Raw genomic sequence first — 60,948 nt, forward strand, 5'->3', positions numbered from 1 at the left:
GAAGGAGGTAGGGTGGGAGTGAAGGGGTGGTAGGATCAGGAATACTGACTGGGAAAGTGAGGGGGTGGGAGGTGTGATGGGAACAAAGGAGAAGAGGAAGCATGAGTGATTAGCGCATGGGAAGGGAGCTGCTGAGGGCAACATTTACCCTACAACCCCATCCACAAATATAGCCCGCAGCTGTTGGTGCTCCTTTGCCTGCCACATTAGATAATACCATCTATCACTTCCCACCTGAAAGGAAAGAAGAAAACAAAAGGTAGAGAAGCAGAAGAGGACAGCGAGAGAAACAAAAGGAGTTAAAGGAGGAAAAGCAGCAGAGAAGCAAAAAAAAAGAGACAGAAGCAGAAGAGGAAAGACAGATTTAGCACATGAAGACATCTGAGACAGGTGAGGGAGCAACCATATTCTCCAACTTGCCATGTGCAATACAATAAGCCAAGAATTAAAACACATGCCCAAACATGACACTGCTTCATTTTATTTTAAAATCCTTATGTTGGTCCTATCTTTGCTGCTGATTGATTTCTACGCCTTGAAAATGAAATATATATAAATTCATATCAAAGAATTTAGCAATGCAAGAAAAGTTAAGTGTATATATCATGGATTTTATTTTGTAACCACATCTTGCACACTACAACAATTTTAAACTGACGTTAAAATGCATGTTATGGAACCTAAAATGGGTGGGCAAGAATCTTCAGGCTGATCATCTTCCAGTGACTTTTCAATGTGAGATGGGAGATTTTTGAACATCTTCCCAAAAAGTCCAAAGGATTCAAATACGAACACATCAATAAATAGCAAGATCTAATCAAGTGATTAAAAACATGCCACCTTCAAGTACACTTAGTAGATGAAAGTATCTAGCACCATTTACTGTCTTACCCTGACTCTAGTTTCAAGTCCGATAGGCAAATATACAAACTGTCAGAGTTCGAGGTGAAATGGCACATAATTAAATGAGATGTTAGCAAAGTACAGTGTTACAGATTAAAGGATATGTACTAGCTTGCAAAACACAATCCTTTTCAACAAAATTAGGTATTTACAAAATAATTTTCAAAGTTAGATACTCCACACCAAACAAACACTCCGTAACTTATACAGCTTTATATTTGGCAAACCATTTCTACTCAGCACAGCTACAGCAGTAATAAGACAAAAATTCAGCTGGATAATTTAGGAATTTCTCACGCACACAATTAACCATTAACTTTTTGCAGGGAGACTAATTTCACCAAAATGTTGCTTACTTACATGGAAGGTTTCCCCGCTTTAGTGAGCATAAGATATAGAAAGAGTTTGCTTAATCTGACAGCTGTACTATACAATGTTACCGATGACATTTTCTATTTATAGATGGAACTTACTCCATTTATTAACAAGTTCAACCCACAACATCAACTGCTGAATATATAGTTCTACTGAAGGCCTAGATACTTTTATGCTGTGTAAAGACACAAAGGCCTTATGGCAGCAAGAAGCTATAATTAAGCTGTGATTCTTCCACAGAATAATTCATTGGCGTTCACTTAAAATTATATATTCATTAAATTATTGTGAGTTAATGATAAATTTAAGGATAAATCCATTATGAAAGAAAAGAACATTTAAACACTAAAATGTATGTTTTAACATATCTTAGACATATTTGTTCAGAAGTATGATGGAGAAACATTTAGTCAGTTTTATCTGTTTGATTTGATGAATTGTGGCTGACTTATATAATTTGTTTGCAGCAGAGATGTTCAGTTGCTTTTCAAGAGCAATGTAGGCCCACTAAAAGCTGAAAATGGAGATATTGTCATTGATAATGGAGAAATGGCAGACATGTTGAACGATTACTTTACCTCAGTGTTTACAGTTGAAAAGGAGGATAACTTGCCAGAAGTCCCGAAAAAATTAATAGCCGACAGGGGACAGGGACTTAATACAATTAACGTAAGTAAAACATCAGTAACAAGGAAATTACTGGAACTAAAGAGTGAGAAATCCCCAGGACCTGACAGCTTCCATCTGAGGGTGTCAAAGGAAGTAGGGGAGCACATTGTAAATGCCCTAACTATAGTCTTTCAGAGTTCCCGAGATTCTGGAGTGGTCCCTCTGGATTGGAAAGTTGCACATGTCAGTCCACTTTTTAAGAAGGGTGAAAGGGGGAACCAAGGAAATTACAGACCAGTTAGCCTGACATCTGTGGTGGGGAAGTTGCTGGAGTCTATAATCAAGGATAGGTGATTGAACACCAAGAAAAATGTCAATTAATCAGGGATAGCCAACACGGATTCATGACGGGAAGGTCATGTCTGACAAATCTCATTGAATTTTTTGAAGAGGTGACTAAGGTAGTGGACAGGGGAATGTCTATGTATGTTATTTATATGGACTTCCAGAAGGCATTTGATAAAGTCCCACATAAGAGACTATTAACTAAGGTAGAAGCCCATGGAGTTGAGGGCAAATTATTGACATGGTTAGGAAATTGGTTGAGTGGTAGGCGACAGAGAGTGTGGATAATGGGTAAGTACTCTGATTGGCAGGATGTGACTAGTGGTGTCCCACAGGGATCCGTGTTGGGGCCTCAATTATTCACATTATTCATTAACGACTTGGATGATGGCATAGTAAGTCATATATCCAGATTTGCTGATGATACAAAGTTAGGCGGCATTGCAGACAGTCCAGATGATAGCATAAAATTGCAAGGAGATATTGACAGACTAGGTGAATGGGCAAAACTGTGGCAGATGGATTTCAATGTTGGCGAGTGTGAGGTTATCCATTTTGGACCAAAAAAGGATAGAGGCAGGGTACTTTCTAAATGGGAAGAGGTTATGTACAGTGGATGTCCAAAGGGACTTGGGGGTTCAGGTACATAGATGTTTAAAATGCCACGAGCAAGTGCAGAAAATAATCAAAAAGGCTGATGGAATGCCAGCCTTTATATCTAGAGGATTGGAGTATAAAGACACAGAGGTTATGCTGCAGCTGTACAAAACCCTGGTTAGACCCCACATAGAGTACTGTGAGCAATTCTGGGCACCACACCTTAGGAAGGATATATTGACCTTGGAGGGAGTGCAACGTAGGTTTACGAATGATACCTGGACTACAGGGGTTAAGTTACGAGGAGAGATTACTCAAATTAGGCCTGTTTTCGCTAGAAGGGGTGATCTGATCGAAGTCTTCAAGATATTAACAGGAAAAGACAGGCTAGATAAAGATAAACTATTTCCACTGGTTGAAGATTCTAAAACTAGTCTAAAGATTAGGGCCAGACTGTTCAGGAGAGATGTTAGGAAGCACTTCTTCACACAAAGGGTGGTAGAGGTTTGGAACTCTCTCCCACGAACAGCAGTTGAAGCTAGAATAGTTGTTAATTTAAAATCTGAGATAGATAGATTTTTGTTAAGTAATGATATTAAGGGATATGGGTCAAAGGCAGGTATATGGAGTTAGGCCGTGGATCAGCCATGATTTCATTGAATGGCAGGACAGGCTCGAGGGGCTGAATGGCCTACTCCTGTTCCTATCTTCCTATGTAAGTGGCTGTGTGTTCCAACAACAACAGCATGTTGGGAGATAGATTAAGAAATTACCATCCTCTAAATGTGAGGACCAAGAAAGTAACTCCAATGATTATAGGATAACCCTTCTAAAACTGGCAATGCTTATGTGGCAATAATAATATCAATAAAAGACCTATGGTTTAATTGCATGCAGGATATAAAAACAAAATAATTAATTTTTTGGTAAACCTTTTTTAATTGTAGGTTGAATCTGTTAATCTATATAATGTGTCTGTATATACACATGTTAAAATGCATTGGCAGATTATGATGTCAATAACAATTAATACTCTTTTAAATATCATTAAATTATTGATATTCTGCTGATTTTTGCCTGCTTACAACTTTCTGTATTGCACACGAAATAAGAACCAATAATTTGAATGCAAAAAAGCATGAACTATTAGATAGAAGTACTGAATTCAGAAACAAGACTCGTATCTTGATAGCCAGGATATTAGTATTAGATTCGTTCCAGGGTGTTCTTCATAATGTGGTAGAAAGGCATTTAGCCAGATAGTTCCTCTCGTAGAACCTTGTTTCTGCGGACCTCAGCTGCATGCCTTTCCTGTCACACAAAATGCAGAAATTTTAGAAGACAACATATCTGAACAACTGGTCTTAAAAATGTAATACTTTAATTGGCATCTGTTTGTACTAGTTCTAACCAAATACTTCCAGGATGAGACAAGCCTGGAATTAGGATGAGCAATCTTTTTCATTTCTGTGCAGTTGTTAATTTTTTGATTGGTTTGACAATCCAAAAAAGATCTCATAAAAATTAGTACAGATAAGCTTCGCTCTTCCCAACCTCCTGAGATAAAGCACTTAATTCCCATGAAACGTTCTACACTGTATGTTTTTAAAATGAGTTTTGTGGATTCCTGGAGGTGCATAAGGTCTTTAGATTTCTGTCCATATTAGGTCTTGTAAACCAGGTGCCACAAGCACAGGTGTTTTGCGAATGCTGTGTTCAATGGTTTTTCATATTCATTGATCTTCTTACACATTGATTCTGTTCATGATTTTAAATAATCTGCAATGTTTTTCTGAAACTGTCTTTTGAAAGTCAGAATAAGGATTACTAGAGACATGTTACTATTTGCAGGGGATCCCCAGGAGTGTGTCGATATATGTAGTGAGTCCCCAACAATAGCTCAATATTTAACTGGGGACCCCTCACAGAAAACTCTGGAAACCACCATCAATAACAGGATTAGAGTCGTGAAAAAATCATCCAATATGGACAAGTTTATTTGAATTCCACACTAAGTTGGCATTCTCTAATTGGGTTGCTATCAACAAAGATTCAAACAAAATTATTTATAAAAGAAAAGTCATTTCCTTTTACTGTATGGGTAGTGCAGATGGAAAGCATTTTATTCGTCATTAAACAGTAATATATGAGACAAAACCATTTAGGTAAAGCACAAACATAGCAGTTTGAGTAAATATAAAATTTTTGATTGTTGACTGTTATACCTGAAGTACATTTTCCAGTGCAGCACTTTCAGCACTCAGAGCCATCACACCTAACATGCACCAGGTTTATTATAGCTCCATTTTTAAAGCAAATTATGGGTGCTCCCTGTCTGAGCAGCATGACTGATACAAAGTGTCTGCTGGCAATGGGTGCTTCAGGACAAATTGGAGCAAGCCGAGGAAATCTCCACAAACACATTTACAATGTTGCTACATACATCATGCAAATGTATGGCAAGGAGTTCTTCACTTTCAAATCTATTCACTGGGTAACTTGATCTCACAACTCATAACTCATGGACGATAATGTACCGATGGATTGTAATGACTAGAATTATTACATATATATAGAGGCACCTCAGAATTATGTATTAGATCATGTCATAATATTGCTAAATATCATTTCATCTGAAAATGTTAGTTTTTGCATATTTTACAATGGGTACATAATTAGTTGAAGGTGGAAACCTGTTAGCAGCAGATCATGGATTAGAAATTAGGCCTCATCACACATGTTTTACAGACAAAAATGAGCGCTCTGAGAGCCAATTTTGGGGGCCAAGACCCCATGCCCAAAGTACACCTGGAAGACATCTGACCTGATATTAGATTGAGCAATTATTCAGGCTTCGTATAGATGTAGATGAGCAATCTGCTTTATGCTCCCTTTCCACTGAGGCAAGCGGCCTGATTCTTTTTTATTAATGAGCAATCTGCCTGTGGAAACTGTTTGCCCAAATAATATTAAGCTCAATTTTGACCTGTCCTCGGGCCACCCAATTGTGATATGTACTCTGTGCTCAGCAGCAATTTCAAGTCCTAAAGTAAATTCAAACATTGTATGTTTGTGATTTACTTTTAGTACATTTACCAAAAAAACATTTCCGAGCACACGCTATTCAATGTTTATCAGTGAGGTTTATGCTGTAAGTAACAATTTAAATACATTATATTGCTTTTTCAGTCAGGATGTGTTTTTCACTGTAAGCCATTATTGCAAAACTCCAGCAGAAGTAAAGAGTAATCAAGTTTTTTATCAATACTTTTATCAATACTTTATTGGAAGTTACTGTAAACAAAACTTTAAAGGGACAGTAGTCATAATATGTGCAAAACTTATTACTGCATTTATAAACAGAGGAAGATGCAATATCACATCACCATTCATTCTTACTGCTGTAAACCTATATGTGTATAGTTTTAATAGATAACAATGAAGATCCTGATTATAATTACAAGAGATCCAAGTGTAAGTTGAAAGAGGAGTGAAAATGTGGGGCAGCTTTACCTCTTCAACTTGAAGAGGTCAACTCTACACTATTTTGAATTCACCAAATAAACACAGGTCCAAACTAAAATCTACCCATCACATCCCACTGGAAACAACACCCTGGAAAGTCTTTTCCTTGTATAATTGCCTAATAAATAGCAAATTGAGTGGGCAATTATTTGCTACTTTGTTATGAAGGAATACAATCATTTATGGTTAACTACTTTTAAAAGTACTAAAATATAATTTAAAGGAAGTGAAATACTTGCCTTCTCACGAAAACGATCCTTGAGGGCAGCTATATGAGCTTTGCGATTTTCGTTATAGATTTCCATCTTCTGATTTAACTTCCTTTCAGTGGTTCTGCTGAAGTCACAGTTATCCACAATCGCCCTATGTAGAACTATACGCCTATGTTGCTGCTTTTCTGCAAGTTGCTGCAGAAGCTGCATCTCTTGGGACTGTAAATCCATAGAATAACTATTATTCTGATGTGAATGGGACTTCAACAAAATATATTATGGGCCGAATTTTGCAGTCAGCAGCAAAGCAACTTGCTGCTGACCTCGAAGAAAGCTGTTCACAAAGATCCAGCAAACTCTGTGGCGTGGATTTCCCCTTTCCTGACATCAGTTTGTCTCTGGTGCCAAGTCAAGGGGATCTCCAGGCATCCAGCAGTGGTGGTGTCATGAAGCAGGGTAAGCAGCCAATCACATTAAAGTATTCTCATAGACAGCAAACCAGGAAGTAAAAACCACTGCATCCCCTCACTTTTAATTTTAAATTTTTACAGCTAGGGAAATAAATGATTGGGACATACACATGGGATTCAGGTAGATGATAAAATATCATACACAAACTTAAAAAAATATTTTAAAAATATGTAGAATTATCATAATGGAGAAATTTGACATTCAACAAAAATAAAATTAGTCTTTCAGGGCCAGTGAAGCTTTTTAGCAGTAATTATGAACTTAGTACGCCATTAAGAAATGAGTTACACCTCATGCAACAAGGTGTAACTTTCTCAAGAGTTTTTTGCAGGGAGACTTAGAGTGGAAGTTCCCACTAGTTCAATGATTTCCAATTTATTGCAGTCTGTGGGGGTGGGGGGAGAGACCGCAAAAGCTCACACTCTAGAGAAGCTTAGGATCACTGACAGAGCACTGGCTGGGATTTTGTTGAGCTCCTGACATTGGGCTCCATGGCAGGGGTGGGGGGAGGTGGCCAGAAGACTGCACCAGCAGTGGCGCGCCACGGAGCCTGACGTTGGGATTGCCGGACCCAATCTTCCTGGCAGCGCCGAGGCTCTGTGGCAGCTCCCCCCACGGTTCGGCAATGGGACTCAACTTTAAATATTTAAATAAGGGGCACGAATAAATTTACATACCTTTCACTGCAATCTTGCTGGCTATCCGTGATCTTCCGTGCGGTGGCCTGCACTCACGCGCCTTCACTTTCCCGTCCAGGGAAAGCTGGTGCCACTGAGGTGGGGAAGGGGGAACTTAGGATTTTTAGTGTAGTGGTGGGGGGGGGGGTGGGGGAACAAAATGGGGTCAACTCTGCATATGTTGTGTCGGGGGGGAATGGGTGACTTCTGCACTTTGTGCAGTTGTGGGGGAAGGTCACATATTAAATGTAAGTGTTTTGTGCGGGGGAGCGGAGCGGCTATTTATTTTCTTTGAAGGCCATACCACCACCCCCCCCACCAATACAATAAGCCTGCATTATATCATATTGGCATGGCAACAAAGCAGCTAAAACAGCTAAATGTTCATGTGCAATGAAAAATAAACAAAAAATGTACTCTCGATCTACAAGCCATACACTGTCCTAAGTAAAATGGAATTTAAAAAATAAAAACAGTGGAAGGGAGCTGATTATTATTATTAAGAGGTTATAAGAACTTTAATAAATTATAATAATGAGAAATAAGGACTATTCCCTCACTCCTCACTCCCTCAAGTTGAAGCCAAATATAAAGATTAAATATTTTTTCTGAATAAAATAACTTTTATCAGGACCTTGAATAATTTGCAAAAGCAACAGTTTTTTTGGGGGGGTGGGCTTCAACTGTGCAGGTCTAGCAGCGCTTTAAAAATGGTGCCAGCGCCTGCGCAGAAGCAGCTGACGCTGCCGCCGGTATCACAGAGCCTTACCCCACCACGTGATTTGAGGGGGCGAACCGCCCAGTGTATGCAGATGAGCCTTCCAATGCTAGATCGTGGTGGCATGGTGGCACGCAGGCCACCATTTGTTTTGCCTGCTGGCAGGAGCAGCAGCGGGAGAATAAAATTCAGCCCACAGTGTGCAATTTTAGTCTCCTTCCCTAGAAAGTGTGCAACAAAGGTTCACTAGACTGGTTCCTGGATTGAGGGGATTATGAGGAGAAATTGACTAGATTAGGCCTATATTGCGTGGAGTTTAGAAAAAATGTTAGGTGATCTAATTGAAACATGTAAAATTCTTAAGGGGCTGGACAGGGTAGATGCTGCAAAATGTTTTCCCTGGCTGGGGAATCTGGAACATCAGAAGGAGAGGTTGGCCATTTATGGCTGAGATGAGGAGAAATTTCTTGACTCAAAGGTTTGTGAATCTTTGGTATACTGTAACCCAGACAGCTGTATCTGCTCAGTCATTGAGTATGTGCAAGACAGAAGCCAATAGAGTTGTGGGTACTAAAGGAATTAAGGGAAAAGGGGAAATGCAGGAAGGTGGAGTTGAGGTAAAAGATCAGCCATAATCTTGTGGAATGGTAAAGCAGGCTCTAAGGATCAAATGACCCATTCTTGCTCCAGAAGTTGCTGTCAGTTTCAGAAGAGTAATGATAGCGAACACCAACTGTTTTGCTGTCATTACTACCACAAAGTCCCAGCCATTATGCTCAACAGAAACTGTTTTCACTAGCAGAAGTCAATAACCAGATTTAAGGTAATTGGCAAAGGAACCAGCGGGATGATGAGAAGTCTTTTATGATCTGGAATGCATAGCTTGAAAGGGTAGTGGAAGCAGATTCAATAGTAACTTTCAAGAGGGAATTGTATATCTACTTGAAGGGGAAAATTTGAAGGTCGATGGAGAAAGAGCAGGGAAGTGGAAGTAATTGAATCGCTCTAATAAAGAGCCAGCACAGGCATGATGGGCAGATTAGCCTCCAGTGCTGTATCATTCCATGAACAGCAGTGTAGAGGTAACATTTTTAACTAGACTGTGACTACAATTAGATAGATTGCCTTTCAAATCCATATGTCTATGGGAAACCGGAGACTTAAGAATAACATTGTATATGGGAAGACTGGGTGGGGGGAAATCTTCAACTCACCACCTGCACATAAAACTGGCATTGTTGTTTACCTTTCTCCTGTCCTCAGCAGCATCCAGCTGGTGTTGCAGTTCCTCCAAAGAGATCTCCTTTTTCTTTGGTGAGATAGGTTGTTCAGGTGACAACTCAGTAGATTGGGGCTTCAAGATCACTTCAAAAGCTTGTCCAGATGCACGCTTGTTAATTGGTTTCACTTCCATATCTAAAGAAGGAAAAGACATTTGGAACAGGGTACTGCAAGCGAATTGAAGCATGATGTGAGAATTAAACTCAAGTCTCCTATTCCTTCATTATAACCTGTGACATTATCAACAATAGCTATTAAAGCATCAACATTAATTTTAAAGCAACTGTTTGTTCTGTTCTTTATTATTAATGGATAAGAATTTGGAGTTTGTCTTTAGAATGTTACATTTTTGTTTTGTTCTTTTATAGTTTAGAGATACAGCACTGAAACAGGCCCTTCAGCCCACCGAGTCTGTGCCAACCATCAACCACCCATTTATACTAATCCTACACTAATCCCATATTCCTACCACATCCCCACCTGTCCCTATATTTCCCTACCACCTACCTATACCAGGTATGTGGATATCAAAGGAATAACTACACAATGGGGTGAATTATGATGGGGTTCTTCTGATTGTCCGCCATACCTTTAGTGTAAGAGCTGTGAAAACCCTGGGTAAATAGCTGTTAATGCTGTTCTTTGGCCTTTACGCAGCTTTTCCACTGAAGTTACAGCAGATGAGCAGGAGATCCTGTGGGGGTTGACCCCAATATATTTTATGGAATAACAAAAATAAAGTTATTGCCTATCACATTTGAAAAAAAACTTAAATAAACGGTGGTCATGCCAGTTTCCATGCTGTGTCTAAGTCAGATTCAGTGACAAACGTGATTATAATCTACCTCTTCTCTTTACAGTACACTGCCACATAAATGGTGTCTGGCTGTGGGAGGAATGGAACATGCAGAAGCAACTGCAGTATCCTCAGTTAATGTTGATTAAAAGTGACAGGCCTTAGATCCAAGAGCAGCACCAATAATTTATATTTTTTCGTGGTTGGATTTTTCAGTTTTTAAATTGTATTTGCTGTTTAATGACTTGATTGTAGAATCTATCTTACAGCAACATTCTTCAGTACATAGACATTTCACAACAAATAAAACTTTAGCATATCAGTAAAAGAACTTCTAACATTCAATTTACTGGTGTTTCTTTGCTTGAGAATCTTTTTTTTCCAATTGTCATTACTCCCAATTAAACTGAACCCAAAAGATTCAATCATATATAGAGAGTTAATAACAATTCATGAATAGAAAGTTGGAGAAATTTCTTGAGCAGAGCAGTAGTACTCCAAGTCCCCATATGGTGGAATGTGGAGGTTCCCCCAATGGTTTGATGAGTACTTGAGCCTACATATCAGAAAGGATCCAAGTTAAATCCCCAGCTTGTGCTGAGTTAACTGATCTCAGTTGGAGCAGCAGTAGAGGTGCTTCAATTGGCCTCACTGCGTCTTGGTTAAGGGAGAATCAGAGTTCCCACCCCATTGGGAAGTACATTGTTTGGATATCAGCTGAGGTACTGATCTGACACTAATTAAGTGTTATACTTGAAGATGGCAATTTGGAGGAAATAATGGCGAGCATATGGCACAGGTGGAACTGTACAATGACAAGAAATTGAAACCATTGAGAGAGAAGGGCGGCACAGTGGCGCAGTGGTTAGCACTGCAGCCTCACAGCTCCAGCGACCCGGGTTCAATTCTGGGTACTGCCTGTGTGGAATTTGCAAGTTCTCCCTGTGTCTGCGTGGGTTTCCTCCGGGTGCTCCGGTTTCCTCCCACAGCCAAAAGACTTGCAGGTTGATAGGTAAATTGGCCATTATAAATTGCTCCTAGTATAGGTAGGTGGTAGGGGAATATAGGGACAGGTGGGGATGTGGTAGGAATATGGAATTAGTGTAGGATTAGTATAAATGGGTGGTTGATGGTCGGCACAGACTCGGTGGGCCGAAGGGCCTGTTTCAGTGCTGTATCTCTAAAAAAAAAGAAGGGAATGCCAGAAAATTGGTGAGTAAAAGAAATAATGGATATGGGTTTGTGCCTGTACACTGTCACATTTTCTGCTTCCAAGCAGAAACTGTACCCACTGGGAAAGCAATTACAAAAATACACACATACATACATGATTATCCATCCAGTAAGGGTAGAATCCACAGCAATAGCATACCATTTGTCTTCAAATCCGGCTATATGACATAGTGTCTGAGTTGGATCAGCCCGGGGGTATGGGTGGCTGGGTGTGGTGCTGTCTGCTAGTGTGGGAAGGTGCATTTTGTTTACTTTGTGTGGATGGGAAAAGAAAAGTTCACAGTAATTGGAAAATAGGGTGAGGAAAGTAAAGGGTAAGTTGGTGATGATTTGTGAATTCCAAATTTTTTACGTGTTAATTATGCACTAAAGTGCTTTTATAGGGGATACAAGCGATGGGTGAAGAACTGTCATTCCACACAATTTCATTTTGATGGAACGTGTTTGCTGGTTTTTGTGACCAATCCTATCAGAAATGACAATACAGTATTAATTCTGGGATCGAATCATCACATTCCTGGTATTTTCAGGCTAAAGGGACAGTGGTCTTTGAGATCAGATTGATTGATGTTCTGTATTGTGATTGTTCGAAAAACAGTGGGCTTTGATTCTGTGGCCTGACATGATATATAACACACGTTCACACAGGCAATAATTTGGATTCTTCTGGTAACAATTTACCATATAGTTTATCAATAAACCAGTGTATTAGAGTTGTGTTATTTTTGTAATCCATGTCAAATATTTCTAACTTGTGTGATTTTGAAAATGAATAATTGTACAAATGTTTAAACTGGTTGGTTTTACATATAAATAGGTAAAACAATGGTTATCACATTACCTATATTTACAGTATAATTATACAATCTATACATATTTATAGGGAGCCACCTATAGATTACATAAAGGCATCACTCACCACCAAATTTGCTAATTGTGTTGGGATGTGGTTGTGAGTAGAAACAAGAGCAGATCAGCGAGAGCATTGACAGCTCCTTCATTTTTTCCTTGTAGGCTTCAAAAAACATAGAAAAGATATTTGTGATTAAAAGCTGCATTTACATTGAACTTTTTAGTAAGCTGAATGTACAAAGTTTCCAATTAGACATTCACAGAATCACAGAATTGTTATAGCATAGAAGGAGGCCATTTGGCCCACCATGTTGTCATGTAGGCCCCCACCTGCCAAGAATGAGACACGTTAATTTCGCCACATGAACATTGACTCTTAAACTGTTACTGGAGTAAAGAAAGAACTTGTTTTAAAAAGAACACCAGACCCTTGACTGGAAAGACATTTGCATAGTAACAGGCAGTACTTGGAAAGGACGAAGGGGCCACTGCCTGCTCCAATTTAATCCACAATGGACTTTTGATTACCAGACATTGAAGGTGGAGAAGTTAGCATTCCAGGTTAACTGCTAAGATGGCCGAATACACAAACAGATGTAGTCAGACCAGTTTAGTCACATGACTAACTGGCTGTTGGAGGTTTTTGAATTTGAACTTGCCACAGAGTTTTAAAACTTAGAAAAGACCTCTTGTGGCTGGCTTGCCACCACCTCTCACTTGGCTGCTCATCTCTTTCTCACCAGCTTTGGAATCCATTGAAGACATAGGAACCTCAAGAGAGAAAAGTCTCCTACAGTGAACAAGGTTTAAGAATACTGGGCCCAACGAAAAGCAAGAATTACCTACAAGCAAGAACTATCTACAAAAAGACTACAATGAGCTCAAAGCACAGTAACAAGAAACTCTTCTGATATTGCCTCAAACCTCTTCACTTTATTTTTCTTCTGCTCTTTTCTGTCTCCATTTGCATGCGCTTATCGTGTATGCATGCTATTTTGGGGCACGGCGTGTATCCGTAGGCATAAACCCAATTAGAATTTAATTCTAATAAATTTCACTTTTCTTCTTTAAACTTAAGAAAGTCTGGTTGTGCTCATTTCTGTGCCTTATTATTAGAAAGCAGTGAGCAAGGATTCACCAAGGGGGGAGCTCAAAATACAGTGTGTTTAAAAACATAAACCCTGTTACAATAAGACCATGTGAAGGCTGAGAAAGACCCCGAGACACCTTTCTCACCTGGTTGTAACAGAAATTTGGGTGTTAGCGTCTGGAATTTCACCCACAGACAAACAAGAGAAATTGGAAGTGGGAAGTCAAATTGTTACCAATCAAAAAAGAGCAAGATTAATACAAGTTTTCTTGTGGTTGTGTGTGATTGAATACTAACATGTCTGCAACTGAAGTGTGCAGCTCTCCAAGCCAAGGTGAAGTAATTTGGGATAAGTTAAAATCACTGTCTATGGAGGAGCTGAAAAAAATGGCTGAGCAGTGTGAGATCACTGTACGTGGCAAGGCTAGGAAGTCTGAACTCCTAAGGCTAGTGGCCAACCATTTTTCCCTTGAATCCGAAGAAGCAGAAGCAGTGTTAGAAGCAGAATCTGACAGGGTATTGTTAGCAAAGATACAATTGGAACAAAGGAAACTTGAATTAGAAGAAAGAGAAAAAAAGAGAGAGAGGACGGAGAGGGAGAAAGAGAGAGCCTTCCAGAAGGAACAGGAAGAAACAGAGAGAGAGGAGAGAGAGAAAGAAAGACAGGAGAAGGAAAGAGAAAGGCAGGAGAGAGAGAGAGAGAGAGAAAGAATATTCCAGAAAGAATGCGAAGAAAGAGAGCTTGAGGGGGTGAAGGTGGTAGCCCCCCCCCCCCCCCCAGTAGTGTAAGAAAGACCACAGGAGGTCAGAGAGACCGGGCAGTGGCAGGTGACGGTCCCCTGCAGAGTCCCTGAATGTGTAGTGGAGCAGACCATGATCAAACCAGCTCCCCCAGAGGAGACTGCATTGGCACTACAGGCAGATGACCATGAGGTCTGCCTGTCCGAGATTTTCTTTGGAATGTTAGGAGAAGCAGGGAATGAATTAAATGGATTTTCCCCAGGTGAGGCTCAGTGAGCCAACCCAGTATTGCGAGAATTAGCACAGGCTGCCCAGTCTGAAAGTGAAGTCAAGGACGTCCCTGATTGCTACTATTTAAAAATGAGGTACTGATGATGAAATGGAGTCCTCATCACAGACCTGAGGGCAAGGATTGGACAGTAGTTCACCAGTTAGTGGTGCCACAGTGTTACCAGGGCGAAATAGTAAGAAGGGCCGCAAGACTACAGTGGTCGTACATGCCTGTAACGGATTTTATTAGTGCGCTGCGCTCTGTGGCGGCATACTTTGAGAGCGGTGGCCTTCCGACATGGAAGTGCCTCAGCACAGTCCCTGCGATACTATGCGCGGGGGCTGATTTAAATAGAGGGGGTGGAGTGGCCACCCCAATGTCATAGAGGGTGCAGCTGCTGTGCCCCCGGCAACGGCATCCGGTGCCACTACGCAGGCACCAGCTCCATTTTTAAAGGGCTTCAATCCATTTCAGCTGATTTAAGCTTTTAAAGGGACCAGCACTGTAAATGTCAATAAAAATATTGAATTCAACATAAAAGCACTACTTCCAGTCCCCCGCAATGATCACAAAATAAATTTAATTCCCCCTCCCCCCAAAAAAACATTTTTGACAGTTCCGACCTTTAAACCCCAAACTTTGTACTCTTTGCCATTCAATCCCTTTCCAGCATCCCCATAGCCAATAAACAATGTTTTCCCCACTCCTCCACCCCTCCCACCCTGAAAATTTTATTCCTCCCTCCTCCCCACCAGGTTCTCGCCTCGAAGTTCCAAGGTCGCGCGATCTGCATTCGGCGGCAGTAAAATCAGCTTGGGACGGCAGCCACCGTCTGCAGATAAATTTATTTACATATCATTTAGGTTGATTTAAATATGCAGGTGAAGGGCCCGCTGCTAGGCGGTGGAGTGTGAGGGGAGGGGCTGCACTGAGGTCCCTCCCCACAGGTAATATGCGGCAGGCCGTTCATGACGTCGCAGGTTGAGGCGGGCCTCTCCCCGCAGAATGTTCCTCATTTCGCTTTTGCTTCTTTTACCAATTACTTTAAATCTGTGCCCTCTCGTTCTCGATCCTTTCACAAGTTTTCATAAGACTTGTTAAGATCTTAAATTAAAACCCAAAAATCTTGTTGGGTGGCCTGGTGATCCCTTACATTGCACTGAACAATAGGGAACCCAAGTCCCTAATGCAGTGTCAATTAACTTTCATGCTTAAGATTCCTCCAGTTGGCACATTGATGGTCTTAGTTAGTTCATCAAGAACAGCATTAAGGAGAGGTGGGGTGCTCAGAAAGCAGGAATTGGATGAATGAGTCTGTAGCAAATTGGAATTAAGGGCATCAGTTTGACTGAAAGACTCAGACTGTGGTCTCATCCTACTATCAAGCTACTTGTTCCAAGTTGTTTCTTAGTAAAGCTTGGATTCCCATTAATTCAATTATAACTACAATAGTTATAGAGAAGTGGCGCAGTGGTTAGCACCGCGGCCTCGCAGCTCCAGGGACCCGGGTTCGATTCTGGGTACTGCCTGTGCGGAGTTTGCAAGTTCTCCCTGTGTCTGCGGGGGTTTTCGCCGGGTGCTCCGGTTTCCTCCCACATCCAAAGACTTGCAGGTGATAGGTAAATTGGCCGTTGTAAATTGCCCCTAGTGTAGGTAGGTGATAGGGAATATGGCATTACTGTACAGTTAGTATAAATGGGTGGTTGTTGGTCGGTACAGACTTGGTGGGCCGAAGGGCCTGTTTCAGTGCTGTATCTCTAAATAAAAAAAAAGTGTTCCAATTGACCGAAAATGATTCAAACTCTTACGTTAAATGGTTGCTTCACTCAGCTTCAAAACAATGTACTCTTCTAAGTCAGATCATAAATGACTTGGATGAGGAAGTGGAAGGCTGGGTTAGCAAGTTTGCCGATGACACGAAGGTTGCTGGAGTTGATGATAGTGTGGAAGGCTGTCGTAGGTTGCAACGGGACATTGACAGGATGCAGAGCTGGGCTGAGAAGTGGCAGATGGAGTTCAACCTGGAAAAATGTGAAGTGATTCATTTTGGAAGGTCAAATTTGAATGCGGAATACAGGCTTAAAGACAGGATTCTTGGTAGTGTGGAGGAACAGAGGGATCTTGGGGTCCATGTCCATAGATCGCTCAAAGTTGCCACCCAAGTTGATAGGGTTGTTAAGAAGGCGTATGGTGTGTTGGCTTTCATTAACAGGGGGATTGAGTTTAAGAGCCGCGAGGTTATGCTGCAGCTCTATAAGGCCCTGGTTCGACCACACCTGGAATATTGTGTTCAGTTCTGGTCGCCTCATTATAGGAAGGATGTGGAAGCTTTAGAGAGGGTGCAGAGGAGATTTACCAGGATGCTGCCTGGACTGGAGGGCATGTCCTACGAAGAAAGCTTGAGGGAGCTAGGGCTTTTCTCACTGGAGTGAAGAAGGATGAGAGGTGACTTGATAGAGGGGTACAAGATGATGAGAGGCATAGATAGAGTGGATAGCCAGAGACTTTTTCCCAGGGCGGAAAGGGCTATCACCAGGGGGCATAATTTTAAGGTGATTGGAGGAAGGTTTCGGGGAGATGTCAGAGGTAGGTTCTTTACACAGAGAGTGGTGTGTGCGTGGAATGCGCTGCCAGCGGTAGTAGTAGAAGCAGATACATTAGGGGCGATCACTGGCAACTGACTCCCACGTCTTGTGGTCAATGTCACAGGACTTCATGTCGCGTTTGCAGACGTCTTTAAAGTGGAGACATGGACGGCCGGTGGGTCTGATACCAGTGACAAGCTCGCTGTACAACGTGTCCTTGGGGATCCTGCCATCGTCCATGCGGCTCACATGGCCAAGCCATCTCAAGTGCTGCTGGCTCAGTAGGGTGTATATGCTGGGGATGTTGGCTGCCTCGAGGACTTCTGTGTTGGAGATACGGTCCTGCCACCTGATGCCAAACATTCTCCGGATACAGCAAAGATGGAATGTATTGAGATGTCACTCTTGGCTGACATACGTTGTCCAGGCCTCGCTGCCGTAGAGCAAGGTACTGAGGACACAGCCTTGATATACTCGGACTTTTGTGTTCCGTGTCAGTGCGACATTTTCCCACACTCTCTTGGCCAGTCTGGACATAGCAGTAGAAGCCTTTCCCATGCGCTTGTTGATTTCTGCATCGAGAGACAGATTACTGGTGGGATAGTTGAGCCTAGGTAGGTGAACTCTTGAACGACTTCCAGAGCGTGGTCGCCGATATTGATGGATGGAGCATTTCTGACGTCCTGTCCCATGATGTTCGTTTTCTTGAGGCTGATGTTAGGCCAAATTTGTTGCAGGCAGCCGCAATCCTGTCAATGAGTCTCTGCAGACACTCTTCAGTGTGAGATGTTAAAGCAGCATCGTCAGCAAAGAGGAGTTCCCTGATGAGGACTTTCCGTACTTTGGTCTTCGCTCTTAGATGGGCAAAGTTGAACAACCTGCCATCTGATCTTGTGTGGAGGAACAGTTTGGCTTTCGAGCAGAGAGATCCACCATTGACATGCTGCTCTCCCTTCGCCAGCTACAGGAGAAATGCCGCAAACAACAGATGCCCCTCTACATTGCTTTTATTGATCTCACCAAAGCCTTTGACCTCGTCAGCAGACGTGGTCTCTTCAGACTACTAGCAAAGATCCACCAAAGCTACTAAGTATCGTCACCTCATTCCATGACAATATGAAAGGCACAATTCAGCATAGTGGCACCTCATCAGACCCCTTTCCTATCCTGAGTGGCGTGAAACAGGGCTGTGTTCTCGCACTTACACTGTTTGGGATCTTCTTCTCCCTGCTGCTCTCACATGCGTTCAAGTCCTCAGAAGAAGGAATTTTCCTCCACACAAGATCAGATGGGAGGTTGTTCAACTTTGCCCATCTAAGAGCGAAGACCATGTTGAAATACTAACAGAAATAAATATAAAGGAGGCAAAAAGGAGAATCCAGAAAAAAACAGAAATAAAAAGCGGAAAAAAGCAACAGTGAAAATACAAAAACAACAATACAGAAGAGAAAACATTATGGAATGTTCTTCATCCTCAATTTTTTTGAAAACAGCAAACCTTCATCTTGTGTTAGTGGACCCAATCATGTGTGCACACACACAAGAAGACTGATAGTACCCATATTCAAATATTTTGGTGGTATCTCCGAGTATTATTATTTTATCTAAACATTTGAATACACAATTCAGTCATCTGTCCATTTCTAGTTGACTGCATTAAATGTTAGAGGAAATATGTGTTAGTTTATTCCCATTGCTAAAGTTAGAGCTCTTGTAGCTCTACTTCGAATATGTATGACACTTTAAAAGAACCACTATCTGAAGCAGGAGAGTATATAAAATTGGTTGGGAATCAGAAACATTTAATACACTGGAGGCCTTTGGATGTCATAAGTTGCAAGATTGAAGCTGAATAACTTATGCCTGACTCCAAGAGGCCATCATAGTCTTGAACATATATTTTAAATTTTTTATATATCCATAGTTTTATTTTTATCTCAATTCTTTGGTTGGTGTTTGTAGCTTCTAACTGCAGACAGCATAGAAACATTTTTCAAATAGAAAATAAAACATGATCGTGACAACAGGTAGGAAGAGAGTGTTTTAAGGAAAAATAACATTCTGTTAATAGCTATCTCCGGCACACATTATAATAGTTCCAAGAGTAGTTAGGAAACACCAAAAAAAAAATACTAACTTTATACTAGGGAAAGAAAGGGATCCAATGGGGGTATATTTTCCCCAGTGTTGGCTAAAGAACCAAATGGAGAAATAAATCAGCATCATCAGGAATCAATAGGAAATTCAGACGTGCATTTATGCAGTGTCTTTCACAACCTCAGGACAGCGAAAAGCATTTTAGTCAATGTATTTTACAATATTATTAACCACAGTATTAACTTAAAAAAATCAACATCTAATTATCATTAGTGCACTGCCAAAATTTTACCCTAAAATTATTCTAACATAATTACCTGGAGATGTGTGGCTGCTGAAGCATTAATATATCTACTGCCCACTGGGAATGCACTATTTTCTATTGCAGCCAATAACAACCCCTTTGTGGCAATCAAAAGCCAACATAAAACAAAAGTGGCGCCGTTATGTCTGTGGTGATCTCTCAACAGATGTGTTGGTCGCACTAATGGTTTAGTGCAGTGGTTTTTCACTCTTCTGTATGAGAGGGGCAACAAATATTGACATCTCCCTGAGGAATGCTAAACATGCATTAACATGTTCCTGAAGAACCCCCTCCAGATTTCTGAAAGTTAGTGTCATCTTACCCTTTGCAATCATTGAAATAAATGATTTTCATTAGTATACAGGAAGAGATAATGTGCGAGTAAGAAAACACATACAGATCATGAACCTTGGGATTGCCCTGCTTTCCCCTCAAGTAACCCTTAGGGTCCTGAGACATCAGTTTCATGTTTGGGCCTCATTATCATTTTCTCAGTGAGCTGTGGGCACCAAATGGTCACCCTGCTGCTGCTCGCCAGTTTTCAAGGGAGGAAAATTTGCTGGCTACTGCAAACAGCCAGCTAACAGGTAAGACCTGTTGGGGAAAGGGAAGCGAATGCCAGGGGATGAGAACAGGTCAGCAGCAGACTAGAAAATTTGGGGGGGGTGGTGGTGGGCCTGGAGATACACTGCTGCTCCTTCTGACTCCACAAAAGTCTTTTTATAAAATCCCAAATACTTAACATTTTGGAAAGGTCTCCAGTGGTCCCTTCAATGACCATCAGTTAGGCCTCTTAACACCTGCGGAAATGAGACTGCTATACGCCGTGCACCTTCCATCCACTTCTCCTTGAAGGTTGCAATCTGTCCTACACCAGGTGTAGGAGCTTGATTTGCATATTTAAACAGTCACTCGGCGGCACAGTGGCGCAGTGGTTAGCACCACAGCCTCACAGCTCCAGCGACCCGGGTTCAATTCTGGGTACTGCCTGTGTGGAGTTTGCAAGTTCTCCCTGTGTCTGCGTGGGTTTCCTCCGGGTGCCCCGGTTTCCTCCCACAGCCAAAAAGACTTGCAGGTTGATAGGTAAATTGGCCATTATAAATTGTCACTAGTATAGGTAGGTGGTAGGGAAATATAGGGACAGATGAGGATGTGATAGGAATATGGGACTAGTGTAGGATTAGTATAAATGGGTGGTTAATGGTCGGCACAGACTCGGTGGGCCGAAGGGCCTGTTTCAGTGCTGTATCTCTAAATCTAAATAAATCATCTGTTTTGGACAGGAGTACTGGGCACCTTTTGAAAGGCCTGCCTGAAAGTTCGGTCAGGCAGGCAAATAGATGCACAAGATCCCCACTAGATTTTCAATTGCTGGTCACCCGTTTATCAGGTGAGTAACAAGAGACCGGCAGTTGAAAGTCTCCTCTAATACCTCCTCAAATATCCAATGATAAACTGTCACAGTATTCACACAATAGCATTTATTTTTATATTTATTTTCTTGCCAAACATTCAGTGGGATGATATAACATAATCATTACATTTTATCTCGGTACAGGTGTGATATCATTATGACTGAAACAACATGTGATTGTTCTCACTCTACTCCCTCTTTAATATCAAATAATAAAGCTGTATTGTAGAAACATCGAAAAATTTACAGCACAGAAGGAAGCCATTTGGCCCATCGTGTCTGTGCCAGCTGAAAAACAGTTATCCAGCCTAATCCCACCTTCCAGCTCTTGGGCCATAGCTCTGTGTAAAGTGGTGCTAAGTTGTCATTACTGTGCAGTTTAATTGTTATAAAAAGTAAGGAAAGATCCAACGTCATTTGAAGAGGCCTAAACATAACAGTTTTGAGCCACTAGTAATTTTTAGCCATCGAGAGGTTCAGCCTCGACTGCAAATATTTTTTATAAGTGGATATATGGTTAAAATAAAATGGTGCCTTTTATAATCAATTCTTAATGACATATCACTAACTAATCAGTATAAAACCTTTCAGGATGTTCTGTACTGGCAAGATAATTTTCAATATGATCTTCGTTTCCTGTTTCCATTCCTTCCTATCTCAGTCATTGGTATCTCTCAGCTAAAAGGGTAGAAATGTGCTTCTTCATAATTCCGTATGCTCTCTCCGTTAATTATCAGAGACACCCTTATTCTGGACCAAGTTGGACAGAATTTCACCACTTATGGTGGAACATCCTCTTAACTCATGGCTCAGAGCTGTTAAAATTCATCTCGATTTAGTAGGTCATAGTGTTCAGCCAATTGTTTGGAGAGCTTCATGCAGGTATTAGCAAATATACTACCATCATAAATACTAAGTGTTGAAAATTTGTTTGCACTTGGAATGATTAAATAATGACACAATTATATATCTTGATTTTGTCCGTTTTTTTTGACCTAGCTGCAATACAGTCAGTATTCACTCACATATGACAGACCAATACAAACCTTTATACTGCAAGGACATCATAGAATCAAGGAGCTATTTGTCCTATCATGCCTGTTCCAGCTTTTTGTAAGAACTTTTCAATTAGTCCCACTCCCCTACAAATGTTTCCTTTACAAGTATTTATCGAATGCACTTTTTGAAAGCTATGACTATTGAATCTACTTCCACCACACTTTCAGGCAGTGCATTCCAGATCATAACATATGGTACTGTTTACTGGCTTTGTTCAAAGTCCGAAGCTGGTATTGATCCCATATAGTGTGAAGTGAAAGCACTGAATAGGCACAATTGCAGCTATCATTGTACTCAATTATATGGCATGGAACCATAATCCCAGTAATCAACTCCTAGAATTCTCTTAAAACTTTGAGTAAGATGGATCCAGCGCTGCACTGTTAGTTGGTGCACATGGTAACCTATAGGGTTGGTTTGATGTTGATTCCAATCCCACAATTCTCCAGACAGTAAAAGCCTGAACTGAGCTCAGACGTCTGGTGTTGCATCATGTGGAGGTAAAGAGTCACCCGGAGGATGGGAGGGATAGGATCACTAAACTCATTCCTGAGGGATACAAGGATCAAACAATAAGAAGGCTTAGAAAATTAGTTCCTGAAGCAGGAAAGGATGGGAAATCAGGAGAAAAAGTAAATTTGGGCTGCTCTTATATGCTCTTTACAGAGCCAGTTCAGAAGTAGCATAGGTAAAACTACAGGAATAGGTTTCTCCACTGGCTTTCTCGGTGGAGGTGAACCTCAGACATGGGGAGAAAATATATGTAGCAATACCATACAGCACCTTAAAGTTAGATGACTTTGAATGACATTTAGTAAGATGTGCACAATCTTTTTAAGAACAGAATACAGCACCAAAGATTAGAGATTAATAATTCAGTGAGATTTAAAGGGCATTTGTAATCAAGCAGTTAAAATTGCCGGCGGGACTCAACTGCCGATATCCCACACCAATCTTGGAGGCTCTGATCTTAACCTGCTGTTCTGATCAGTTAGAGGGATAGCCAGCTGAAACTTACGGTGTCCTTCTTTAAATATGCTATTGTAACAGTGGGCCTGTGCGTGGAAGCAGGTATAGGTTTCTTGCTAGTTTCACTTAGCGAGAAGAGAATTTGGGGCCAGAAGAGATCCAATGTTCACTTTTTTAACTCACATTTTGGGGCCAGGATTGTCCCTGCAGGCCACACAAGGAAATTTTAGACCTCTCCTGCCCTGGGTTCTCCACCCCCTCATCCACTTACCTGGGATTCCTGCTGTTTGACTTTGCACTTCTACCAGTCAGGCCAGTTGCCACTTCTTACTCTTTGGGTGCGAAATTGGTTGGCATGCATTTGAGGCGTGGGATTTTAAATTAAGCCACCTTCTTCAGGTGTTATCCATCCATAGTTAAAATATGGGCTTTAATAGGATATGAAAGAAATACAGTAAATACATTTCGTGCTGCTGGTTCAATCATAAATATGGCCCTAGACCTAAACTTAATTGAAAGCCTTGAGAAATCTACCAATGTACATACTGTTAAAATAATTGAAATTGTATTAATATTGCATAGGAGATATGTTCCTATTTCTGCTACTGAGCATCTACTAATACTGTTAATTCTTTGTTTGTTAACAAATATACTAGAAGGCAAAAGATTATGACAACACTGCTAATTTTAAATCTTGATATTGAAGGTCTTCTCCTGATGGCGTACATGAGGTAGTGCAAGGCTACAGGCGACACAGGATAGTGGAAACGTGCATAGCAAACACTTAAAGACAATTGATTTTTTTTTAAATTGATTGTGCATTGTGACTGTAAATCGCATGCCATTTAGGAACTATGCTTTGACTTCTATAATAATGGAGAGGGGGGTTATATCACTGGGCCACATTCATTCTGTTAAAATAAAAAGAGAACCACTAAATTCTGGAAATCATGCAATTCAGGAAATGCTGTAAATGTACAGGCAAGAACTCTTTCAAATGCTGACTAATATTGTGCATTTTGTACTAATTATTTTATACTCTGAAACTATTTTGACAAAGTAGTAACTTTTTTCCCTATATGAGTGAAATTCAACAGAACCATAGGGCTGAATTTTACTGGCCCCTCGACGCCACTGGTTGCGGCACAGGGCCAGTAAAATTCAATGGGGAGAGACCTGCCTTGGCCGCTGACTTCAAGAAGGGCCCTTCACATATTACTGGTGGCAGGGGGACCTCGGTGTGCCCCCCATCCCTGCCGGTCGGTGGCAGCAACCCAATTACCATGTTAAAAACGGTACCTCTGCAGATTATGCAGCCCACCGCCTCTTGATGCACATTTCCAGATTTTACATTGAACGGGCGGCTGTCACATGCTGTCCCGTTCATGAACACAAAAGCCGACGGGTCATCAGAGGCAGAAATTTTCATCAGTGAAGGTAAGTCCAGATATTCAGGGGTCCCACTCTGCATACAGGCAGTTGGGGGGGGGGATTTCAGGGGTCTCAACTCTGCACACTGGAAGGGAGGAGGGGGGGGATATCCAGGGGTCTCACTCTGCATACCAGAAGGGAGGGGGGGGGAATATTCAGGGACTCACTCTGCATACTGGAACAGAGGAAGGAGGGGGGAATTACAGGGGTCTCAAATCTGCATACTGAAAGGGAAGGGGGAGGGGGGGATATTCAGGGGTCTCACTCTGCTGACTTGTAGGGCGCCACTGCGATTCTGCCCTCCGCAATGGTTGGCAGCTCTGTGCCATTGATTGTCTCTGTCAGTGAAGGAGCAATGGTGCTCGAGTCACCCTGTATGTGGGGAGAGTGCCAGAGAGGGTAGTGTGAAGCTTATATGTCTTGTAGGCCAATCAATGCAGTTTGTACAATCTTTATGGTGGTCATGTGGTGCCACTCTTAGTGGGAGCTAAGACGGTCAATGCCATGCCATGCCACGTGGCTGCTGCATGAAAGCACCTGATATACCACTCAACATCAATCTCTGCTCTGTCAGGAACTTTTGAAGAATTGAAGGAACCAAGTTGAATTGCAACTTGAAGATGGGGATGGTTCACCCTATATTCATTGATGCACTCTTTGAGAGGATACATATGCGCTGCAGGCAAAACCAATAGGCAGTTGCAGGCCACGTAGAGACCCCTGATTGTGAGCAGCAGCCCCCAAGGAGAGCTCACCACTGCAGATCTCCGCGCATCTACAGGTCCCGCATGACATACCTGCAGACGTCAGAGCGCCAGTGTCAGAGGTGACTGCGTATGTCGAGAGAGGCAGTGACACATCTCTGTGCCTGGCTGAATGATGACCTGCAGCCCAGGGCTTCGGGGGATATCCTATTCCTGTGGCCCTCAAAGCGACAGCGGCTCTCAATTTTTATGCCTTACTTTGTGGGGTCACAAGTCAGCAGTGCACTGCTGCATCAGGGAGGTCACCGATGTCCTGTGTCAGAGGGCTGGTGACTATATCCGCTTCACAACAGACCCTGAAAGCCAAGCCCAGATGGCCACTGGTTTTGGCTCCATTGCAAGATTTCCACAGGTGCAAGGGGTCATAGATTGCACCCATGTGGCCATCAAGGCTCCTGCCAGGTGACCAGCTGAATAGGTAAACCGTAAGTGCTTCCACTCAATGTGCAGCTCGTATGTGATTACCGGATACAATTCATACAAATTTGTGCCCGCTTTCCAGGCAGCTGACATGATGACTTCATCCTGCACCAGTCCCAGCTGGCAGTGCTGCACACTGAACTGGCTCAGATGGAGGGGTGGCTTCTTGGAGACAAGAGCTATCCCTTGCAGACATCCACCATTACTGGCAGCAGAATACTGAGCCATTGTCCATATTACTGCATCCGTGGAGACGCACATGAGTGATACTGGCATGGCAATGATGTTATTCCATACATTGGCTGTTCTGAAAGGCCAATGATGTAATGGGAGGAGCCACGATCAGTACATGCTGGCACACTTCATTCACACAGTAAAAGCAATGCATATGTTACTGAAGACGATTTTGTTTTCGGCCTTTCTACATTTTTGTGTCACCCATGCTGACCCATTTGTGTCACAATACATTTGGAAATGCATTCTCCTACACGATGCCACTTCTGCGCTAGCAGCCTGACTGTAGGAAGGTTGCTAATATGATTGCCCTTTGGCTGTGGATGACTTTGGCTGTTGTACCCTGTGCACACAAGGCCTAGAGGGCCCCGGCTGTCTGGGAGGGTGATCGGTCATCCCCTTTCGACGTTGGACCCTTTGACCTGAAAGTTAACTCTGCTTCTCTCTACAGATGCTGCCGAACCTGCTCAGTTTCTCCAGTACTTTCTGCTTTGCTGCCAGATTGACAGCAGCCCCATTCTTCAACAGTGAGGTAAGTATTCTTTGACAGCTGGCAGGAAGTAGGTGCTAGGACCCTTTAAATAGGGCCCCTGCACCTGCTGCACAGCTGTCAAAATGTTCCTCCCTTCACCGGATGTCCTGCCTCTCTCCATGTAATATGGGGGGTGGTGGCATGTTGCAGTGATGCTAATGAGCTCCCGTGCAGGATATATCGCGGAAGCTTGGCAGCGGTCGCTGTATGCGGGCATGCCGCCGAGTTCAAAGCGTGCTGCCGTGGATTCAGTAAAATTCAGACCATAGAATTATAGAAATTTACAGCACAGAAGGAGACCATTCGACCTGTGTGTCTGTGCTGTCCGGAAAAGATTTACCCAGTCTAATCCCACTTTCCAGCTCTTGGTCAGTAGGCCTGTAGTTTAAGGCACTTCCAGTGCATATCCAAGTTTTTTTAAATGCAATGATGGTTTCTGCCTCAACCACCTTTCATTGCATTGAGTTCCAGAGCCCTGTCACCTTCTGGGTGAAAACATTTCTCCTCAATTCCCCTCTAATCCTTCTACCAATTACTTTTAATCTATTTCCCTGGTTATTGCCCTCTTTGCTAAAGGAAAAAGATCCTTCCTATCCATTCTATCTAGGCCTCTCATAATTCTATAGATCGCAACTTAATCTCTCCTCTGCCTGTTTCAAAGAAAACAACCCCAGCCGATCCAATTCTTGCCTCATAGCTAACATATTCCTGTCCTGGCAACATTCTTATAAATCTCCTCTGTACCCTCTCTAGTGCAATCAATACCTGCTGAAAATTACCCTTTACTTCCTGCAACTGAGCCAATTTTGGATTTAACTTGCCACTTTCCCTTGCATCCCACGGGCCTTGAATTTTCTGACCAGTCTACCATTTGGAATCTTGTCAAATTTTGCTAAAATCCAGGTAAACAACATCAAACACGTTACCCTCATCAAATCTTCCACATTACCTCCTCAAAAAATTCAATCAAGTTAATCAGACATGACCTTCCCTTAAAAAATCCATTCTGACTATCCATGATTAATCCATGCTTCTCTAAATGATGATTAATACTGTCCTTCAGAACTTGTTCCAACAATTTGTCCACTATTAGTGTGACTGGCCTGTTAACTACTCAGTCTACCCCTTTCTCCCTTTTTGAACAGTGGTACAATGTTAGCAGTCCTCCAGCACCATGCCTGCAGCCATAGAGGATTAGAAAATTATGGTCAGAGCCTCTGCTATTTCCTCCTTTAATAGACTCGGATACATCTCATCTGATCTATCTACATTCAAAGATAATAAACCCCTTGTTATTTCCCCTTTCACTATGTTTAGCTCATCCAATATTTCATACTCCTCCTCCTTAACTGCAAGATCTGCATCAACCCCCCTCTTTTGTGAAGACAGACAAAGTATTCAGTAAGAACCATGCCCATGTCTTTCAGCTCCAGACTCAGGTGACCTTTTTGGTCTCTAATAGGCCCTAATCTTTCCTTAGTTATCCAGTTGCTCTTTATGTATTTATAAAACATCTTTTGGGTTTTCCTTGCTTTTGCTTGCCAGTAGTTTTTCACATCCTCTCTTTGCTTTCCTAATTTCCCTTTTAATTTCTAGGCTTCTGGCCTTATCCGAAGTCTTGGTTTCTGACATAAGCTTCCCTTTTATGCCTTATCCTACCCTGTATTCTCCTTGACATCCGGGGGCTCTAGAATTTGGAGTCTCACCTTTTCATTTGTGGGAACATATTCGCTCTGAACCCTAAACCAGCTCCTCCTTGAATGCCTCCCACTGCTCTGACACTAATTTACCTTCAAGTAGCAGTCCACCTTTGCTAAGTCACATCTCAATTTAGTAAAATTGGCCTTTCCCCAGTTGCAGATTTTTACTCCTCATTTATTTCTGTCATTTTCCATTGCTACGCTAAATCTAACTGAATTATGATCACTACCACCAAAATAGTCTCCCAATGATACACATGCCCAGCTTCATTCCACAACAACAACAACTTATATTTATCCCGCACCTTTAATGTAATAAAATGTCCCAAGGCGCTTCACAGGAGTGTTATAAAACAAAGTATGGCATCGAGCCACAAAAGAAGATATTAGGTCAGATGACCCAAAGCTTGGTCAAAGAGCTAGGTTTTAAGGAGCCTCTTAAAGGAGGAAAGTGAGGTGGAGAGGCGGAAAGATGTAATGAGTATATTCCAAAGCTTGGGGCCAAGGCAACTGAAGACACGGACAGCAATGGTGGAGCGATTAAAATCAGGGATGCACAAAAGGCCAAAATTAGAGGTGCGCAGATACCTTGGAGGGTTGTGGGGCTGGAGGAGATTACAGAGATAGGGAGGGGCAAGTTCATGGGGGGATTGGAAAACAATGATGAGAATCTTAAAATCAAGATGTTGTTTGATCAGGAGCCAATGTAGGTCAACAAGTACAGAGATGGACTGCAGAGTTCTGGATGACCTCATGCTTCCAGAGAGTAGAATGTGGGAGACCAGCCAGGGGTGCATTGGAATAGTCAAGTCTAAAGGTAATGAAGGCATGAATGAGGGTTTCAGCTGCAGATGTGCTGAGACGGGCAAAGTCAGGCAATGTTATGGAGGTGGAAATAGGTGGTCTCAGTGATGGAATGAATATGAGGTCAGAAGCTCATCTTGGGGTCAAATTTGACACCAAGGTTGTGAACGAACTGGCTTAATCTTAGACTGTTGCCAGGGAGAGGAACCCTGGAACTAAGTCCAGAACTGCCCCTTCAGTATAGCACTATAATTGGTGAATGAATTTCAACATAACAAGTGTGAGGTATTACATGTTGGTTAAAAAAAGTAAGGAGGTCGCATATTACTTGCAAAATAAGAAACTAAATACAGTAGATGAGCTAAAGGATCTGGGAGTACAATTACACATTTCACTAAAAGTTGAGATGCAGGTTAGTTATGCCATAACAAAAGCAAACCAAGCACTTTAGTATATTTCTAGAGGAATGGCATTGAAAAGTAGAGAAGTTATGCTAAACTTGTATCGGACTTTAGTTAGAACTGTGTACAGTTCTGGTTGCCATATTATAAAAAGGATATAGAGGCACTGGAGAGGGTACAAGAAAGCTTTACAAGAATTTGATAATTTCTGAAAATAGAGACATGTCTGGTTGGCAAATGGTAGAGGTGCAGCCATGGAGAAAGCACCAGTTTACAGTGGCTGACAGTTAACTGACAAAATTTGTTTGAAATTTAAACTAGGCAGCTTCACTCTGGTCAAGGCATTGCCTTGATGAATGAACCAGCGAATGGCTGTCACTTATTTTGTTCAGCTGAAACAGGCACAATGTTTGTACATATTATTTCTGTCTGCAAAGAACAGGGCCCTGTGTATTAATATATGTGGCTTCCAGTACGTGCAAATGCACCACACTACAAGCCCTGCTGACAATCTTAAATTGGTTGTCAGCGTAATTCTTAGCACACTGAGGATTATTTAGCAAATGTAGTCCAATCGTGGAATCACATCTATGTTGCACACTGTGTTTTGAGTTTTGAAAGCACGAGCTGGGTATGGCCAGTACCTTGTGAACAGCGGAAGGGACATGTTGTTTTATATGACCTTCCAGTCTTTGGGACATATGGCCTATATACCTAGCCTCACACTGGCATTGAAATTCATACATCACATTACTCATTTGTGTGATAGGCAGTATGTCTTTTTAGCTTGACAGCAGCATCCTGTTAGTGGCGAACATCACACGTGTTACTACTGCAGAGTAGCAGCGTAAAACAGCTAGCTTCACCTGTTGCTCAAATTTTTGGGATACATTACCCTTCCAGGGTAATTTGAGGTAGACTGGGCACTTTTCAGGGCCTAAAATCACGGCCTTAGGCCTGTTCATATGTTTGCGCGATATACAGAAAGAAATTATCTGATCAGGTTAGCCATTGTCATGCAGGATGTCTTTGATTCACCGTATTTCAGCATCAAGCTTGCATGGTGAGCAAATGGCTTGAGTCCTATTTACGAGGTTGACGATAAAGCCAATCTTACAGCGCGTGGAACTGTAAGAATCCCAATGCATGTATTGACCAGCGAGGGTAGTTTTGCGGTATTCTGTGGTAGAGAACACCTTAGCAGATTTCTCAACTAGTACGTCAAGGAAATGGAACTCATTTGACTGCTCCATTTCAAAGGTGAATTTGAGCACAGGATGGAGCCCATTAAGATGTGTAAGGAAATTATTGCATGCAGCTGTGGATTCAAATATAGCAAATGTATCATCTACATATTGGAAATATGCAAGAGGTAGGAAGTTAGGTGTCATTCCATCAAAGACACATTTCTCACGGAACCCAACAAAGATATTTGCGAGAGCTGGGCCTGGAGGAGATCCCTTGGTGTCATTAAAACTGACCTCAACTGCATGACTTGCCGAGCTCATAAGTTCAATGAATAGTGATTTACGCAATGGTGGCGGGTCTAGATCACCATGATATAGTACTGCAGTGCAAATATCTATGGATTTCTTAAGTGGTACATTGGTGAATAAGCTAGCAATGTCAAGTGAGCACATGGACACAGCATTGATATTGATACGTAAGTCCTGTATGGCCTTCGCAAATGTGATGGAATCCTTCACCGTTGTATGTGGAGAACTTGCTCAAAACTGGTTGTAACAATTCGCCCAAACATTTGGCCAATTCATGTTGTGCAGAACTGGTCATAGATAACATAGGGTGTAGAGAGACATCACTCTTGTATGTCTTGGGCAGCCCATACATATGCAGATGCAGCAAGCCGTGAGGATGAACCCTGTCATATATTTCACCAGGCAGCTCATTGCTTTTATACAAGACCAGCAAGCATTTCTTTAACTTACCTTCGAGCAAGTCTTCCGTCCATGTTGAGCAGCAGGTCCAATGGATACGAATTTGGACGTGTCATTAAGAACGGTGTGCATTTTGTTGATACAGTCACGCTTGTTAAGGATGACTATTCCCATCCCTTTGTCAGGTTTACTGATGTGTATGTCCGAGTTGGTCTTAAGCCCTCGCAACGCTGTCAGACATGGCATGTGGAAATCAGACATGTTGTTTGGAATCCCACAATATGCGTGCGTTAGATCAGGTAGGCTTGCTTTCAAGGATTCAATGTCTTCAGTGGGCGCTGGTTTGCGGAAATTTGGAAGCAAAGGAGTTCGAATTTTGAGCAACAAGTGAAGCTAGCTGTGTCACGCTGCTACTATGCAGTAGCAACACGTGTGGTGTTTGTCACTAACAAGATGCTGCCGTCAAGCTGAAAAGATGTCCTGCCTATCACACAAATGACTAAAGTGATATATGAATTTCAATGCCAGTGTGATGCTAGGTATATAGGCCATACGTCCCAAAGACTGGCAGATCATATCAAATAACATGTCCCTTCCGCTGCTCGCAACGGGCAAGGTATGGGCGATACCCAACCAGCCCATGCTTGCAAAACTCAAAACATAGTGTCCAGCAATAGATGTGATTCTGCGGTTGGACCATATTTGCTAAATAATCCTCAGTGTGTTAAGAATTATGCTGACAACCAATTTAAGATTGTCAGTAGGGCTCGTAGTGTGGAGCATTTGCGCATACTGGAAGCTACGTATATTAGTACACAGGGCCCTGTTCTTTGCAGACAGAAAGAATATGTACAAACATTGTGCCTTTTTCAGCTAAATAAAATAGGTGATAGCCATTCGCTGGTTCATTCCTCAGGGCAATGCCTTGACCAATCAGAGTCACGCTGCCTAGTTTAAATTTCAAACACTATTTGGCAGTTAACTGTCAGTCACAGTAAACTGGTGCATTCTCCATGGCTGCGCCTCTACCAATCAGAGTTCACTTGCCAACCAATCAGCACTCTCTTCTCATACAGTATAAAGTTGTCGTTTTCCCTTATATTGGCATTCTTGCGGATTGTTCTGATGAGTGCAAGATGAAAATTCAACAATGTGTCTCTATTTTCAGCAAAACTCAAATTCTTTACAAGAATATTATAGAACTATCAACAGTAATACCTATAAGGAAAGGATAAATAGCTTGGGTCTCTTCTGAAAGGGAAGGCCAAGAGATGATCGACTAGAGGGCTTTAATGTTATGAAAGGTTTTGATAGAATGACATAAAGAAAGTGTTTCTACTTGTGGGAAGAGCAAAACTACAGGCCATCAATATAAAATAGTCACCAAGAAATCAAATTGAGAATTCAGAAGAATCTTCTTTGCCGAGAAATTGGTGAGAGTATGAAAGTTGCTACCAGAGGGATTGGTTGAAGTGTATAGTATAGATGCATTTAAGGGGAAGCTAGATAAGATCCGAAGTTCGAAACCACTCAGTCAACGCAGAGTGTGTGGTCTCTAACTGGAGTTCGGAATGCACAGACAGTGTGAGTTTAACAAGCAGGAGCAGCGTGTCGAGAGGTGCAGTGCCAGGCAGTATTCAGTCAGAGAAGGCGAGTAGCTGGGACATGGGCCAGATCGATTGCAGGGCAAGGGAGAACCAAGAACCGTCGTGGAAATCGGGCCAAGTAAGGTCACAAAAACGATAGGCGAAATTAAGAGTTGAAGAAGGCTGAAAAAGTCTTTGGTGCTATTATTCATTTTGTGGAGCATTGTGTGTTCCCGCCATGACCAAGCTTTGTGGGTGAAGCCTCAGAAACGTACGCGCAAGCAGCAACTGCACCACTCTTCCCAAGTGCTGCAGCAGCAGTAGATCGTATTGTGGTGAACAGAGGAACTACAAGCAACTGAAACACTACAGTGTGTTTAAAGCATTTACAGTATTTGAATCCTGATCAGTAAAACAGCAGTATTCCGTTAAACAACAGAGAGGAAGAAAGACCTGGAGAATATTGCAAAAATTTCCACAAAACTCCCAAGCTTAAATTGGAAGGTGGTTGACCTACTGTCTGAGTTTAAACTACTTAAGCAACGCATAGAGATAGGGTTCGTCAACTTGGGCATTTCTGAACCATACAAACAGGCCATAAAGATTTGTTCAGCCATTGGAAATGAAGGTTAAAATAGGCTCAACACATCCGTGCTCGCAGAAGAAGACTAAACAGATTCCAAGAAGATTTGGACAACTTTGGAAGACCAGTTAAGGGTCAAAATGAATTTGCGTATCCATCGCCTGGAGTTTATGTCATTCCATTCACAGCCTAAGGAATCCATCAATCATTTTATCAGTCAATGCAGAGAAAAGTATTACTACTGTGATTTTTCAGACACAGAGCTGGCAGAATCGCCGAATTAGTGATTGCATCTACTCCAATAGATGCATTTCAAAAAGATCTGCTGCACAAACCCAAAGACTGCAGCATTGATGAGCTACTCAAAGACAGATGAACGTCTGAGACAATTATTGCAGGCCAACAGAGCTTGCAGGTCTTGTGCGCTGCCCCAACTGTCGACACATTGACTAGGTTAGCTAAACCCAGGAAGACATGTACAAGGTGTGGACTTCTCCATGCACCAAAGAGTTGCCCAGCGTTTCATGATTTCTACAAGGCATGTGGCACAAAGGGTAATGGCAATGCAGAAGAGCAAAGGCCAAAGGAGCTATGAGAAGTTGTGCAAAGGCTCAAGCAGACTGTAAACAGACAATACCTTCAAGCAGCAACAAAGATCGTACCAGATCCAATAGCCAAATCATACACGAGATGGCGGACAAAACAGACAACGATTATGATGATCAAGACACTGCAAGATGCGTTGAGCATACATTCCACACTGTCCATGTTGCAGAACACATAGATGCCATTGCACTGTCAGAAGTATTTGCTCCGATTCAGACCATCTGTCCTCAGAAAATCGATAAACATTCACAATTGGCAAATATAGACAAGGGGCAAGTGCCGACATACTGCTTTCTGAGAGTTCTGCAAGCAATGTAACCACAGAAGTGGAAGGCCATGGCGATGTCCATTACCGTGAAGATGTCAACATATAATGGGTTGGCAATTCTATGTTTAGGATCCATCGTGCTAGAGTGTAAATACAACCAGTCACCTTGGACGTCACAGATGTTCTACATAGTAGAAAGCAAAGGCTCAGCAATTGCAGGTCTGCCAGCATGTCGAGATCTCACATTAGTAACTATACATGGGATCAGCCAGGTGCCGGAAGGCAGTTCAGCATCAGAATATACACCCATCACTTCGCCTAGTGACCTGACATCGCAATATCCCGAGTGCTTCGATAGGATCGGCAGTTTTCGGGAGATGCAACGATACACTTGAGAGAGGATGCTGTACCATCAATTGATCCACCATGCAAGTGCGAAATCCACATGTTAGCCAAGTTGAAGGTTGAGTTGGATAAAATGGAAATGGATGGGATCATTTGGAAGGTACAAGAGCATATGGATTGGTGCAGCTCAATTACATATGTCGTCAAGAAGGATGTATCGCTCCAAGTCTGCCTGGATCTGAGACGTTTGAACAAAGCGCTGAAGTGTTGTCCACATAAAAATTCAGGGGAGCAAAGTTCTTTTCAAAACTTGATGCAGAAAAATAGGTATTGGTCAGTACATGTGCCAGAGAAATCCCAGGAACTCACTACGTTTCGTACCGCATTTGGTCATTATTGCCTCCCATGGCTTCCTTTTGGGCTATCCGTTAGTAAAAATCTTTTTCAAGTACATATGGGTCGTATCACCTGTACAGTATCAGGATGCATATACATTGCAGATTACATAGCTGTCGTGGGAAGGATAAAACAGGAGCATGTTTGAAATTTACATCTGCTAATGCAAATTGCACGTAGAGAAGCACTGGTGTTGAAAAGTCAGAAATGCAACATTAACATACAGCAATGTTCTGAGCCAGGCAAAGTGGAGGATATCCATGTGATGCCACCACCCCAAGATAAGGAGGATCTTTGACATTTAGGTCTTTCAACCTTTTGTCCCCTTACATTCCTAATTTTGCACAAAAAGCATCATCTCTATGGGAACTGTTGAAAAAGGAGGTGTCTTTCCTGTGGCACGAAGACCACCAACATCTCTTTGAAGCACTAAAGAAGTCATTGTCAAAAGCATCATTATTGCAACTGTACAATCGCAGAGAAGTGACCACTCTAGAAGTGACTGCACCTCAAAAAGGCTTAGGAGCATGCTTATAACAGAAGGATAAAGCCATTGCATTTGCTTCAAAAACCCTATCTGCAGTGCAGTCCAATGACTTGAACATTGAGAGGGAAACATTAGCCTTGGTGTTTGGAATTATTTGTTTTCACACCTTCCGATTTGGGAAGAGATTTGTGGTGGACCACAAACAGCTCCAGATGATTTAGGGGAAACCATTGACTAGCATATTGCTGAGGCTGCAACGTCTCCTAGTAAAGATACAGGGTTACTACTGCCAGTTTCAGTATAAACCCCGGTAACTTGATAGTTACATTGAAACGCTCAGCAGACTATCCAATCTAGCGAAGACCACAGATGTAAACATAGATCTACAGGTCGACCTGCTCGACATTTAACTTGAAGTTGTTCTACAAGTTGACCTGATGGATTTCGCACAACAGAAGTGTCAGCAACTACAGGTGGAGACAGCGAAAGATTCAACATTGCAGAAACTCTGGAAAACGATTATTGAGGAAAGGCCAGACTCCATTCAGGATATCCACAAGCACGTGAGACAGTTTTGGATTTATCAGGATCAGCTAGGCATATCCCAGGGACTCATCTTCAATGGAAAGCAGGTTGAATCATTGTTACGTGACATACTACAGCAACTTCATCAGTCACACAAGGGCATAGATCGTTTGAGGAAGCGAGCAAGAGAGACAGTCTATAGGCCAGGTATGAACCATGACATTGATGTCACAGTTAAGTGCAAGGCATGTCAAGAAAATATGCCAAATCAGCACAAGGAACTGCTTTTACCACACAAAGTTTCTACTCATCCTTGGGCCAAGATTGCTTCTAGCCTCTTCCACATCAATGGGTATGATTTCTTAGTTGTCACTGATTATTTTTCCAAGTATCCTATCCGTCAATTGCACGATATGTCAAGCACAATGTAGCACACACACTAAGTGCTATTTTCAGTTTATTTGGGGCACCCAGGGAGGTAATCTCAGATATTGGGATTCAATTTGCTGGAAAGCCATTCAGGGACATGTGTGAGAAGTGGGTAATAGACCACACTACTCCATCTTCGCACTACCCCAAATCTAATGACATGGCCGAAAGAATGGTTTGTATGGTGAGCTCTTTAATTCTGAAGTGCAGACAGACTAAACAAGATCTACACATTATAATGCTACACCTTAGGGCAACACCGCTTAAGTGCAACCATCCATCACCAGCAGAACTCATGTTTGGCAGACCAGTGCGAACAAATCCACCAAGTCTTCATCAATCTTCCCTTCCAGAAGCCAAAGAAGAAGTTTTTTAAAAACAGGAAAGGATGAAAGATGTGCATGACAGGAATGCAGGCAAAGAGTTGCCAAGTTTAAAGATAGGTCAACAGGTTCAAATTCAGCATCCCATAGAAGGTACATGGCAACCAGCTGAAGTGACAAGGATCTGTCTGGAGCTGAGGTCACGTGAGGTTATCACACTCAATGGTGCCACAGTGAGATGGAACAGAGGGAAAATCAGGGAATTACCTAATCCTCAACCACTGTGTAACTACATTGCATCCAGGACAAGATCCAAGGCAAAATCCAAAGCAACATCCAAGTGTGACATTCCCACAGACCACTGTGAGAAGACTCAACAATCTCAAGCTAACATTACAGTCACTAAGTTGGGGCATGTAAGTAGACCGCCACTGCACTTCAAGGACTTATAAGTTTATGAGTTTCTTAACTCGTAACTCTGAAATAAGCATTTCCATGTGTTGCAAATAATTATGGGTATTTGTAAAGGGGAGCTGTTTATTTGTTGTGGTACACCTTTAAATGGGTGTGGTTATATTTTTTGTACACATTACCAAAGGGGAAATTATGCAATCTATCATATGACTCAGACTCTCTCTCAGTCTGCTGTGAGGAAGCAACCAGATCAGACATGCATACAAGTTCTCCTACTTTGTAATGCTGCTACCAACTCTTCACCTCCTTAATAAATGAACCTGCATATTTGTGTATTAACCAATCCTTGATATGTATTTGTTAGTAAGTGCAAGGAGAAGAAAACACAACTTAACTTTCCAAGATGAATCACAAGAAATGTAAAAATTTGAAATGATTCAACAACAGAATGACTGCTAAAAGATAATAAAAACCAGGAGAACAGCAGGAATCAATTTGTCTGATTTCTTGCCATCTCCATTTTCAATCTGAATTGAGCTAGTGATTCTGGGAACAAATCGCCACTATATTTTTGCCATCTTTCTCTCCTTATCTCACCATCTAATCTGAGTATGTTGGCTCTTACTGGATAAGGTTCCATACTCACCAGTTACCTACAATTAACCCCCACCCCCGCCCCACCCGAAATGTGTGTGAAGACAATGAGTGTTTGTGTTAGAAGGCAATTCAATCTGGGGCGGGGGGGAGTGCATGACAGATAAGCCTTATCCTAGTCTTACCTAATGTTCACACATGCATGCTTTCCAGAGGATCAACGAATAGCAATTAGGAGCAGGCATCCTAGAGGATTTTCTCTTTTCTAACCAAGAGGTGCTGAGACTAATCATGGCACCAGCCACTGGAGATCATCTAGCCGACTACTGTCTGATCTGTATAGCTAGTATACACTCCCATTATGATAAGGGAGCTTGGTATTCTCATTGGAACTAATTAATAATCTCACTTCTCCAATTCACACATCATTTTCTTTAGAAGTATCTAATCATATCAGAACCTTTAAAACATACAATTCCTCTTTAATAGTTCCTATTTTACTCTTTAATTTATATTTTGTAACACCATAAATGTGTACTGACACCATTGGCATTTTGCACAGTATTCACACATCTTGTTGATCTTCTAACATACTTATAACAAATACAGGGTTACATTTGAATACTGATAATTAATATGGTGCCATGGACAAAAGAAACTACCATGCTGACCAAGTTTTAAGTTTGATTGATTTTCACTCCAGATAGCTCTTGCTAGTGGCTAAAAGTGTCACTAATGAATTTTGCTTTCCACTGGTGAAACCAACTGGAGCTGAAGTGTCATAATGGTGATGGCAGTGCACCTAATTAACTGAATAATTTGAAAAGGTGCACATTTTTTTTTATTCATTTGTGAGATGTGGGCGTCACTGACTAGGCCAGCATTTATTGCCCATCATTAATTCCCCTTGAATTAAGTGGCTTGCCAGGCCATTTCAGAGGGCATTTAAGAGTCAACTACATTGCTGGGTCTGGAGTCACATGTAGGCCAGACCAGGTAAGGATGGCAGATTTCCTTCCCTAATGGACATTAGTGAACCAGATAGGTTTTTACAACAATCGACAATGGTTTCATGGTCATCATCAGACTAGCTTTAATTCCCGATTTATTAATTGAATTCAAATTTCACCATCTGCTGTGGTGCCCCAGAGCATTAGCCTGGGTTCTGGAATACTAGTCCAGTTACATTACCACTACACCACCTTCTCTCCCATACAGTATTTAAATTGCCTGTGTCACGCACACCAAAGGTGCAAGGATACAACAATCATGGACTAACTCTGAAGAGTTATAAAAAACGGACTGTGTCTTTAAAAAATGAACTTTCATTTTAAAAAGTGAACAATGGTCTAAAATGGCTACCGAAGAAAAGCGGATTGGCCTTTTGTGTATTCAAACTGTCTGACAAAGTCAAAGGACAAATTCTCCAAGCTAAGAGCTGTCAATTGAACTCATCCTACATCTATCCTAAAACATTCCAGAATTGAAAATCTTTCTCTGAAACAAAGGAAGTGTGAAATAGCCACATCCTGGGCTATTGTGCGATCACCATAGGGAAGATACCAGAGCATCTCTTAACAGGAGGTGAGAGATAAGTGCTTTACCTTTAAAAAAGACAGCCAGAGAGAGAGAGAAAGAAGCAACATCCTAACAGTTTGTGTTCCAGGCACGCAAGAAAGCATATGCCCTGCTGCAGAAGCCTACATCTACGTTATACAGCAGTGAGAGCTAGAAGTAACCCACCATCTTCAACGGAACCTTCAATCAGGAGAGAAATCTACAATCACCTCAGGCCTGCATCCATCGAGAACTTGATTTCCAAACAAATTCAACAGGTTTGTTGTAACCATCCCCACCACCTTCCTTTTCCCCTTCTCTATCTGCCTCTTGTGTGTGTGGATGTGTGTGTGTGTGCGAGCGAATGTGTGAGTGGATGCGGTTGCGACAATTTTGGGATAAGGCATATTGACCAAAAGAAAATTGACTTTCTGTTTTAAAACCAACAAGAAAACCTGTCGCTGTTTGTTTATTTGAAAAATAAAACACCAAGGTGCTAAACTCTAATGCAAATACATTTGCTGCAGTCAGGTGGGGAGTTGAACAGTGGGAATCACCTATGTCACACCACATGGTGATAACATCTGTATCAAACTAGATGCCTTATGAATTGTAATAATTAACTACATCTTCCTGTTTTTTTCTGTTTCCCCTAAAAGATAGGAGATAGTGGTGTAGTGGTATTGTCACTGGGCTAATGACCCAGGGTATTTCTCTGGGTCGCTCTGAAGAAAGGTCACTGACCTGAAATGTTAACTCTGCTTCACTCTCCACAAATGCTGCCAGACCTGCCGAGTAATTCCAGCCTTTCTTGTTTTTATTTCAGATTTCCAGCAACCGCAGTATTTTGTTTTTATTTCTCTGGGGACATGGGTTTGAATCCCACCACAGCAGAAGGTGGAATTTGAATTCAATTAATAAATCTGGAATTAAAAGCTAGTCTAATGATGACCATGAAACCATTGTCGATTGTTGTTAAAACAAATCTGGTTCACTAATGTCCTTTAGGGAAGGAAATCTGCTATCCTTACCCGATCTGGCCTACATGTGACTCCAGACCCACAGCAAAGTGGTTGACTCTTAAATGCCCTCTGAAATGGCCTAGCAAGCCACTCAGTTGTATCAAACTGGTACGAAGTCAATGAAACCGGACGGATCAATCTAGGCACCGGACACAACAATGGCAAACCCAGCCCTGTCAACCCAGCAAAGTCCTCCATACTAACATCTAGGGGCTTGTGCCAAAGTTGGGAGAGCTGTCCCACAGACTAGTCAAGCAACAGCTTGATGTAGTCAGACTCACAGAATCATATGTTACAAACAATGTCCCAGACACTGCCATCACCATCCCCGGGTATGTCCTATCCCACCAGCAGGACAGACCCAGCAGAGGTGGCAGCACAGTGGTATACAGTCGGGAGGGAGTTGCCCTGGGAGTCCTCAACATCGACTCCGTACCCCATGAAGTCCCATGGCATCAGGTCAAACATAGGCAAGGAAACCTCCTGCTGATTACCACCTACCGCCCTCCCTCAGCTGATGAGTCAGTACTCCTCCATGTTATCACCACTTGGAGGAAGCACTGAGAGTGGCAAGGGTGCAGAAAGTACTCTGGGTGGGGGACTTCAATGCTCATCACCAAGAGTGGCTCGGTAGCACCACTACTGGCCGAGTCCTAAAGGACATAGCTGCTAGACTGGGTACGCAGCAGGTGGTGAGGGAACCTCATCCTCACCAATCTGCCTGCTGCAGATGCATCTGTCCATGACAGTATTGGTAGGAGTGACCATCGCACAGTCCTTGTGGAGACTAAGTCCTGCCTTCACATTGAGGATACCCTCCATCATGTTGTGTGGCACTACCACAGTGCTAAATGGGATAGATTTCGAACAGATCTAGCAATGCAAAACTGGGCATCCATGAGGCACTGTGGGCCATCAGCAGCAGTGGAATTGTACTCAACCACAATCTGTAACCTCATGGCCCGGCATAGTCACCCCTCTACCATTACCATCAAGCCAGGAGACCAACTCTGCCAATGAAGAGTGCAGGAAGGCATGCCAGGAGCAGCACCAGGCATATCTCAAAATGAGGTGTCAACCTGGTGAAGCTACAACACAGGACTACTTGCATGCCAAACTGCATAAGCAGCATACAATAGACAGAGCTAAGTGATCCCATAACCAACGGATCAGATCTAAGCTCTGCAATCCAGCCACTTCCAGCCGTGAATGGTGGTGGACAATTAAACAACTAACTGGAGGAGGTGGCTCCATCCTCAATGATGGGGGAGCCCAGCACATCAGTGCGAAAGATAAGGCTGAAGCATTTGCAACAATCTTCAGCCAGAAGTGCCGCATTGATGATCCATCTCAGCTTTCTCCTGAAGTTCAGACTTCAGCCAATTTGATTCACTCCGTGTGATATCAAGAAACGACTGAAGGCATTGGATACTGCAAAGGCTTGGGCCCTGCCAATATTCCGGCAATAGTACTGAAGACCTGTGCTCGAGAACTTGCCGTGCCCCGAGCCAAGCTGTTCCAGTACTGCTACAATACTGGCATCTACCTGGCAATGTGGAAAATTGCCCAGGTATGTCCTGAACACAAAAAGCAGGACAAATCCAAACCAGCCAATTACCGCTCCATCAGTCTACTCTCAATCATCAGTAAAGTGATGGAAGGAGTCATCAACAGTGCTATCAAGCGGCACTTGCTTAGCAATAACCTGCTCAATGATGTTCAGTTTGAGTTCTGCCAGGGCCACTCAGCTCCTGACCTCCTTACAGCCTTGGTTCAAACATGGAAAAAAGAGCTGAACCCAAGAGGTGAGGTGAGAGTGACTGCCCTTGACAACAAGGCAACATTTGACCGAGTCTGGCATCAAGGAGCCCGAGCAAAACTGAGGTCAATGGGAATCAGATGGAAAACTCTTTGCTGGTTGGAGTCATACCTAGCGCAAAGGAAGATGGTTGTGGTTGTTGGAGGTCAATCATCTCAGCTCCAGGACATCACTACAGGAGTTCCTCAGGGTAGTGTCCTAGGCACAACCATCTTCTGCTGTTTTATTAATGACCATCCTTCAATCACAAGGTCAGAAGTGGGGATGTTCGCTGATGATTGCATAATGTTCAGCACCATTCGCGACTCATCAGATACTGAAGCAGTCCCTGTAGAAATGCAGCAAGACCAGAACAATATCCAGGCTTGGGTTGATAAGTGGCACAAGTACCAGGCAATGACCATCTCCAACAAGAGAGAATCTAACCATCTCCCCTTGACATTCAATGGCATTACAATTGCTGATTCCCCCACTATCAACATCCTGGGGGTTACCATTGACCAGAAACTGAACTGGAGTAGCCATATAAATACTGTGGCTACAAGAGCAGGTCAGAGGCAAGGAATCCTGCAGCGAGTAACTCACCTCCTGACTCCCCAAAGCCTGTCCACCAACTACAAGGCACAGTCAGGAGTGAGATGGAATACTCTCCACTTGCCTGGATGGTGCAGCTCCAACAACACTCATGAAGCTCGACACCATCCAGGACAAAGCAGCCCACTTGATTGGCACCCCATCCACGAACATTCACTCCCTCCACCACCATCGCACAGTGGCAGCAGTGTGTACCATCTACAAGATGCACTGTTACAATGCACCAAGGCTCCTGAGACAGCACCTTTTTAGAATTTAGAATTTAGAACATTACAGCGCAGTACAGGCCCTTCGGCCCTCGATGTTGCGCCGACCTGTGAAACCATCTGACCTACACTATTCCATTTTCATCCATGTGTCTATCCAATGTCCACTTAAATGCCCTTAAAGTTGGCGAATCTACTACTGCTGCAGGCAGGGCGTTCCACGCCCTTACTACTCTCTGAGTAAAGAAACTACCTCTCACATCTGTCCGATATCTATCACCCCTCAACTTGAAGCTATGTCCCCTCGTGTTTGCCATCACCATCCGAGGAAAAAGACGCTCACTATCCACCCTATCTAACCCTCTGATTATCTTATATGTCTCTATTAAGTCACCTCTCCTCCTCCTTCTCTCCAACGAAAACAACCTCAAGTCCCTCAGCCTTTCCTCGTAAGACCTTCCCTCCATACCAGGCAACATCCTAGTAAATCTCCTCTGCACCCTTTCCATAGCTTCCACATCCTTCCTATAATGCGGTGACCAGAACTGCACGCAATACTCCAGGTGCGGTCTCACCAGAGTTTTGTACAGCTGCAGCATGACCTCGTGGCTCCGAAACTCGACCCCCCTACTAATAAAAGCTAACACACCATATGCCTTCTTAACAGCCCTATTAACCTGGTTAGCAACCTTCAGGGATTTATGCACCTGGACACCAAGATCTCTCTGTTCATCTACACTACCAAGAATCCTCCCATTAGCCCAGTACTCTGCATTCCTGTTACTCCTTCCAAAGTGAATCACCTCACACTTTTCCGCATTAAACTCCATTTGCCATCTCTCAGCCCAGCTCTGCAGCCTATCTATGTCTCTCTGTACCCGACAACATCCTTCGGCGCTATCCACAACTCCACCGACCTTAGTGTCATCTGCAAATTTACTAACCCACCCTTCTACACCCTCTTCCAGGTCATTTATAAAAATGACAAACAGCAGTGGCCCCAAAACAGATCCTTGCGGTACACCACTAGTAACTAAACTCCAGGATGAACATTTGCCATCAACCACCACCCTCTGTCTTCTTTCAGCTAGCCAATTTCTGATCCAAAGCTCTAAATCACCTTCAACCCCATACTTGCGTATTTTCTGCAATAGCCTACCGTGGGGAACCTTATCAAACGCCTTACTGAAATCCATATACACCACATCCACTGCTTTACCCTCATCCACCTGTTTGGTCACCTTCTCGAAAAACTCAATAAGGTTTGTGAGGCACGACCTACCCGTCACAAAACCGTGCTGACTATCTCTAATGTACTTATTCTTTTCAAGATGATTATAAATCCTGTCTCTTATAACCTTTTCCAACATTTTACCCACAACCGAAGTAAGGCTCACAGGTCTATAATTACCAGGGCTGTCTCTACTCCCCTTCTTGAACAAGGGGACAACATTTGCAATCCTCCAGTCTTCCGGCACTATTCCTGTCGACAATGACGACATAAAGATCAAGGACAAAGGCTCTGCAATCTCCTCCCTAGCTTCCCAGAGAATCCTAGGATAAATCCAATCTGGCCCAGGGGACTTATCTATTTTCACACTTTCCAAAATTGCTAACACCTCCTCCTTGTGAACCTCAATCCCATCTAGCCTCGTAGCCTGAATCTCAGTATTCTCAACAACATTTTCTTTCTCTACTGTAAATACTGACGCAAAATATTCATTTAACACTTCCCCTATCTCCTCTGATTCCACACACAACTTCCCACTACTATCCTTGATTGGCCCTAATCTAACTCTAGTCATTCTTTTATTCCTGATATACCTATAGAAAGCCTTAGGGTTTTCCCTGATCCGATCCACCAATGACTTCTCGTGTCCTCTCCTTGCTCTTCTTAGCTCTCCCTTTAGATCCTTCCTGGCTAGCTTGTAACTCTCAAGCGCCCTAACTGAGCCTTCACGTCTCATCCTAACATAAGCCTTCTTCTTCCTCTTGACAAGCGCTTCAACTTCTTTAGTAAACCACGGCTCCCTCGCACGACAACTTCCTCCCTGCCTCACAGGTACATACTTATCAAGGACACGCAGTCGCTGCTCCTTGAATAAGCTCCACATTTCGATTGTTCCCATCCCCTGCAGTTTCCTTCCCCATCCTACGCATCCTAAATCTTGCCTAATCACATCATAATTTCCTTTCCCCCAGTTATAATTCTTGCCCTGCGGTATATACCTGTCCCTGCCCATCGCTAAGGTAAACCTAACCGAATTGTGATCACTATCACCAAAGTGCTCACCTACATCTAAATCTAACACCTGGCCGGGTTCATTTCCCAGTACCAAATCCAATGTGGCATCGCCCCTGGTTGGCCTGTCTACATACTGTGTCAGAAAACCCTCCTGCACACACTGGACAAAAACTGACCCATCTAAAGTACTCGAACTATAGTATTTCCAGTCGATATTTGGAAAGTTAAAGTCCCCCATAACAACTACCCTGTTACTCTCACCCCTGTCGAGAATCATCTTCGCTATCCTTTCCTCTACATCTCTGGAACTATTCGGAGGTCTATAAAAGACTCCCAACAGGGTAACCTCACCTCTCCTGTTTCTAACCTCAGCCCATACTACCTCAGTAGCCGAGTCCTCAAACGTCCTTTCTGTCGCTGTAATACTCTCCTTGATTAACAATGCCACACCCCCCCCTCTTTTACCATCTTCTCTGTTCTTACTGAAACATCTAAATCCCGGAATCTGCAACATCCATTCCTGCCCCTGCTCTACCCATGTCTCCGAAATGGCCACTACATCGAGATCCCAGGTACCAACCCATGCTGCAAGCTCACCCACCTTATTCCGGATGCTCCTGGCGTTGAAGTAGACACACTTTAAACCAGGTTCTTGCTTGCCAGTGCCCTCTTGCGTCCTTGTAACCTTATCCCTGACCTCACTACTCTCAACATCCTGTACACTGGCACTACAATTTCGGTTCCCATTCCCCTGCTGAATTAGTTTAAACCCCCCCGAAGAGCACTAGCAAACCTCCCCCCCAGGATATTGGTACCCCTCTGGTTCAGGTGAAGACCATCCTGTTTGTAGAGGTCCCACCTACCCCAGAAAGAGCCCCAATTATCCAGGAAACCAAAACCCTCCCTCCTGCACCATCCCTGCAGCCACGTGTTCAACTCCTCTCTCTCCCTATTCCTCGCTTCGCTATCACGTGGCACGGGCAACAACCCAGAGATAACAACTCTGTTTGTTCTCGCTCTAAGCTTCCACCCTAGCTCCCTAAATTTCTGTCTTAAATCCCCATCTCTCTTCCTACCTATGTCGTTGGTGCTTATGTGGACCACGACTTGGGGCTGCTCCCCCTCCCCATTAAGGATCCCAAAAACACGATCCGAGACATCACGAACCCTGGCACCTGGGAGGCAACATACCAACCGTGAGTCTCTCTCGTTCCCACAGAACCTCCTATCTGTTCCCCTAACTATGGAGTCCCCAATGACTAATGTTCTGCTCCTCTTCCCCCTTCCCTTCTGAGCAACAGGGACAGACTCTGTGCCAGATACCTGTACCCCATTGCTTACCCCTGGTAAGTCGTCCCCCGCAACAGTATCCAAAACGGTATACCTGTTGTTGAGGGAAACGGCCACAGGGGATCCCTGCACTGCCTGCTGGTTCCCTCTCCTTCCCCTGACGGTAACCCATCTACCTACTTCTTTTACCTGAGGTGTGACTACCTCCCCATAACTCCTCTCAATAACCTCCTCCGCCTCCCGAATGATCCGAAGTTCATCCAGCTCCAGCTCCAGTTCCCTAACGCGGTTCTCGAGGAGCTGGAGTTGGGTGCACTTCCCACAGATGCAGTCAGCAGGGACACTCTTGGCGACCCTTACCTCCCACATTCTGCAGGAGGAACATGCAACTGCCTTAACCTCCATTCCCACTATTCCAAATTCCCAACAAATCTACTGAAAAACCAAAAAAAACAAAAAGTCAAAACTTGTTAGGTTAGCAATCCAACGGACAGAACTTCCTAAATAAAAAGCTTACCTTATCAACACACCAGAGTCCTTTTTTTATGGTTAGAGGAGGAGGGTGGGTGGGAGACACTGCACGTGTAGTGTCTCGGGTACAGCCACCACACAAATATATACCTTTTTCCTTACCCAGCAGTCCCCTGGTCCTCCGAAAACAAAAGGGAATTCACTTTTAAACTTACGCTGAAATTGACTTCACAGCTGTAAGCCCGTTCACGCACCTCCGTTGCTATCCACGCTGCAGTCACCGAAACTAAAAGAAAGAGATTCTAAACCACACAAATATATACCTTTTTCCTTACCCAGCAGTCCCCTGGTCCTCCGAAAACAAAAGGGAATTCACTTTTAAACTTACGCTGAAATTGACTTCACAGCTGTAAGCCCGTTCACGCACCTCCGTTGCTATCCACGCTGCAGTCACCGAAACCTGCAACCTCGACCAACTAGAAGGACAAGGGCAGCAAATGCATGGGTACACCCATCACCTGCAATTTCCCCTCCAAGTCACACACCATCCTGACTTGGAACTATATCCTCATTCTTTCACTGTCGTTGGGTCAAAATCCTGTAACTCCCTTCTTTACAGCACTGTGGGTCTACCTACCTCACATGGACTGCAGTGGTTCAAGAAGGCAGCTCACCACCACCTTCTTAAGGGCAATTAGGGATGGGCAATAAATGCTGGCCTTGCCAGCGACACCCACATCCCATGAATGAAGAAAAAAAATAGTCCTCAGCACCTCTATATTGACACAATATTCTCTTATATGTGGGTCGGAGTGGTTGGACAAACGGGGGTTGTAAATTTACAGACACATTCTCATTGATTATTCTTGTTCAACTCACTGGGAGGCTGGCTTCCATTCCCTAACATTTTTTTTTTTCTTTTCAGGTGAGACTTGAAAACTCACTACCTCAGGGCAATTCAAACCCAAAAGTGGATTGAGTTGAGACTTTAGCCAAGGTCTCTTACCTAAAAGCCTAACACTCTTGGAATATAGCTGCAGTCACCTTAATCATTGTTTTTTAAAAACATTTTTTATTCTCTGACAATTTTTTTTTTGTATTTGAATTATCCTCAATTTAAGAAATCTGAGCAACTGGCAAAAATTCATTGCACCATGCCCACCCCATATCTGCACAAGCTACATTTTTTTGATTTATAAACAAATCAGGATGCACCGGAGCAAATCCTGCTAGCAATATTTTGTATGCATTTGGAAAGCTGACAAAATTGCACAAGGATTTCTTTGGTGCCGAGTTATATTATTTACAAATCCTATAAAATGGCTTTCTTTGATAAGACTGAGCTCTGAATCCTGTAAAATTAATTATGGCACAAAAATGCAGTTTATGACTTGGCTAATTGTTTATTAAATAACAGAAAAAACATAAAATGAAAAAGTAAGATTTATTGACATACCCAGCCAATGCTTAGATTTTGTTTTATGTGGTGAAAAATTATAAGATGCTTGCAGTATTCAGAATGAACACTCTTTCTATTTCTGATGAAGGGTCACTGACCTGAAACGTTAACTCTGCTTCTCTCTCCACAGATGCTGCAAGACCTGCTGAGTATTTCCAGCATTTCTTGTCTTTATTTCAGATTTCCCGCATCTGCAGTATTTTGCTTTTACTCTTTCTATAAAGTTGCTTTATTAGTTCTCTATCATGCATGGAACTATAGTATTGTCTCTTTGTATTCAGTAAACTGGTTTAACTGTAGTGTTATTTCAAATGTGCCTTCTGCAGCTATTTTCAGAGATTGGTCCCATAATGAACGAGTTGCAAAATTGGATGAAAGCCAAGATCAAAGGTGAATTTATTAGCTACGTATTAAACCTTCATCTATAGCATTTTCTTTGCAGAGCTTCCAGGTATGTAATTCCACAAATATTAAAATTTGAAATTAACATTTTAAATATGTATTTCACCAAACGTGCATGTATATGAGCACAAATATTGTATTTACTTTACCCGTCCTGTTGAAAATGTTATAGTATATGCAAGATGTACATTTCAAATGCCAATAAGCGCTTTGAGGAAGAAAACTATCCAATTCCACAATCACAATGCTTTGTATGCCCTTCAAATATCCTTCCTTTAGTCGAAATACATTAATTTGCTTTGCTCTTAAAATTTGACTGAAGTCCAGATTGCATTAAATTTGATATTAAATTAAATTTTCTTGGCACGGCCAAGAAAAAAGTAAGAATGATGGAAGCCACAACAATCTGCTTGCTGCTGGTGGTTTCTAATCTTGCCTGTTCCATTCTCAGCAAAAAAAATTATCTTCCAATATGACTAATCCTTTCACTCCGATGTATTCCTTTGGTGGTGCATAAATTTTAATTAACTTGTAAGTAATCACATCAGGGCAAATATGCTGACAGTCATGGCTAGCATTACTTTGAAATAAACTAAGTCTGTTATTGTATTAATTTCAAATAATGTACATCGTAACTTTCTGATTTTACCTTTTGTTAATGTTTGGCATTTTAATATCCCTCTAATTTAAATGTAAATCTCTTCTGAGAAGTTTGATTCTTTGGTGACTTAAATGATCTTTTGCTATCCTGTAAATTCCTATTCATGCTGAAATATGTTTCCGCAACAGCTGGCAGTCCTCAGGTACTTCATCCAAGAATCCATTCTTTGTGTGTGAACTTCTTGAGTGAATGACAGCAGGCTTATTGACTACAGAGGATTCAAACCTTATTTTATCCTCATCGACTTGTTATGCATATGCATGTTACAAGTTTTTAGTATATCTTAGACATTCTGTCTGGTACAATGGTGCTGGTCACTCCCCTATGTGCTCTGCATGTTAGGGATGTGACTGTACTTCCCAATTTCTTACTTCACAAGATGAACTGGCTTGCATACTAGACAAAGGCCACTGGAGAATCGAAGAGGTGGGGAAGGAGGGCGGCAATCAGAGGGAAGGGTAAGCAGTAGCCAACACCGGTCCATGGTTTTAATATGGAGCTGGGATTAGCCCTTCTGCTTCACCTGGTTCCACAGTACATTAAGAATCACAGGTTTGGCTGCTGAGCCCTTGAGAAAACTGACTGCAGCATAGACAGTGCATATTGTAATCAGTTGCATAGCAATTTTTCAAAGGGCCTACAACAGGTGTTAGACCCTTGATTTGCATATGCATTAGACCCAACATCAGTTTCAAGCATGCGCCCTGCAGGACCATTCACCACTCCAATCCAATATGGCAGGCAGCGCACGTCTAGCGTGGAAATAATGCATGCATTATACCGAGCATATTGTACCCAGGCACCAATTGTACGCCTGATGTTGATATCAAATATAGTACCTTCCTGGCTACAAGGAATTAATCTCTAGGTCTTTGTTCACCCATGCCCTTTAATGTCTTTTTGTTAACTCTCTATCCCCAGATGGAGCATTTGAAACAAATACCATTGATTCTTTTGAGATATCTGATAAATAATGCAGAGAAAGAGAAAAGGTTATGGAGAGAAATCAGGACAGTGTGAATAGGTTTGGATAGCTCTCTCAAAGAATTATCACAGAGATGATGGTTGACTGGCATTCTTCTGTGATATAAACTTCTGTGGCTCTAGGCATTGTCTCCAAGGAATCATTTAGAGAAATCAAAAAAATTAAGTGTGTTTTCTTTCCTAATTTCTTCAAATTAGTTTTCTGCAACTGTAATATCTCCCTTAGTCAGGAAGGTGGGAGAATCCATTTCATCAATACATTCAAAGGTTGATTCAGACAGCTAAAAGAGCTTCAGTAACCTGGAAGGATCTCTCTATGATTTTTCTTCTCAGTGGTGTACAATGACAGCATTGGCTCACTCATGCCAGCCAGGTTATGTACCCAGAGAGCGTCACACAGTAGTTTGCTCTCAGCCTCGAAAGGTATTAACGCACATGGTGTACATGTACATGCTGGAAAACATGCATGAATAAATGACTTCATATTTGCCATGGTGCTACAATTTCAGAATATTTGATACATTTAATTGAAAAAACGAATATAGCATTTTACACAATGAACCAGGGAAGCAAACTCTAGAGTGTGTCGTTTATATGACCCAACTGACCATGCGCACACTTATAACTACTAACTGGTGCAAAACTATTAGTTTCGAGGAGGCATGGAAATTCTTCATAAAACCTATCTTTTCATTCCTCCATGATTCAGTGTCTGTTCCCCCATTTTGCACTGGGACATTTTCTTACGATTAAGGTGCGATGCGAATGTTAGTTCTTTTTCTGATTCCTGTTTTTGCTGACACTCCCCTTGAAGCAGATTGGTTTCTGAGGTATATTGTGTCAGCTTGATCTGCTATAATGGATTCAGCACAGTGCTTTTCCAGCACAATTATTTGGGAGTCTGTTGCCAGAAATGGAGCAGCTATATTAAATGAATTAATTCCCTTGAAAACCAGAGATGATATTCTTACATAATGAAAAAAAATGAACTTGCATTTATACAGTGCCTTTCATGACCTCGGGATGTCCCAAAAGTGTTTTACAGCCAATGAAGTGCCATCACCATTGCAATGTAAGAAATGCGGCAGCCAATTTATGCACAGCAAGCTCTCACTTACAGCAATGACATAGTGATCACATATTGCAGTTTAGTCATATTGGTTGAGGGATAAATATTGGCCAGTACAGCAGGGAGAACTCTCCTGTTCATCTTCAAATAGTACCTAGGGTTCCTTTACTTCTATCTGAGTGGGCAAACAGGACCTTGGTTCATCCTAAAGATGGCACTTCTGCCAGGTTGGTCCCGGCCTCCAGATTCAGGTGAACTAACACTATAGTTGCATTGTAAATGGAAAGCATAGTATTACAGTTGTAACATGAATTATAGCTATAGCCATTAGAAAACTGAACAATTGACAAAACTTAATTTAACTAAAATTCAGATTCAAAAAGCCTGACTCTGGACAATCGTCATGTTAACTGGATATTTTGAATCTCTAGTAGGACAAAGAGAGGAGTTGTAAAGTAAGAAAAAGACTTAAGAATATAAAAATATAGCAATGAGAAAAGGTTCTGGAGTTAATTTAAGTTCTCTTTCAGGACCTTCCCATTTATCTAGACCCTCTGCCACACTGATTTTGAGATCCACCAGAATGTTGGAGGTACTGCAGAAATGAGCTGGCAAGCAATGTTGGATGCATATTTGTGGAAAATAAAAGAAAAATACTGCAGATTTTTGAATCTGAATTTGAGTTAAATAGAATGTTGTCAATTGTTCAGTTTTCTAATGGCTATAAATATAATTCAAGCTACAACTGTAATACTTTGCTTTTCATTGACAATCGCTGGTTGGAGTCATACCTAGCACAAAGGAAGATGGTTGTGGTTGTTGGAGGTCAATCATCTCAGCTCCAGGATATCACTGCAGGAGTTCCTCAGGGTAGTATCGTAGGCCCAACCATCTTCAGCTGCTTCATCAATGACCTTCCTTCAATCGTAAGGTCCGAGGTGGGTATATTCGCTGATGATTGCACAACGTTCAGTACCATTTGAGACTCCTCAGATACTGAAGCAGTCCGTGTAAAAATGCAGCAAAACCTGGACAATATCCAGGCTTGGGCTGATAAGTGGCAAGTAACATTCGTGCCACAAAAGTGCCAGGCACTGACCATCTCCAACAAGAGAGAATCTAACCATCTCCTCTTGACATTCAATGGCATTACGATCGCTGAATCCCCCACTATCAACATCCTAAGGGCTACCATTGACCAGAAATTGAACTGGAATAGCCATATAAATAGCATGGCTACAAGAGCAGGTCAGAAGTTAGGAATCCTGCAGCGAGTAACTCAGCTCCTGACTCCCCAAAGCCTGTCCACCATCCACAAGGCACAAGCCAGGAGTGAGATGGAATACTCTCCACTTGCCTGGATGGGTGCAGCTCCAACAACACTCAAGAAGCTTGACACCATCCAGGACAAAGCAGCCCACTTGATTGGCACCCCATCCACAAACATTCACTCCCCCCATCACCGCCGCACATTGGCAGCAGTATGTACCATCGACAAGATGCACTGCAGCAACTCACCAAGGCTACTCAGGCAGCACCTTCCAAACCCACAACCTCTACCTCTAGAAAAACAAGGGCAGCAAATGCGTGGGAACACCAGATCTCCTCTCTATTTCTGTAGCTCCAAAAATCCAACTGCTGGTGAGTCCTTGTACCGCATGCTATAGTCCCTTTAATTAGAAATACTTCCTTTGATGAATGGACGCATCATCCCATCCATCCTCCCTGATTGATCAGGGAACCCGGAGGCGGGATGCTATGTCCATGGCACTAGGAAGAGCTTCGGCAAAGCCCGCTCCTTCACCATTTAGGTTCCCGACCTGCAAATGGTCCTGTCATTCCAGCAGGGACTAAGGATAGAAAATTCTGCCCAACGTTTCAGTGTGGATGACCTTTCATCAGAACTGGAGGCTGGTAGGGATGAAAAGTTTTGAAGCAATAGCAGAGCCTGAGAAAAGGGGAAGCAAATGAGGAACAAAAGCACCATATCACAGATGTTCTTTTGTACAAAATATCCATTTGGTATTTGACTAAAGTATCTTCAACTTTAGTGTCACTGCCAATTTTTTAGTATTTTAAATTCCTTCAAAACTAGTCTTTTATTGTGATACTGACGAACATTTTAGTATTGTGCTTCATGTCTTATTTCTCGCCCATTTTGGGCCCTTCTTACACCTTTAGCATCAAAATGGCCAGTAAAATGTTCCTCCAATCAGCCTGAATTTGACTTCCCTTTCCAGAGTTTTTCCCATTTTGCTTTCCTTGATGCCTTTATACATTATTTTTCTGTATTTAATTGCTCTATTCATTCATTTTGGAGACTGAGTATTTACCTTGCGTTTATTTTTTTTTGGCATCTATTTACCTTGCATATTCAATATTACAGTTTTAAAAGTGTTCCTTTTTTCCAACTATGATCTCCTTCAGCGATATTTCCAAGCTAATTACTTTTAGTTCATTCCTCATTCCTTGGCTCATGTCATTTTTGTTCTAGTTCTTACTGGTGTTAATTGTCAGATAGTCTTAAATTTAATCATACTGTAACCTCCTCTGCTACTTCTATATTGTGAAAATGATCCTTAGCACTTTTAAGAACTATGTCTGAATGCAAATTATCCCTTGTGAGGTCCATAACTTATCGGGCCAAAAAGCAATCTTGGACCACATTCACTAGTTCAGACTCTGTTGTCTCACTTCCAGTAGAGTAGTTTATACTCCCAACAGTGTACATAGTATATCATCATATAATACGCCAGTCTCACCATCCTTACAAAATAATCTGTCAGTATAAATTTATCAGTTATTTTCACGTTTCTTAGACCCAGTTATTAATGCCCTTAGCTAAAATTCACGCTTCTGATTTTATTTAAAATTTAATCAAAACTTGTATTAACTGAAGAGTGAAGGTTGTAAACGAGTCTTAGTACTGGATTTCAGTCTTTTGGCAGGATAGGACTTCTGTCTGCTGCTTTGTCCCTGCCATAACCTCAACCCATTTTCCTGGTTTGGGGTTCATTAGGCAATTAGGGTGGGCTCCCAGTGGAATTCTCACCAGTGAGAGAAACGCCATCACTGCCCCATACTAGTGGACCTCCTGCAATGTTGCTGACAGAGAGGAGAAACATTGGTGTACCCCAACATTAGTGGCAGGGGCCTTGTTTGCATGAAAGGGTGAAAGTTTGTTGATGAAGCCTGTTACTAGGTTAAATTAGTAGATTCAATTGGTATATCAGACTGTCATGAAATGAATTAGCAGGAGGGTGAGGTGAGACTACACATATAAAGAAGGCTGAAAGATTGCATGCACAGGGAGGCCCAAAAGGCAGCAAAAGAAATATTATGCATCAGGGAGGTCATTGATGGCACAGAGTTAGCATTGTGGTGAAAACCAAAAAGAGGAACAGGAACTCCTGAACATAGAAACAAGACCAAGGCTACAGAGAACAGGGAAAGCCTATGGAGGTGAAAGTTGGTAAGTGTACAGTAAAATAATATAACTCCAATAATAAATTTTGTTTTTGTATTTCAGAATTCTTGAATTTTATAGGTGTTAGTTATGTTTTGAATGATATTTATAGGGGTGTATAGTAAGACAGCTGGGCAAACAATATGGCCATTGGTAGCTTTTCCTACATGTCTCTATCTGAGCAAATTACATGACTATTTGAGTTGATAAGGAAAATGTAACATATTTCTGTGTTACACATCCATTTAAGGTTGTAATGCACATGATACACAAAACCTTTCATTATTAAGTTTTCAAATGTCTTTAAACATGGGCGTGGGGAGGAATATGTTTTCAAGACCAACATTAAACATCATGATTTAAAGCAGGAATAAGAACTTTCAGAACAAACCCAACAGCAGTGCAACAAAATGCAGACGATAAATAACGAATTAATTCTTTTGTCCCTGCTGTTGTACCTCCAAAATTGCAGTATCCCAAAGTATTGACATTTATCGTTCAATATTGTGAGGAATAGTAAGATATGACCAGTTCTGACAAAAAGTCACAGACACGAAACGCTAACTCTGCTTCTCTCTCCACAGTGCTGCCTGACCTGAGTATTTCCAGCACTTTCTGTTTTTATTTAATATACAATTATTCTTTGGATTTTTTTTATTGCTTATCTTTCCCAACTATCTCTACTTAATATTATAGCTGATACCTTGTCTACATTAATTAATTTTCATCAATCTCCAAATCCAAAGCATCCTGAGAGAAATCAGGACTATTGCTTGTGATTAAAGAGTTATGGAAGTGTTCTGGCCATTCTCTGCATTTAATGATCAGGTGAATTACTGGTCTATTCGTTAAAATTGGACCATTCATTTGAATCATTCTGTCCATCTTCAGAAAACTGCTACAATACTAATCTTCATCCTGAAATTAGAAATGTGAGGTGATTCATTTTGGTAGGAAGAATATGGAGAAACAATATAGAATAAAGGGCACAATTCTAAAGGGGGTGCAGGAGCAGAGGGATCTAGGTGTATATGTGCTTAAGTCATCAAAGGTGGCAGGACGGTTTGAAAGAGCGGCTAATAAAGCATACAGTATCCTGGGCTTTATTAATAGGGGCATAGAGTACAAGAGCAAGGAAGTTATGTTGAACTTGTGTAAGACACTAGTTTGGCCTCAGCCGGGGTATTGCATCCAATTCTGGGCACCGCACTTGAGGAAAAACGTGAGGGCATGGAAAGAGTACAGAAGAGATTCACGAGAATGGTTCCAGGGATGAGGAATTTCTGTTATGAAGATAGATTGGAGAAGTTAGGACTGTTTTCCTTGGCGAAGAGAAGGCTGACATGTGATTTGATAGAGGTATTCAAAATCATGAGGAGTCTGGACAGAGTAGATAGAGAGAAACTGCTCCCACTTGTGAAAGGATCAAGAATGAGAGGGCACAGATTTAAAGTATTTGGTAAGACAAACAAAAGTGACATGAGGAAAACATTTTCATACAGTGAGTGGTTAAGGTCTGGAATGCGCTGCCTGAGAACGTGATGGAGGCAGGTTCAATTGAAGCATTCAAAAGGGAATTAGACAGTTATATGAAAAGGAAGAATGTGCAGGTTATGGGGAGAAGGCAGGGAAATGGGACTGAGGGAACTGCTCTTTCAGAGGGCCAGTGCTGACACGATGGGCCGAATGGCCTCTTTCTGCGCTGTAACAATTCTGTGATTGTGATAATCAATATTTGCCTATAACTGAGTAAGATACAGTGGATTCCCATTAACACCACTCTGTTTGCAAGGCAATATGATAAGCATGGATAATAGTTTCACTCCAAAACTATTTTCCTTAAAGCATTTTGCAACCAAATTCCCATGGCTGTACCTGCAGTTTAATAGAAATTTTGATTATATTGACATATTGAGGAGCTTCGTTCTTGAATCTGACCAAGAAAATGTACAGGAACACCAATGCACCATTTATATCTACCTTTCCACCCCCAAGACACGAACATACTTGTAAGGATGATCCTTAAGTGCAGGCAAAGTGATGATTTTTAACCAATATTAAGTGATATATGTTATTTCCTATTAGTGAATTTGGGGGTCATCAGGAATAAGAATAGCAGCTTAGACTTAAAAACTTCTGTTTTGCCATAGGGAGTGGTTGAGGCAGAGACTTTGCATCTTTTAAGGGAAAATTGGAAAAAATTTGAAACAAAGGAAAAAAAACAAGGCTATGGGAAAGCAGAGCAGTGGGATTTATTCTGGATTGCTCTAGCAAAAAGTTGCAACAGACAGGGTGGGCAGAATGGCCTCTTGTGTTGTAAATTTCTGCGGTTCTAAAGGATTATGTTCTCCAGACAGACATTTTATTTAGACGTATACTAGATTTTCAAGGAACAAGACTCGATGTGGCAGACAAGCCCAAATTAGAACTTGTTGGATATAATCATTTTCACTGTGTATACCTTTTGCATCTCAGAATCACTCTTTGTCCAAATTGAACAATTATTTGGATCTCAGAATCACTGGGCGAGAAATTGGGCTTGTTAACGCCTGTGTCTGGGTGTTACGAGTGTCCTTAGAGCTCAAAGATGGCATCCGCAGTGCTACGCACTCTTGTGGGACGAATTGCGTGGATGCCATATTAGTGCAAGCGTTAGCTCACGCTCAATGAACCTCTGCCAGAGGTATGAAAAGTAGGCAGATCATGATGTTGATCAGCATGGAATACTGATTTGACACCAGTGATGCCATTTTGTAGCTCAATGCTTCGGCCAATGCCCACTTTAAACCTCGCAAAGTTGAACTTGTATTCAGCAGCCAGAAGACCCCCTCCCAACCACTCCCCATCAGTGCCATTTAAAGGGATCATCAACTACTTACAGTTTAGTTGCTGGTTGATTACTCCTGGCTGTTACTTTGAATCTACAATGTTTGGTGATTTCTACAGTTGTTTAAAGTTGCAAAAGTCTACAGGGAGGGGTGTGGCAGGTGCTGAAGTACATTTTATTGACTTCAAAGCTTCTGCACCAACCAGTTGCTCCCAGATCTGGGTGCACTAGTAAGTAATATCCTTTGGAATACAGCATGAATTGGAGAATGAACAGAGGCCACGGATAGCAGGACAAGCTGCTGCAAGAGGGAGGAGGGCTTTCAGCAGGAGACCATATCAGCCCAGTGTGTTCAGGGAGCAATTCTGTACCTGAAATGCAGTGAGGAACAACATGCAAGATGCCTGCACTTCAGTAAGCACATCCTCACTGAAATCTGCCACAACATGCAGCCACAACTGTAATCTCCGATCCAGGCAAGGACTGCATTGCCAGTGGCTGTGAAGGTCACCCATGGTGATGAACTTTTATGCGTCTGGCCCCTTCCAGGCTGGAGCTGGAGATATTTGCAGCATCTTGCAGTTTGCTATCTACTTTTGCGTAAGGGAGGTCACTGAGTCTTTCTACTTCAATGAGAGCTAACTACATTTCATGCTTTCTTGTCAGAGACAAGCAGGAAGAGCAAGGACACGTCTTTGCAGGCTTCCCCACAGTGCAGGGTGCATTAACTGCAAACACATTGCTTTGGGCACTGCATGTCAACTCTACCTTATAACAGAATCAAAGGTGATCTACTCCCTTAACACCCAGCTGGTGTCAGAGAACACTACAGCCTAGTCAATTATTCATTTACAAGCTTTTACTTATAGAGACACACATTGCATAACATGCACCTTCAATTAAAAAGCCTTTTCCAGCCCTCTCCTATAAGCACAGGTGAGTTCCCAATTTATACCCACCACCTGAATACACTCAACACTCAATTGATATAAAATTAACAGCTGGTGTGTGACCACAGCCAATGAATCATGCAGGTCAATGCCCAGTAATTTGTTAGCACTCATGAGGCCTTCATTCTGCAGCAGTCCACTGTGTCAGCTGTATTTGAGCCACCAGGGCAACCAAGGGGTGGCTACTGGATGACAAGGCTATCTGCTGACAACATGTCTGATGACTCCAGTAGGTAACCCACGCAACTGTGCGCAGCACACGTACAATGAAAGTCATGCAGCCATACGAAATGTGATAGAGCAAACCATTGCCGTGCTGAAACAATGCTTCCCTTGCCTGGACCACACGATAGGAGCCTTGTAGTAAAAGCCTACTCAGGTCTGCAAAAAAAAACCCGGCCTGAGCCCAACAGAACCACATCCAGCCTGACCCTGACCCAGCCCGAGTTCTTCCATTTTTTTACCGCGCCCAACCCAACTATCAGTTAACTTACCTTCTGTTTTTCACTTTGTTGCTGACCTGCACAAGCTTAAAATAACTGTAACAAAACCACCTCTCTAGTCCAAAAATTAAATTAACATTGGAGCCACTTACCTGTGATAGAGCGTTTCTGACCCGGCCCAACCCGAGCTGAATGCCGGACCCGGAAGTGCAACCCAACCCGACCCAAGCCCGACACATGTTGTCGGGTCCCTTCGGGTTCGGGTTGAGTAGCCAGCCTTTACCTTGCAGTACTCTGCAAAGTGGGTGTCAAGATTCATGGTGGTCTCCTGCCTGCTGCACAACTTCACCATCATGAGGGGACAGCCCTTGTCACCAGCTATACAGCAATAAGCTCAGCAGCAGCAGCAGCATGAGGAAGAGGAAGAGCAAGAGCATGAGGAGGAAGATGAAGGGAGAACGCAGCCCATACATCCCCATTTTTGCCTGGACTGTCCACGAAGAACTCATCCGTGTGCAAAACCAGTAACCCCAGCCCCAATTTCCCACTGCTTCCTGGTGTCACTGACGCGCACAGTGTCCACTTAACCACAAGTAAAAAAAGCCAACACAAAATAAACACGCAAAACCAAATTTATAAATAAAATCAAGCCATATTGCACACAAAAGTCAACTAATCACCCTTGTGGATTCCCTTAGTAGCTTTCTTTCTTGTGCCTTTGCCTGTCCTAGTCCTATGCAGTGCTACCCCAGTGGCTGCAGGATAGCTGGTGGAAGGCTATTGACTTTCAGTGGAGGAGGCTGTGGATGATCTTGGAGGACGACCTTGAGAAGCTCTGGGTCTGGAAGGCCTAGCTGCAGACTGCACTGTATCAGCATGGGTGGCAACGATCTGGGGTGGCTGCTGATTGGCAGCAGCAAGAATACTGGCTGAATGACAGTGGTGGGAAGACAAATGCTGTCAGCAGGATTGGGCTTCATGAAGCCAATGCCACTGCCCAGTGCTTACCTCAGCAATCCCAGTAATCTGTTGGAGGACAGGTTCCTGGACTGCTGTGACATCCTGCCATCCTCGTTGCACACTGATCCAGAACTGTGGTGACTGCGGTGTGCTAAGCTTCCACTGCACCTCTCAGACATTGGCTGGCTGCTGCTGGTGCTGCAATGGAAGCTGCAACATCAGCCATCAGAAGCTGCATCATGGTTGGATCGACAAGTGCGCAAAAGGAGTTGCCACCACTTCCACACTGGAGAGGATGGGCTTCAAGCTCTACACAAAATCCTGTGCCAGGATGGTGCTGGACTCCTACATGCTCCTTGACATTGACTGCAGGCTTTCTGACAGGTTTCCCAATGCATAAAGCATACTGCTGTGCTACACATCTGTGTTTTCGTCATCACTCAGTTCTTGGTGTTCCTCCACTGCCTGTCCAGATTGGGTATCTGAAAGAAAAAAGGCACAGGTTAAGGTTGTGGTACAGGGAGGGGGTAAGTGAAAGGTGCATGCTTACACTATCTCCAGCTTGTAAATCAGAAGAGTGTGTGGGATGAGAGGGGAGTGGAATGTGAGAAGAAGGATTAAGTATGAGGATACCATCATCTTCAATGGTTTCAGCCCCACCG

At 42.5% G+C, this 60,948-nt stretch overlaps 1 protein-coding gene across 1 annotated transcript; it reads right to left on the bottom strand.

Annotated features, from left to right (window-relative positions):
- Positions 1–663: 663 nt before the first annotated feature.
- On the bottom strand, positions 664–38,075 carry LOC137378466 (stathmin-3-like). Its single transcript, XM_068048796.1, has 5 exons — positions 38,047–38,075; positions 12,662–12,757; positions 9,679–9,848; positions 6,594–6,785; positions 664–4,140 (listed from the first exon to the last, which is right to left on the bottom strand). Exons 2-5 carry the CDS (start codon positions 12,741–12,743, stop codon positions 4,081–4,083), a joined length of 504 nt encoding a protein of 167 aa, XP_067904897.1. The 5' UTR covers positions 12,744–12,757; positions 38,047–38,075; the 3' UTR covers positions 664–4,080.
- Between the last annotated feature and the right edge of the window lie 22,873 nt (positions 38,076–60,948).

The sequence above is a fragment of the Heterodontus francisci genome, chromosome 16 (genome assembly GCF_036365525.1).
Source record: "Heterodontus francisci isolate sHetFra1 chromosome 16, sHetFra1.hap1, whole genome shotgun sequence".
NCBI classification, from domain to species: Eukaryota; Metazoa; Chordata; class Chondrichthyes; order Heterodontiformes; family Heterodontidae; genus Heterodontus; species Heterodontus francisci.

What these genes read in the sequence shown, in the direction of transcription:
- LOC137378466 (XM_068048796.1), bottom strand. Translation starts at nt 12,743, where the DNA reads ATGAAGGAGCTGTCAATGCTCTCGCTGATCTGCTCTTGTTTCTACTCA. An exon ending in CACAATTAGCAAATTTGGTG is followed by an intron (nt 9,849 to 12,661) that starts GTGAGTGATGCC and finishes TTCCTTCTTTAG; the next exon opens with ATATGGAAGTGAAACCAATT. An exon ending in CTGCTGAGGACAGGAGAAAG is followed by an intron (nt 6,786 to 9,678) that starts GTAAACAACAAT and finishes ATGGATTTACAG; the next exon opens with TCCCAAGAGATGCAGCTTCT.